The following is a 72,089-nucleotide window of genomic DNA, read 5'->3' on the forward strand; positions in this document are numbered from 1 at the left end:
CAGAATAACTCAATGCTCATTGTGATTTACTTTGGAATTTATAGCTCATGCCTGCACATAAACAACACAAACAATCAAAACTGGAAAACAGTTCACATAAACAGCCCTTGTTAAAAAGTAATATATTCATTCTTATGGAATGCCATGATGATATTGCAATGAATTTCCATGCTGGTTCAGGCTGGTTTGTTACTGGTCTAGCTGGCAGAGCAGCATAGCCATGCTGTCCTCGAAGAATCAAATAAGATCCTACTGAACACGCAGAAATTAACAGAAAAACAAGAATTTCAAGTAGAATTATTCAATGATTCATGTTTGATCCAATTAGAATTGGTTGTAACATATTGTAGAAGTTTCATTCCTAAAAGGAATGTTCCGGGTTCAATACAATTTCAATTTATAAAAAAACCCTTTTGAATCATCTCTCTTTATAAAAATAAAATAAATAAATAAATAAAATCACAGGTATGATTAGGCACTTAAAATTGAAGAGCATGGGGCCAGTCCATAAGCGTTAATATTGTGACATATCAGGCAGAGAAAGAGGATCTAAATGCAACCGTTTATTTACTAAACAAAGAATAAAAGAAAAGCACTGAAAACCTGGCACAGAGCAAACCAAAAACATGCAAGAACTAACAAGGAAACAAAGAAACTAAAAGGGCTTATATACAAAAAAGAACAAACAAGGGAATAAGGAACACCTGGGGAATTAATCAGGGAAGGAGAACTAATCAGGGGAAAACCAATCATAAAAAGAAACTACAAAGGACTACAAAAACCAAACAGAAAACAGGAACTAAACTAAACTTCAAAATAACAGTACAAAAACAAAAGACAACAGAGAACATGACAAATATACACACTGTTTCAGAAGTATAGCCACAAGACGTAAACATTATACGTGTTAACATGATTTTAGTTTGATGAAATCGCTTACTAACATTACAGTTTTGTTGTAATGACTAACTCTGGTACACCGTAGAATCACGCAAAGCAACTTTATTAAACTAATCTGTAGAACAGAGATTTTAACCACACTCATATGTTAGCACATATACTGTAATGTTTACGGCTATACTTATGAAAGTGTATGTTAATGTTTATGGACAGGCTCCATTCACTTTTATTGTAAGGGTCTTACTGTAACAGCGATTTTTGCTTTTTTTATACATGATAATCAACATTAAGCTGATTGAATGCTGTCAGTGAACTTAAATTTTATTGAACTTGGAACATTCCTTTAAGGATTTTTGACAGTGGTGAATATGTGACTTCTGTCTTCTTCCTCAGTTTTATATCAACAATATAAATGTATTAAATCGTTTAAATTACTGCCAATGGTTTTTGCTTTCAGAACTAGAGACTCATAAGAAGGTACAAGGGTTTTATGAGGATGTCTGCACACCCAAGAATAATGAAGCCTGCGATGGAGAAATACTACAACACCCAGCTGAAGGACCCCTGAAACAACTTTTAAATATACAACAATTAACACTCAGCCATGAGTTTGATCCAGATGCAGAAAAAAACCCTATAGAGTCTAATTTGTCATCTGACACAAAAGAGGTTCTGCTATTTGACTCCAAGAGTGGCCGTTTTAAACCCAAAGAGCAAGAGAGCGTAAAGAAGACAAGTGTAGTCCATAGCAGTCTTAAACCAGAAATCAACCCTCTTAATGTGCAGAGCAATCAGAAATTGCAAAGTGTGCTCTCTTTGAACAACAACCTCTCTGACAAGAATGCTCAGGGGGCATGGAAATCATCGATTTCATACCCTAAAACTGATCAAATTTTTATAGACCACGAGTTTCCTGAACAAAAAACTCAGACAAGTTTAAATGAGACCATCACAGACAATCCGCATATTGAAAGCTTGATTCTGGAAGCAGTAAGTCCTGATTTAAGACAGACTCAGGATAGTCTGTCTTGTGATGGCAGTCTGTCTGAGATAGATGAAAAGTCAGAGGAAATATCGTTTCACAGTGAGGCGCTCGCTTGGTCTGAAGAAGAGCGAGACTATCTCAGTGAGGAGAAGAATGAAGCAAGCACTTGCTCTTTAGTCTTCGCAGAAAAGTTCACTGTGATTCCAGACAATTTTCAACATAAACTTTATTTGAACAATAAACCTGCTGAAGGATGCAATACCTCCCCATGTTATGAAAGGAAAACTACTGTAGAGTCCACCCTCTCAGAGATTCTCTCGCCTGTAGATGAGGTCTTGTCATACAGTAGTGCAGAACTTCCTCCCTCGGTTAAAGGAGGGGCCGGAACAGGCCTAGACAGCTACAGTTATCCTCCTCCCCCTCCTGCCTTTGAGATAATTACATGGACCAGTGAGGAGGAACAGCCAGCTCCACCTGATTGTGTGGAAGATCTCTCCATTAACAGCGAGAACATTCCACCTCTCCCTGTGGACTTATATCAGAGGAGAATAGAGTCTCAATGTCTAGCCTCTAATAGTCTCAGGCCAAAGAAAGAAAACAATGATGATACTAATGGAGATTGTTGTAAAACCCTCCCCCTAACTCAGAGCATATATGAGGACATAGAAAGCGATTGCTCACTTCCTGAAGATAGAAATGAAATCTCAGATCCTTTGTCCTCCTTTCAGTTTGGAGACAGAGTTCTTGTGTGTAAGTCCAGACCTGGTGTGCTGAAATATAAAGGGCTCGCTGCATTTGCAGATGGCTTTTGGGCAGGTGTGGCATTGGACACTCCTAATGGAAACCATAATGGAACCTTCAGAGGTGTGAAGTATTTTAGCTGTGATAAAAGCCATGGTGTGCTGGTCAGAGCAGAGGACATCTCTCGCATACACAGAGAACATGGTATAGAGACTGGGGTGGATGAAGATCCCTTCTCAGATGAGGATCCACCTAGTGCACAGAAAGACACATCATCAACATGTGGACAAGGCGGACATAAACATTTTCAGTGTCCACCAAGAGATGATTCCAAAATGCCAAAAAACTCACTTCAAAACGAACCGCATAGAGATATGTTTGATGGAGCAAGAGACCTTTCTCATCCTTTAGAAATGCCTTCACCAAAAGTAAGTCATGCTCACAAAGGGTATTAAGCATTAAAGCTGAGGTGTGTAACTTTTTTGGTGTTAAATACTTTCTTGTATCCCGGCTTATTATGCAGAGACAACTATATGTACAGTAAGCCATTCAATGGGTAATTTAGTAGAAAATTCTACTAAATTTTGTGATTCCGATCAGTGGTGCAGAAATTACACACTTCAGATTTATAGGAAAACTTCAATAGGCGAGTGATTGACTCCCATTATAAAATTGCATATTTAAAAGTATTTTTACAATAAATAAAATAATATACAAATATATATGCAGTTATTCTTGGTTTGTAATTCACTTTTCTTCCACAATTGCTTGATAGTAAAATAAATAAATAAATAATATAACTTTATTGTTTGCAATTTTCTGTTGAGATATGTTGAGCAACTGAGCAAAATGACTGTATCACACTTACTCTGTATTTCCCCACCGGTTGCATTTGTGACTGTAATTAATTAATTAATTAGAAAAGGCATACCATTTCTTTCATTTGGGCTATCCAAGGAATGAAATACATGTGGCCACTTGGCTGTCGGGAAAAAATGGGATTAAATGGGATAATTATTTTACCGTGGTTTTATGGTGTTTTTTTTCCTTTTTCGAGCTTGACAAATGGGAGTCATTAAGAAAGTCATTAGTGCTTGGAGTGACATTAGGGTGTGTAAATATTGACTTTTTTGGGTAAACTGTTCATTTAGGAGTGATATGTCTGTGCCATTAGTGGCACCAAAGGAAACGCAATCTGTTTGTTGGAGTAATCCAACTGAGCATAATAACATTGTCCCTACAAATGCTGTAAATTTGGGGTGGGACAAACTGTTTGTCCTTACACTAGGTGTCAGGGAAAATGATGGGATCAAAATCCCATCAAAAGTATTGCGGTCACTAATCCAAAAATAATAAGCGCAAAAATAAATAAAAAGAACAGATCAAAATAATTCGCGCAGATCAAATTAATTAGCGCAGATCAAAAAATAACAAGCATGAATCAAAATTATATAAAAAATGTTGGAGTCGCATTGAAGTGATGTCAACTCCCGTCTTCGAATGATTGGCATGAGGAGGAGTTGTCAATCAAGAACTAGTGGACCAATAAGGATGCAAACGGCCCCTGATTTACATGCAACTCTAATCACAAGTTTTGAAAACCAAGCGCAGGTCTTGGAAATAAAAGCAAAGAAAAATACAGGGTATGCGTACAAAAAAATAAAAATATGAGCAAAATTGTCACTGACAGTGACAGTAATATAACCAATGAAAACATTATTTTGTTTGCAATTCTGATTACTTTAATTCTTCTGTTGTTGTTTTTTTTTTTCTTTTTTTGCAGCTTATTTTAAATGTCTTTTTATATTTTTGATTCATGTTTGTTATTTTTTGATTTTCGCTTATTATTTTGATTCACTCGTATTATTTTTGGATTAGTGACCGCAATACTTTTGACGGGATTTTGATCCTATACAAAATGTTTGAACTTATTTTAGAAAAGATTTAAATATTTTTTTGCAATCGGTGCCATTAGTAGCACAGAAATTACACACTTATGTCGCAAAAATTACTCCTTTAACAATACCCTATCCTGTTTATCATATGATAGACTCCCAAATTCATCAACATCACTAAACAATGTCTGCTTTTTACAGATTGGCTATGAGCGTTCTGTTGGGGAAAACATGGATCATGTGAATGACTCCAATCATTCAGTTGCTAAGCTGACACAAGTGTTGGGGAAAGATGTAGTCCACTATACCCAGGATACCCGAAAGACACCAAGACACAGGATGAAATTAGTGCATGATTATAAATCTATCGATACTGTAAGTCACAAAAGTTGTCTTTGAATTGAATTTGATTGCATTTAGGAATTAAATGACTAAAGCTAAATATAAACTTGACAGAAATGTGATATTTGAATCACTGGAAATGTAATTTTCTTTCCTTATCTATGATCTTTAGGACATCAGAAAAAGTGAGGTATGTTATTTCATGCCATGTCTCTTGGAGCAATGGCATCCGGCCCAACCGGACCTGCCACCAAAGATAAAGGTACCACCCCATGAAGACGGTATCGTGTACAGATTAGTGGATGCTACAGTGGATATACTATGCGGCCAAGCAAATTATGATTCTCTTGATTCTTATGAAACACCAAGCTATCTATTAGATGATGACAGTCGCAAAAGTTATAGGCAGGTAAGTTGATCCCACGCAGTGTTAGGTGTAATCCAATTACAAAGTAATAAATTACTGTATTCTAATTACTTTTTCAATTAATTTAATTACTTTTATGTACATTATAGGGTTATGCTTATTTCTAATGTATTATTTATGTAGAATACATGAATTATGGCCCCGTAACGAGTCATTGTGAAGGAGAAATGCGAGGTGCTGAGTGTATGACTTGTGTGCAACAATGAACAAGAATTTGTAATAATAATAATAAATGTGGATACTTTTTCAATTAAGTTATTATTGAAGTAATCTGATTACAATATTTAGAGAAGCAATTGGTAATTTGTAGTGGATTATTATTTTTGGTAATTTACCCAACACTGATTAGGACATACAGTTTATTTATATATATATATGAATATATATTGTCTAAAACTCTAATCCAAACCTGTTTGTTGAACAATGTAGGTGATCTTTCAGTTAACATCTGATGTACTTCATGAGGTTTTGGGTGATCTTTTAAGGACAAAACAATCTGCCAAGAATATAGATGACGATTCTCTGATCTTAGCTCTGCAATCAAGGAAAATTTCAGTCACATTTTTGAAGGTAAAATAAATTATATTTCCAAAGAACTAAATAAACCATTATCAACATTTTTAATTATATTCATATCGTGTTTATCTATAGGATATGATTATTTTCATGGGATGATAGTACTTAAAGCTGTTATTAATCAATATTAAGTATATTTGTACATTTTCACTGTGTTAATCTTAAATTATTTGCAGGCAACTGTGAGAAAAAACATACAGAAAATTCTTTATTTAGACCGAAGTGAGCAACAGATGAAAGAGATGCTTCAAAAACTGTGCAAATACTGGAATGCCAAGAGAGACAGAGTGGACTATATACTGGTGTGTACTCTATAAAAATCACTGGCCTTTTATTATAATGCGCAAATGAAATAAGTTGTTTGATCTAACTTCAGCTCATATATTATCTAAGATTATAGTAAGACTGAAAGTAAAGTTTTGTCTGTTTATCTACTTCCAGATTCAGGAACTTCATAATGAGGAGAGAACATGGCTAGACTACAGGTCTGACCAGGACACTGTGAAAATGCATCTGACTGAAGAGATTTTCAGCCTTCTTTTGGATGACACTATATTAGCCCTAAACCATATGCACGTTTGAACCTAAAAGACAAGTTTCAGAATCTTGACAACATTTTCATACTTCACATTTTGGTACCTTTCATATCTCATTATTTTTGGGCAGGGTTGTAAAGTAACGAATTACAAATACTCACGTTACTGTAATTAACTACTTTTTCCCAAGAATTGTACTTTTTTAAGTAGTTTTAAAATTGTATACTTTTACTTGTGTACATTTTAAGTGCTGTAACTGTACTTTTAATGCACTATTTTCCCACCGTCTGTGTTCGCTAATTCCCTGTCCTGATTTTATTTTTTATCTATCAACATGATTGGCTAGAGAGAGTCTCGTGACTCCCGTCAAATCAAGTCACACGTAAAAAACTTGAACGGCAGCTGCAGATCTGGCGGCAACTTTTATGGATGTGGAGGATGCCTCAAACACAGTTTACAGCTGAAGGGCTTTTTGCAGTGAAAAAGGCCAATTGCTTGACTGTGTCATGTGAGCTTAACTTGCTCAAGCCAAATATCAGCATTAATCCTGCCTCTAATTTGAAGAAACATATCGAGGTAAATTTTATTTGTCTTCTTACTAGATTCTGTGTGTCTATAATGTAGCCTGTAATTTATCCATCTATCACTGAGATTATTGGGCTGCTGTGAGAGATTAATGCAATGTTATCAATAGGGCAATAAAATGATCTAGATGTTTATCTGAAAAAAGAGAGATGTCCTCGATCAAACTTTTGAGTAGTTTTCTATATTTAGCCTCTGTTTTACATCTACAACAGGGGTGTTCATTAAATCAATTGCCTAAATGATAAAATAGATTAAATCCTCTTGATGAGGATTATATCAACACTGACCCCTGATGTAGAGAGTGTGTTAATTTGTATATAAATTACCAGGAAAGTAGAGATCATAAAATAATTTATAATTATGCTTCGCCTTTATAAAGATAGAAAAGTATCAACATCTGCAGAGCAATACTTCAGCAGAACATCCCACCAGTCACAAACTTCAGAAAATTGTGCATCATGCATGAGAATGAGAACACAAATATTTCTGGGCTTAAAAGATACAAGAACTAAATCAATGTGGAACATTATATCTCAAAAGGAGGACAATGTGGCCCCATGTGCTACTTATAGAAATATTTCACTCAAAAATGAAAATTCTCTCATCATTTACTCCCTCATGAGATCTGTCTATGACTTTCTTTCTTCAGAACACAAATTAAGATTTTTAGAACAATATTTCAGCTCTGTAAGTCCATTCAATGTAAGTGAAGGGGTGACAACATTTTGATGCCAAAAAGCACATAAATGCAGCACAAAAGTACTCCAGTGGTTTAATACATGACTTCAGAATTGATATGACATGTGTGGGTGAGAAACAGATTAATATTTAAGCAGAAGAAAAAAGTCATACACATACAGGATGGCATGAGGGTGAGAGAATTTTCATTTTTGGGTGAATTATTCCTTTTAAGTGTGATATACCCCCTGTACCAAACCACTTTTCCCATGTTTGCTCTACCTCCTCTATTGTGAAGGATGTGGCATGCCAAGTGATCCTGCTTATTTAGCTTTTTTTTTTTTGCATTCATTGCATTGCTTGAACATGTTTTATGAACAACAACAACACTCTGTCACCATTAAGGGAAATTTAGACCCTACACATAAACTGATTTTAATGCAATGGTCAGTGATCAGTGTATATTGAAAATAACTTTTTAATATTTTCATTTCTGTTATCATGTCTCCCTTTTATTTTTGGGAATGAGATTCATGTAGTGTTTATCATAGATAAGTTATGGTTTTTAAAAGTGTTCATTATAATGGGGCATAGGTTTTGCAACTCAGTACTCTATACTCACTACTCATTTTACTCTTACTTGAGTAGTTTTAGGACAGCTATTTTTACTCTACTCACACTACATTTTTTGGGAAGTAACAGTACTTCTACTTGAGTATGATTTTTCAGTGCTCTTTCCGACCCTGTTTTTTGATTAATCTCAAACTGCTCATCATATTTCATGGGCTTTAGAGCTGCATGATTCTGGATAAATTGAGAATCAAATTTTTTTTTTAACTTAGATTAAAGATCACGATTCAGAAGAAAAATGCTTATTTCACTGATTTACAAAACCTGGACATAAAAGTATTAAACAAAGCAACATTTACTTTCTCTGCAAAAATGCAATAAAGTTGTAAATCTAATATATACATTTAAAATGTCCTAAATCCACAAGAGGGCGCAACGAATACATTATAAACCACACAGAATTGATTATTAAAATAAATAAATAAAAGCAATTAAATAGAGAACAGTGTAAACGGCTATTTAAGTTGTTTTTTTAGCAACAGTATCAATTAAACATTTTAAAAATTTAATTTAATTCAAAACGAAACTACTTAAATACTTGAAACTCTGTGTGATAGATCTACAGTAAAACTGATTTGATGCAGTAAGAATGTCTGAATGCCTATAACAGGCATCATGCAGCTTATATACATTTAGACATTATTTACTAACACTTTGAAGAATTTGTCCACATTACACCTAAAGAGGGGTATTTTGATTAAGAATAGCAGAGTATCGTGCAGGAGCGCTGCATTCATCGCAAGACACGTCACGCGCATGTGAGCGTTTGAGAGCAGCCGGATCTGTTCAAACAGAATAGAGGACCGAGTTGCAAAACCTATGCCCCATTATAATGCACAGTAAGTGAATTTAGTCAGATCTTGGCAATGCCGGTATTTTTGTAGCATCGGTGGCAATTAAAATATTGAACTGAACAGAGATAGTGGGCGAATTCTAATCGAAAATGATCATTATGCCCTAGGCCTACTCACTACAAAGGACAAAGTTATTAATGTGGGCTCTCTAAGGAGAGCATGGACATTACAGTTTGAACGTACTCTTCACTAAATGTCTTGTAAAAGGGCACGTAGTTAAAAAAAAAAAAAAAAAAACATTTACTTTTGATTGGAACGATCGACTCTTCGATCGGCACCCACTTCCCGAAGTGCCCTTAAAAGACGCAATATGTCACACTCCTATCTAATCGTGGCTGCACCCTGCAGTCTGTAAAAACATCTTTGGCTGTTGCGTTTTAGTTTATTCAGCGTCGCGTGCAGGAGCGCTGTGTTTTGTAGATGCCATATACAGTTTATCAACATTGAAAGACGCATCTTTAAGTGAATTTTTAATTTAAAGTTGACCGCCTTACAAATGCATGCCACTGGAACGGTTCTGGCTTGCTTGGTGTCCTAGGCAAGATCCAATGTGGCACTCCCATTAACTTCCCAAACCCACTTTCACATCTTAAAGTCACATGTGATGCCTGTTTAGTTTCGCTTTCAGATCTGAGATCTAGAGTGGAGATTTAGAGTAGTAAAAATGTATTATTGATCTGTTTCTCACCCACATCATATCACTTCTGGAGATATGGATTTAACCACTGGAATTACTTTTATGCTGCCTTTATGTGCTTTGGAGCTTCAAGTTTCTTGCCAACATTCACTTATATACTGTATACACTACCGGTCAAAACTTTTAAAACACTTGACTGAAATGTTTCTCTTTTGTAAAAAAAAAAAAATCTTTTTATCTGAAGGTGTAAATGTTTGAAATTAGTTTTGTAGACAAAATATAATTGTGCCACCACATTAATTTTATTTCATTATAAAACTAAAATTTAATAAAATAAAAAAAAGGTTTTGAAATTGGTGACTTGGACCAAATAATAAAGAAAAACAGCCAATAAGTGCCCAACATAGATGAGAACTCCTTCAATTCTGTTTAAAAAGCATCCCAGGGTGAGACCTCAAGAAGTTGATTGAGAAAATGTCAAGAGTATAAAATATAACACAGTTTTTATTTATTTTTTATTTTTTATTTTTTTGTCACAACATAATTCTCATAGTTCCATTTATGTTGTTCCCTAGTTTTTCAAAAATTTTGACCGGTAGTATATCTATATATATATATGATATATATATATATATTATATTAGCATGTACATTAGGCTATATATACAGAACCTAAATTGCACAGTTAAATTAGAGTCAATAAATAAAGAAAATGGCAGAATTTACAGATTGCTGCTTGTGCTATTACACATAATTCCTAATTTCTAATTTAATTCTCCCCTCCTAGTTTTCATTGATGCAAAATCATCAATGATTTTGTCAAATCTGCCCAGCAATAACATGGTTGATACTTATTTTCTCAAGACCACTGTGTCTATCCTGTGTCACGGTATACCTATACTGTTGATCAGTGGCGGTTCTAGTTTGTATGGCGCCCTGGGCGAATTATTACACTATTGCCAACAAAAAACACACAAATTAAACTAAATTGCACAAATCCTATATCACACAAAGACACAAATAGAATAACACACTTATACAGAAGAGAACCCGATTTTTCCTGGCTTAGACCTTTTCTTATCCATTTGTGTTGATTGGACTCTTGAGCATCAATAATAACCACTGTCAACCAATCAAGACTAAACCAATTCACCATGGGGATGTGCAGACTGTCTGGTTTTATATTATTCTTATTGATTTCACACAAACCAGAAAAAATGCAACAATATGTCTGTGAAACTATATATTCACAGCATTATGAATGAATTGTGTTTTATTTTGTAAAGTTTTGTAGTGTGACTTATTTTCTTTTGTACTGTACAAAGTTAGAGGTGCGCTATTTGATAGATTCCCCCACTCCCCCTACCTCAGACTTCCTGTGGTTAGACCTGAACTATACCCCCACCCCCCTCCCCATCTCGTAATTCTGAGTGGGAGAACAAGGTTAATTGACCCACAGTCCCATACGGTGACATGATATCATTGACGTGACGTGTAAATGAGCGATAGCCCCCCGGCATTGCCGGCAAGATGCCGCCCTGGGTGCTTGCCAATTTCACCAGTACCTAAATCCGCTAGTGCTGTTGATTATCTTATGTGTGTTCAGAATGTAAGAATGCATTATGAACATCTATAATCCTAACCATTTAGAGATTTTTAGCCTGAGGATCCGGGGCACCTTTCCCCCATCGCAATCTTACTAGCTCTGTGAGGGGTGGGGTGGTATGATTTGGGGCACCTCTCTCCTGATCTTGCGAGCTCAGGGTGGGGGCGATCGATCATATGGTGCTGCCCCTAACAACGTTGCCACCCTAGGCCCTGCCTATATCACCTTTTCCAGGATCCGCTACTGAACATTAATATACATTGCAGAATCGTTGTCATTTAGAAATGAGATTGCAATCTTTTAACGATTAATCGTGCAGCTCTAATGGACTTCATGCAAAATACAATTTCTTATTTTCTTTTGATTTTCAGGTGAAATGGGGACATTGAAAAGAGTGAGAGTCACACTCATTTTCTAACCATTATTTTTGGTTTAATTTTAATTATGTGTACTTAATTACATTAAGTGTTTAATTATTTACTTTAATTAAAGTGTTTGCAACATTTTCAGTCTTTCAATGTATTTTAAGAAAATAAAGTAGCAAACTTTATAAAGGATTTGTACATTTTTTGTATAATGCTGGAATTTTGTAATATGCGTCGAATAGACGCTGATATGCTGCGCAGGAAGGAACTCTGCGTACTGTAAACGCAGTAACGATGCTCCTGAATATACACGACCCACCCCCACTGTAGTCATACGGACTAGCGAGCAGAATCTGACTGAATGTTGAGATCTCATTTATTTGTGTGGCTCCAAATCGCATGGCGTTTCCTTCATCACCTCCAATGGCAGTTGTGTTTTACCTAAAAATCATTATTTTTATGGCGCTGCTATTTGGTGATGGTCAGTCCTCTCGGTTATACACAGAAGAGGATCCAGTGGTCATCTTGACCAGCGACACCCTGAAGCCGTCCTTGTTCAACTCGTCCAACGCCTGGATTGTTCAGTTCTACTCGTCCTGGTGTGGACACTGTATCCAATACTCACCTACATGGAAAGCACTGGCAGGCGACGTGAAGGGTAGGAGGATTTCCCTAGTCATAATCTTGCTGTTTATGTACTCTCCAGGAAAAGTACAATCGTATGTAATAAATACAGACATTTCTGGCTTCCATATATAACAGTTGTATGGAAAGGTGTTATTTTGAAATTATCGAACTTACAAAAGATTACTGTAGTGGTACTATGGTACAGTGATTGCAGTACCATGTTTTGGACATGTCCCATGGTATTCTTGAAGTATTATGTACATGCCATGGTAAATTCATATGGCAATCACTCAGTACCAAGGAATCAGTGTACCATAATATTGCCAAATGATACCATCTGGTAAAAAAAATGAAATAAAGCAAAGGAATTGCCATGATATCATATCCCAAAAACATTGCTATTACCATATTTGTTTTACTGTTTTGTTAGGGTAGTATGAAAATTATTGCCATCAAACATATTGGTTATGTAGATGTGGTGTCTGTTTCTTTTTGTAATTATCACATTAGTTCCTGTAGATCATCATGAGTCTTTCTTAAACAGGTTTAGTAAAACATTTTAAGTGTGTGTGGGTGTGTTTTTGAACTTAAGGACACAAGATCTTGCAAGGTAGGCCTAGTCAGTTACTGTTGATACACCTGTATATAAATCCATGAGAATTGTAGACTGTTGCATTTATCACACCTACCTGATTGTGCTCAAGGCCTCATGTATAACCACAACACCCACTCTGTTTGCTCAGTTTTGTGTATGTGAGAATTGATGGGTAGTTTACAGATAACATGGATATAAATCTAGACATCAAGATGTTATATTACAATTTATTTGCACAAGGGGCAGTCTATATGTGCAGTGCTGTAATTTGTCACCGTTTCATTTAATTTCATCCCATTTCAATTTTAGAGGCTTAGGTCATCCAGACCCGAACAGCTTCACTTCTAACTGTGATAACTGATGAGCTTGTCTGTAGACGAGAGCTTGGCTGCACAGTGAAAGCCCACCTCTGGTCAAGCTGTGGCTTCTAAAGCCACTCTAAACAAATAATGGGATTAACAGGCACTCTTTCCTCAGACCTTCTCAGAGCTACATGACTGGCCTAATTGGAAATAAAAATGCTTAAACTGCATTGCTACGGTATGTAGTATCTGCCATACGTAGAGCTAAAGCACTGTTAGTATTCTGGAGGAAGCCACTCGTGTTGGGTGCAGTGAATGGTGACGGCAGTGAAAGGTCACTGTAGACTGACATGTTTAATCTAAACGAGGGCAAATAGATTTAACACCATGTCTTGAAGATGCTGAACGTAGTAGAGCTGTGAGATTGGGTAGGGAAAGCTCTTCAACAATCAATGTGACAGCTTTAGTGTTTTCTCTTGTTGTTTTTCTTTTATGTTTTACGACCCCTTACAAAAAAGATGTTTGGAGATACCATTGAATGCCATGGTGCTTTGATATATAGCGGGGTTCAAACGTTTTAGACAACTTTTGAAAATGCTGCTCTATTGCATTTTTGTAATTTTGTTAATTCTTTTGATTACAAATTATAAGTATAACAATTTAAGTGAAAAGTTGAACTGAAAAATGAACAACTTCAGAATTTTTGGAACTGGTATATACTCCCTTTTTTATAATGACAGCATGCTCTCGAGCTGACATGAACTTCACAAGTTATCCCAGCGTAATTTGAGAATGTTCCAAAGAGCATCTAGTGTGCTGTTGAATGCATTCAGTGTGCCTTTGTTGGCACAATCTGTCGGCTGGGTGGCTTGTGAGTGGCCGCCTTCCAGCTGTTATCGTCACAATGAGGGTCAGATGGCCCTATTGTAAGGGCACGACCCCACTGTGCATTCCCCCACACATCCCAAAACCCGCAATGTCCTACCGTCAGGTGAAGAATAGCAGATCAGGGAGGGCTGAGGAGCCCCCAGCTGTCTCTTCTTTCTTATACAAAGTTTGATATCAGCTGCCTCTCCAGTTTTTTTTTGTTTAATTTCGTCTCTTCACACTCCATCTGCTTTCACTTTTTGAAACCGGTTTTACAGCTGTTCACTGAGTTTTAGTTTGTGTTAAAATAAACCACCTGGCTAAAGGAACCCATTGTACAAATTTACAGAGTTGTCTGTATGAAACCGTGATTTATTGAGGAAGTGATTTATTGTATTTACTTTCAGAAAATATTGTGAAAGCCTTAATATCGCCAATGTTTCCAATGTCAGAGCTCAAAATTCTCAGAGTGATAGCGAGACAAACAGACCCAAGAGCGGTGGAATAGTTCAAAGGATTTATTTACATGTAAATATAAATAGTCACTGAGTTGTGGATGTCGAGAATTCCGGCACTGGCTGCAGCAGTGGGAAGAGATCTCTGAGAAGCGCACACCATGGCAGCGCAAGGGGCAATCTGTGAAGAGTGTGTTCGTAGAATATGTGTGTGCGTTAAGGAAGTCAGGAATAGATTCGTGGAATCCTCTGTTGAAGCTTAGTGAGGTGCAGAACAATGCCCATCAGGGTAGTGCGATCTAACTCCCGACATGCAGGCAAAGACTAGGTATCCTCCGTGGTAACCCAGATGACACACAGCAAACTGGAAGGCAACCAACCGATACACAAGACAGGACCAACTAGGCAGAGACAGTGAGGTTAGTTACTTCACACCAAACAACAATCTAGCAAAGATATTGAGAATATGAAGGACTTAAGAAGGGCGTGAATTAGAGGGGACCAGGTGTTGCTTGACATGCTAATTATTGGCATGATCAGCGTTCCCTGGGAATGAATAATGAATGTTCCCATGGAAACACTGATCATGCATGCCAGCCGCGCCTGCGAGACATAAGGAAACTCTGCAACTCTGCTGGCAGTCGGTATAGATAAGGCATTAAGTCTTTGAAGCCAGCTTGTGTAGTTTAACACATGAAGAGGTGGTACTGGCCTGTGAATCCAACAAACCCCCCTTTTCTTCTTTACAGTTGGCCAATTCTCACAAAACCTGTCAAGAAAATGTCCTGCAGTCGGTTGCAAGAAACCCCATAAGTGAAGAAAACCTTTAGTGACAATACACTTACAATTACAAATATAGCTGCAAGTAGGAATACAGGGTCAAGCAAAAATATGGCCCCAGCTGCACCACAGTAAGCATGACACAAAGAACATATAAAAGTGAACATGACATTCAAAGTAAACCCACTCTAATTTCCCTTAGGTTGGGATCAAACCTATACCTTTTCATTTCACAGTCAGCACACAATCCACTGCACCACACTGTCATAAGTTTGACAGCCGCCAAATGTACATACCAAGCTGAGAGTCAGCACAGCCAAGCACAACGGTCGCCATAGTTACCTATGTATTTGGCGTAACTTTTTGACAAATATACAAATTTATATTCCGCTCAGTCATTTTTGTGCTCATCTGAGACATTTTTTAGGAGTAACGGAAAAACTATAAATGTCACAATTTATCATGGCTGCCAGTGTAATAGGTGAATTTCTAATATAAGGGGTCCGTTATAATCATCATGGGGAGAGGAAATAGACAAAACTTGTCAAAACAAGACAAAACAAGAATTGTGTTTCTAGGCCAAATGGCTCAAAAGTTATACACAAAAGAAACGTGCATTTTTTAACTGGTGGTGGTGCTATAGCATTTGTCATAAAGATTCCAAATGTTTTTATGGAGCTTTTCAGACCCATCCCTTTTAGTGTGCCAAATTTAATAATTTTCCTATGTACGATTCATTGTGCTGCCTTAATAGACTCCCATTGAGAAAGAAGAATAATAAGAAAAGATGCAAGTCGCAATGATTGGGGACAAAACCTTCAAACTTTCATTAAGCACAGTCCGACAAGCTCATGTACAACAGGGATCAAACTGTCAACTTTTGGAACTGTAGTCTAGAGCTTTAACTGCAAAGAGACATACCAAGCTGAGAGTGAGCCCTCAAAATAATTGCTGAGATACTGCTGTTGTTCATGTAATTTTTAAATGGGGAAAAGAGCATTTTTAAATTTCTCTTTGCTGTTGTCTGAAGACTTAGGATAAGGAAGCAATGAGACAAAAAATATATTTAAAGTTGATTCAATTGACTTAGCATTTTGACCACTATGTGACACTGTCTCCAAACTGCTCATGCCAAGTTTCTTATAAATATGACATATTTGTTCAGAAGATAAATTACTTTTTTATTAAAATTCAAAACTGTGGAAAGGCAATATGGCCAATATTGGAAATATTGTTATAATTGAAATCGTCAATATCCAATAATCCATAGATACCAAACTCATGATTTTAAGACAAATAGTTCAATAGTTACAGGCAAAAATAGCAATTTTTGAGATTTCCTGACCCAAATTCACTTAGCATGCAACATCAGATCATGATCCTAAAGAAGCATACCAAGTTTCATTTCGATAGAACAAAGTGTTGGTGAGATACATGCTCACTTCCTGTTTAATGTTGAATTTTTACAACAAAGATGAAATAATAAGAAAACTTGGGGTATACAGCACCTTAAGTGCTTGGGCCCTTAACTAAGGGTTTTCTGAACTTAAAGGGTTAGTTCACCCAAAATTTTAATTATCCCATCATTTACTTCTTTCAGCCAAATACAATCAGAGTTATATTAAAAAATATCCTGGCTCTTCCAAACTTTATAATGGGAGTGAATGGTACCTTAGATTTTAAAGCAAGTTATAACTAAGTTATAATTAAGCGCAGAGGATAGAGCAAAATATAATTCTGGTCACGAATTAGAAGACAACAACAAAGATTTTTAAAGAAAAATGTTGGAGGATTTCGATGTAAGAGTAGAGGAGAGTGAGTTTTTTCCCCAGCCCTATTTGTTTGAACCGGAGTACACCAACCAGGAACTCCTGGAGATGGAGGAGGCTACAGCAGCAGCACAAACAAAACAGTCTGGTAGACGGAGAGTACAGGAAATGTGGTGGTGCTCATGCAGTAAATGCGAGGTAATGCCAACAGAGGATGAGAGTGTTTGCTGCCATGAATGGACGATTGGAATGACTGGATAAATACAAATCTACAGTATAGCGAAAGCAACTCACTTCTTTTCACCATTTTCCATTGCTGTAAACAATGCGTGCTTCCGCGTTCGTCACGCCAGAACTCCTCTCTCTTGTGAACGTGCGGACGGCCTTTACCGGAAACCAATGATTATAGTTTCTAAAGTTATAAATATGGATATTTTTCTTACAAAAACACATCGCTTCGCTTCAGAATGCCTTTATTAACCACCTGGAGCCGTATGGATTACTTTTTTGATTGATGGATGCGTTTTTTTTTTTGCACAATCCTTTTTGCAATTTGTCAGATTTGTCAATTGGTCAAAGTTACACTTATTGTAAGGGCTTTTCTAAGGACGTGTCATTCTTACGGTTTTGTGATAATCACCAAGTTGGTGGTGGGTCAGGTTTGATTCTGTCTAATAATGTTCTTTGTTGAAGTTTCTGATGTGGTTATTTGGTTGAGTTTCTACTTTTAAAAATGTTATTTAAGAATGAAATATGTTTCACCTTTCTCTGAAATGTCTTTACTCTCTCCTGTCATAGATTGGGGACAGGCCATTCGTATTGGAGTGTTGGACTGCGCTCATGAGAAGAACTTTGACATTTGTAAGGAGTTTGGAATCCACTTCTACCCCACCTTCAGGGTATGCTAATACACATGATAATTCTAGAAGTTTCTTTTTCTTTTCTTTCACCATGTCCTAACCAGACGTGACATGAAAAGAGTGATAAAAGGTAAATCTTCCATATTAATTCTGAGTTTTTGTCAGCAGCCATATCATCCAGTAGCTCTAAACTGGTTGTCCATTGAAGCTAAGCAGGTTTGAGCCTGGTCAGTACCTGGATGGGATACCTCCTGGGGAAAAACTAAGGTTCCTGCTGGAAGAGGGATTAGTGAAACAAGCAGGGGGTGCTCACCCTAACACCCTAGTATAGTGATGGGGACACTGTACTGTAAATAGACACCGTTCTTCGAATGAGAAGTTAAACTGAGGTCCTGATTTTGTGTGGACATTAAAAAACCCAGGGCACTTCTTGTAAAGTATAGGGGTGTAAACTACCCATTGGCCATTATCAATCATGGCCTCCTAATAATCCCCATCATTAATTGGCTCTATCACTCTACTCTCAACAGCTGGTGTGTGGTAAGCATACTGGCGCACTATGGCTGCCGTTGCATCATCCAGGTGGATGTTGCACACTGGTGGTGGTTGAGGAGAGTTCCCTTTTCACTATGTAAAGAGCTTTAAGTGTAGTGTCAGAAAAGCACTATATAAATGTAACCAGCCACAACCGTGACCATCACGGGCAAGATGACATTCTGTTGATCGCTTGGTTTCTATTTATGCAGCGTTGTACTGGGTAGCCCTACCCACTGTGAACTCTCATTGCTTGAGACTTGTAGTGCTTTGTCTAGTTTGAAAGTGTAAAGAATGAAGATTTAGGAAGATTGATGATGTCTTGTGGATTTCATTTTGGAATAATATTGTTTCTTTCCTCAGTATTTCAAGGCACTTGATTCCACAAATGATTTTGGGAAGACATATCGAGGTGGGTTTCATGTTTGCTCTGAGTACATTTGAACTTTTTACAATTATTGTTATTATTGTTGCTGTTATTTATTAATGAAAAACATGTGTTTGATTTTTTTTTGTACTGTATTTGTGTGTTGACAGGGGTTGACAGAGAGCTGCAGACAGTGAGGCAGCTGATTGTGAACTTCCTCCAAAACCACACAAGACACAACTGGCCTGTTAGCTGGCCTTCCCTGGACCCTGCCAGGTGTGTATCCATTACCACCCAATTTAAATAATTCTTTAGCACACATAAGTGTTATATCTGCTGTTTTTGATGTTTCAAATAAGATACTTGTATAGATATTTCCTAATTATAAATCATACTTTGGGAATATTTTCTTGTTTCTTAACAGAAACTAAATTTGTCTCAGATTCCAATTTAGAGACTTTGTCAGACATTGAATTTGTCATCTATTGCAGGGCTGAGGACATACTGTCCTTAATGGGGACAAAAACAGAGCACTACACGGCCATAATAGTTGAAGATAGAGACTCCTATATAGGCAGAGAGGTATGAAAAATAATTGCTGTGTGTTTAATCATTCTATTGTTTAAAACAAAAAAATATACATTAAACAGTAATAATTAAAGAAATAGTTCTCCCAAAATGATAATTCTGTCATAATTTGCTCACGTTTACTTGATCCAGACCTGTATGGCTTATTTAGCTATGATTTATTTGGTGGAACACAATGAGATGAGGTTGAGTATATGTTGATATTTCCATTAAAGATAAAGATAGATTTTTATTAAATGTTTTCAGGTAATTTTGGACCTAATGCCATATGAGGGTATGACAGTGAAGAGAGCTCTGAGCTCAGACAAGCTTCTAATGGAGAAATTAGGGTTCAGTTCAGTTCCATCAGCGTATCTCATCCACCATAATGGCACACACACTGTCATGAATGTGTAAGTTAAGTGCCTCTGTTGAATTCATTTTGACACAACTATCAAAGGAAAGCAGTTTATGTGTTTTTAATACATTTGGATTTGTGTTAACAGTCAGAAGAGACTGCGCTTCTTCTTCTCCTCCTTTCTGAAACTCCTCCCCGGAGTGCACAGGAAACAGTCCACTGCGTCCCTGCAGCATCCTCAGCCTGGGATTAATGGACAAGGAAACCAAGTGAAGTGGAAAGACTTTAAAAAGTGAGTTTTATTGTGTTAATATTGATATTTCCTGTAAAAGCTAAAGAGGTTAAAGAAATGTGTTGACATTTTTCCTTTCGAAACAGGAAGATAGAGTGGTGAACATTGAAAGGCTTTTTAGATTAGTCAATGGTCAATATTTTGTCAACTTTTAGGAATATAATCATATATACTGTAGAGGACCACTGTAGAGGACCTCAAAGCCAAATGACATGAACTAAAAGTCTCAAACTTTGAATTTTATACTGGTGAGTCTTAGGTTAGAAAAAGTAACCAGTATGAATGTGAAAAATGTCTTTCTCCAGGTCTAAGGTGTACATGGCCGATCTGGAGTCTGGTTTACATTACCTGTTGAGGGTTGAACTGGCCACTCACAAGACCTTAGAAGGAGAAGAATTAAAAACTTTCAAGGATTTTGTAACAGTTGTCGCCAAGGTAGTGTTTCAACACAAACACAACTTTTTCTTCACACTTACATGTTCTTATGAGAGCTTTAAAGTTCACAGGTTTGACTTTCTTGGCCCCTTTGATCTCAGCTATTTCCTGGTCGCCAATCAGTGGTGAAACTTCTTGAGACTTTACTAGAGTGGCTAGTCAGTTTGCCTTTGGAGAAGATCCCCTTTGATGCTATCTTGGACCTGGTCAACAACAAGATGAGGGTGAGACAGTTACTCATTAAACAACTTATTCTGTTTTAATCCTTACAAAGTCTCTAGCCCCATTTTCACCTGGTTTTAAGATGGAATTTTTGTGATCCGATCACAAGTGGTGAGTGCTAAATACAGGTGGAAACAGGATCCAAACTGTTTTGTGATCGGCTCACTGAAACCACATATGGAGGTAGTCAAAATCGCATGTGACCACATCGCATTTGAAGTGTGAAATGCAATTAATCCTGAATGCATCCCAGACAGCGGCGAAGTACCACCCCATCCCTATCAGTCCACAGCTGCGCTAAAACAAGAGTTTAAACTCTGCCGGTTTTATGCAGCTTTAAAAGGAAAAAAACGTCAGATCGGAAAATGTGAAAAAGCGAAGCACGATAACTTCACGGATCTTCTTCACTGTATCTGATATAAACATGCACAGATGACAAGCACACACATCTGAAGCTCAGGTTAATACAAAAATAATGGAGAATTCTGCGCGAAATGTTGCATTTGTGCTTAGATACATTTTTAGCTGCATCTGGGAGAAACAGTGTGCCGTTTTTAAAAATTATGTTTATTATCATGCCATAACACACTAACATAGTTATTAATGTATGTTGTCATGAAATCACAGACCCTTCCTATGAAATCCAAACACAAGTGGTCACAGGAGTCACATATAAAGTGATAGTTCGCCCAAAAATGAAAATTCTCTCACCATTTATTCACCCTCATGGCATCCCAGATGTATATGACTTTCTTTGTTCTGCAAAACACAAATTAAGATTTTTAGAAGGAAATTTCAGCTCTGTCGGTCCATACAAATTGAATGGGTGCCAAAATGTAACGCTCCAAAAATCACAAAGGCAGCATAAAAGTAATCCATAATACTCCAGTGGTGAAATCCATGTTTTCAGAAGTGATATGATACTAGGTGTGGGTGAGAAACAGACCAATATTTAAGTCAATTTTTGCAAGAGATTCTTCTCCCTGCCCAGTAGAGGGCGTATGCTTGAAGAATGTGAGTCACCAAAAACACAAGAAGAAGAATGCCAAAGTGACCCTGCATTCAAAACGAGATAAATCCGCTCAGAAGGGCACTTTGAAGGGGAACGATTTTGGCTGCCATGTTGAAGGGTCATTCCAAACCGAAGGGCTCATAAATAGCTGCTTTAAAATGGGCGTTTAATTAACTTAAAAAAATTATTTTAATCCCCTGGCTTTTTGTTTGAAACTGGATAATGCTTGTGTTATTTATTGTAAATTAGCTGGATCAGTTATTCTAAAGGAGTTTAAATAAAATAATAATACAAAGTGGAATTGTTTTTAATAAATGCACAGTACATTTGTTTATTTTTTTTTTTTTATTAAAATAAATAAAATAAAACAAAATTTTTCATAATGTAAATTATAATTTTCATCATTATTTTCAGTTTCTATTCTGAAAGCACTTAGTGATGCAAAATCATTTGTAAATATTAGGTGCAGGTGATGTACATTAGCGTCAGCATTCGTGCGACTGCAACGGCTCCTTTGGCTTTGATAGATGACGTGAAGTGCATTCCGAATTACTGATATTTTTGAGCCCTACACCCTTCAACCCTCCGAAGCTCTCACTCTGAAGGGTAAACCCTCTGAAGGTAATAGGGCATAGAGATTAGCCCTTCAGAATGGAAAGCACCCTGAAAGTTAAAGTGGAGATTGACTGAGAAGGGAGGAGTATATATAGTAAAAATTTACTTAATATTGATCTGTTTCTCAACCACACCTATCGTATTGCTTCTGAAGACATTTATTTAACCACTGGAGTCTTGTGCATTACTTTTATGCTGGCCTATTTGATTTTTAGAGCTTCAAATTTTGGCATCCATTCACTTGCACAGGATTCCCACACGTCCTGGAAAACCTTGAATTTTGAAATGCAGTTTTCCAGTCATGGAAAATGAGAACATTTCCTAAATGCCCTGGGAAATAATTCTTTGTCCTGGAAAGTATTTTAGTATAATAAAACTGTTTGAATGTGTTGTAACAAGGTTTTTGTTACATCCACAAAAACATGATAATGATCGAGACTCGGGATAAGTGTCAAATACACAAATTCGTATCGCTATGTCACTGCTGGTGGCTGCGTGTTGTGAAGCAACGTAAAAGATTGATTGTAATGATCGAAGCCCTGGTACATTTGCTCTGATAAAATAGTTTAAGTAAGTATTGATGAAGTGCTAAATATGATTTTCTTTCTTTACAACATTGTTGTTGTGTTAACGGCAAAAACAAAAATGTGTAAACTTAAGACAATGATGATGGTCGAAACGCTGATTTAAAAATCCGCTCTACCAACTGAGCCACAGCCACCCACAATGGCCATCATGGCCTGTTGTGTGTTTTTGCTTAAATATTACACATGATGGGTATGTAGAATGCCCTGGAAAATTGTGTCTTGAAAAGAGTGGGAACCCTGTTGCATTGTATGGAAAACAATAGCTGCGATATTCTTCTAAAAATCTTAATTTGTGTTCTGCTGAAGAAAGAAAGTCATACACATCCAGAATGGCACTAGACTGCACAAATGATAAGAGAATTTGTATTTTTGGTTGAACTACTCTTTTAAGACACATTGTAATACCAGGTGGAATCAGGAATGTGTCTCGGCTGTTATATGATCGTATAACCAATAACGCACCTTAATATCAGGTGGAAATGGAGCGTTAGTACCTCATGACAAGAAATATGGCATATTATACCAGCTATGCTTGTAAGTCCATGATTTTGTTTTTGTGTAAGTGACAGGAACACTAATCAGTGTGGTAGTGGATTTAAGCTGCCCTGTTTGTTTTATGTGTCAGATCTCAGGGCTGTACCTGAGTGAGCAAGTGCAATGGGTTGGATGCCAGGGCAGTAGTGTGGCACTAAGAGGATATCCCTGCTCCCTCTGGACTCTGTTTCATGTTCTGACTGTCCAGGCTGCCAACCGACCGGATGCTCTAGCTAACACTGGTATGAGTATGGAAATGCCTTCCTCTTAGTGAGCCTGAGACCTGTTTTAGGTCCGTTAATACTAACAATATATGTTTCAATTTTCCACATTTTAAAACAATAACGTTATAAAAACTATTAAATTACAGTGCTGTGCACTCTGGGCATGGTCCCAACCAGTTTCATGAGGTATCTACCTTGGAGGGTTTTTTAACAGTTTTGAAAGAGTTCCCATGTATGATAAACATAAATTTAGTAAAGTGTTTTTCAGACCTTTGACTACTATTTGAAAACACCTTAAGATTCACACTCTTCTGTCACTCTTTGGACAAGTTACTCTATTAGCAAGCAGATTATTTTTCTCCCTCATTGTAGCCGTTGTCTGTTAGTTCCTGTTTCCTTTTCACTGTGACTAATTTCAAATAATGCCCTACACTCATCACCTCAGGGTTTGAAGAAGATCCCTTGGCAGTACTTCAAACTATGCGCCGTTACATCGGGACCTTTTTTGGTTGCCAGGAGTGCGGGAAACACTTTGAAGAGATGGCACAGGAGTCTCTGAACCAGGTCAAATCAGTGGATGAGGCAGTACTGTGGCTGTGGAGAAAGCACAATCAGGTTAACACGAGACTGACAGGTAAGACACAAATGTATTTAGAGTACAGTTTCAGTGTAAATGTGCAATAATGCATCATGTCATTCTCATGAGTGGAAGCATGCAGCTAATTAAAACATCTGTTGAGTAGAGGTGCTATAATTACTTTGTTACTTTCAACTCCTCAGTGGTGATAGAAGAAGTGTAGGTTTTGTTCTTGGAATTTACATTACTATTTGTATCAGTCATTGTATTATTGGAAGTTTTAAAATAACGAGAAGAAAGAAAGAAAGAAACAGAAGGAAGAAAACATGAAGGAAGACCGGAAAGAATGAGGAAAGAGACAGGAAGGATGGAAGACAGGAAAATTGGAAGAAAAATGTAAAGGAAATCGGGATGAAAAGAATGAAGGAAGGAAGAAAGATGGGGAGGAACAAAAAAGACAGGAAGGAAGAAAGGTAAAAGAAAGAAAGACATGTAAAATGGAAAAAAGATGAAGACATGAAGAAAAGAACAAAGGAAGAAATATGGAAGAAAGGAAAGGAGAAGAGAACAAGGAGGTCAGGCAGGAAATCAGGATATCATGAAAAGGCAAAAAGGGAAAAGGCAGTTAGGAAGGAAGACGAAAGAATGCAAGGAGAAAAGACAAGGAAGAACTGAGTGAAGGAAAAAGACTGAAAGAAAACAGAAGAGTAGGAAAATGGGAAAAACAGAATAAAGATGGAAATAAAGACAGAAATGAAGGAAAAAATATGGAAGAAATACAGGAAGGAAAGAAGGAAAATAGATGAGGAGAAAGGAAGTCACGAAGGAAGTATGAATGAATGAAGGAAGAGAGAAGGGGGGTGGGGGGTGAACAAGGGCATCAATTTAGAATAAAAGGGGAAATTTGGAAAACGTATAGTACTTCTATGTCTTTAAGCTGCATCACAAATATATTGTATACATGATGTCTGACATCACCCACATAGCTCATTGTTCACTCTTTATGCAGGGTCGATGAGTGAGGACCCCATGTTTCCTAAGACTCAATGGCCCACTCCTGATCTCTGTCCAACATGCCATGAGGAGCAAGAAGGCCTTCATGTCTGGAATGAACAGATGGTGCTTGCTTTTCTCAAACAGCACTATGGTGCTTCAAACATTTCCCCAAAATACACCAGCAGCAGCCAACCAGAGCCAGGCCCTCCAGCCCTTGAGAAACCCAAAGCTATTACTGACAACAAATTTCACCATAACCAAAATGTAAAGCAATCTCCTGAGAGTGTTCCTAAACATTTGAAGAGGATTGACACAGATGGTGAGAAAGGGACAGGTGTCCAGTTAGAAACCAGGCCAGGCATGACGTTTCTGGGTCTGGGGTTCTCCAGCGTGGACATGAGTCTTTGCGTGCTGCTGTACTCCCTCTCCTGCATTTTCCTCATGGTCATGTTCTTCTTCTTTCGTGTTCGATCAAAGAGATGGAAGGCCAAAAGCTTCAGGCCTTACGTATAGTATCCGTATTACAACACTGAGAGGGAAATCTCTTCAGGATAAGGTGAATGTAATATATGAAACCCCTGCCAAGTGTTGAATGAGACTAATTTATTTGATGAATTTAATTTGTTCTGTTGTGTTTTTGTTTTGTTTCCAATATTTTGTAATGAAGAGCTTGTCTAAGGACTGACAAATGTTTGGCTTGTGTATCAGGCATATTTATGTGAACGAGCACCTGTTAGTGAGTATTTCTCAACCTTAAACAAACAGAGAGGGGGATTTAACATGATAAACTATTTTATTATTCTAAAACTAAATTGAGCAAACTAGGTCAGAAGTATATTTTAAGGAATATTCTACATTATTTATAGAGATTTTTAATAAAATAAAAAGTTTCAGTATTTCTATGTGACAGTTAAAAAAACACTTGAGAATATGATTTATCCTACCATTCGAGGTCACTGGCGGAGAAGTTAGTGACACGTAACGCACTGCCTTGTCAATGACCAGACTTGGAAAAACCTGATTTGATACTTTCATTGTTGACTGAAATCTGCTCTGAACATGTTTTTTTTTTTGTCTACATGTGAAGTTACAAAAAGCTACAGTGTCATTATACATTATTTTAACATTCATGTGAGATCCTTGGTGGATCTGAATATAGGAATATTATTGTCCTAATAAGCAAATCAACTTTTATTTTATTTTTAAACCTGATTATTAAAAAGATAGTTTGCCCAAAAAGGAAAATTCTATCATTCAGTCATCATTTACTCACCCTCATATTGTTCCATTTTCCTATGACTTACTTGCCTCTATGGAACACAAAAGAAGATGTGACCATCTCAGTCACCAGTCGTTTTCATTGTATGGAAAAAAGATGCAATAATAGTGATTGGTGATTGAGACTAAAATTCTGTGTAACATCTTTTGTGTTCCACGAAAGTAAGAAAGTCAAAGGGTTTTGATAAAGCTTGAGGGTAAATGATGACAGAATCTTCATTTTTGGGTGAACAAGACCTTTAAGCATCATAAGTGTTTGTATACAATTCTGCAGCAATGCATTTAATGACACAATTAATCTCTGCATATAAAAACAAGTTTAGCCCATTTTATGAAACATTTCTTATTCATTTTATGACAATTTGGTACTCAATTATACTGAGCACACTTTGATGACTTTTTTACTCGTTTATTCATATTCTCAATTGAATATGTCATAATAGCTGTCTTTTTCTGTAAATTGCAGATACACTTTTGAACTGGATAATGCTTTTTTAAAATATTTTGGTCTAAGTCAACTATAATATATATATATATATATATATATATATATATATATATATATATATATATATATATATATATATATACACACACACACTGATCAGCCACAACATACAAACCACTAGCCTAGGTCCCCCTCGTGCCACCAATAGCTCTGTTAACACCAATAACAACAGCTCTGACCCGTCAAGGCATGGACTCTACAAGACTTCTGAGGATGTCCTGTGGTATCTGGCACTAAGACGTTAGCAGCAGATACTTTATGTCCTGTAAGTTGTGAGGTGGGGCCTCCATGAATCGGACTTGTTGGTCCAACACATCCCATAGATGCTCAATCGGATTGAGATCTGGGGAATTTGGAGGCCAATTCAACACCTTGAACTCTGTCATGTTCCTCAAACCATTTCTGAAATTTTTTTACAGTGTGGCAGGGCACATTATCCTGCTGAAAGAGGCCACTGCCATCAAGGAATACTGTTGCCATGTATGTGGTCTGCAACAATCTTTAGGTAGGCGTTACGTGTCAAAGGACCCAAGGTTTAACAGAAGAACATTGCCCAGAGCATCACACTGCCTAAGTCGGCCTGCCTTCTTCCCATGGTGCATCCTGCTGCCATCTCTTCCCCAGGTAAACGATGCACACGCACCCGACCGTTCACATGATATAAAAGTGAACGTGATTCATCAAGGAAGGCCACCATCTTCCATTGCTCCATGGTCCAGTTCTGACGCTCACGTGCCTATCGTAGGCACTTTCAGCGGTGGACAGAGGTCAGCATGGGCACTCTGACCAGTCTGTGGCTATGCAGCCCCATACGCAGCAAGCTGTGATGCACTATGTTTTCTTACACCTTTCTATCATGTCCAGCATTACGTTTTTAGCTCTTCTGTGGGATCGGACCAGACGGCTAGCCTTCGCTTCGCATCAATGAGCCTTGGGCGCCCATGACCCCGTTGTCGGTTCAAAGGTTGTCCTTCCTTGGGCCACTTTTGGTAGGTACTAACCACTGCATAATGGGAACACCCCACAAGACATGCCATTTTGGAGATGCTCTGACCCAGCTGTCTAGCCATCACAATTTAGCCCATGTCAGAGTTGCTCAGATCCTTACGCTTGCCCATTTTCCTGCTTCCAACACATGAAATTCAAGAACTGGCTGTTCACTTGCTACCTAATATATTCCACCCCTTGACAGGTGTCATAGTATTAAGATAATAAATGTTATTCACTTCACCTGTCAGTGGTTTTGATGTTGTGGCTGATCAGTATTTATACTGTATATATACACTGTATAGGCATTCTGTTGTAGAGCTCTTACAAGTCACGTCAAAAGTGTCTTCACAATTGTTTACTGTAAAAAGAATGAAGCGTTCAGGTTACATGTGAACTGCTACAACATTATTTTGATTTGTAATTTGGAGTCTAAAATATGTGCTGATATTTTGATGATTCACACATTTCTAATTGCATTATCTGCATTTGTTTTGTGAACTGATTTGTAGTAATGTGCTCAGCTCATGACATGTATTTCACTATCTAATTGAGGAATGTTAATGTTGTCCTGAGGCTAAATATTTATGAAGCATTCTTAATAAAGTACAGTTTAATGACATGTGTGCATAATGGTGGCCTTCTAAGCTGCTCCAAATGAATGGCTGCAAATGACATTGTTTTTTTTTTTTTAGTTTTCTCTCTCTCTCTCTCTCTCTCTCTCTCTCTCTCTCTCTGTGGTTTAAGAATTATATTTTTATTTAAAGACTATATTTTTGGTCAGTTGTTCTGTGTATATATATATATATGTAGTTTGTCCTTACAGGGGAGTTTTTGTATTTTGTATGAAGAACACTGTAATGTGTCTTTAAAATAAAAAAGGGTATAAATCCATCATTCACCTGTTCATAACTAGCAACAAATGCAGATGCATTTGACCTTTAGCACATTTGTATTTTGTAACCGTCAATATTTTATACACAGTACCACTATAATGTACCTAGACATGGGCTATAATAGAAATATGTTGCTTTGCGTTTCCCTTCAGCATCATTTTGAGATCAATCCGTTGTGAGTATATTTGGATATCCCACTCTGAGAACACTGTGTAACTGCAACTTCGAGTCTAAGCACATTCGGAGGTCATTTACGTTTTATTTTTACTGTTGTAGTGTCTGTGTCTGTCCTCTAGTGGGCAGTATGGAATCTCCCCTTCCCCACCACCTCAGACTGCAGTCTGCTCTCCCCAGGGAAGTCACACATGTGACCATGCTAACGCTGTCTATTACTAGAAGTCCAGCTGTCAACTTTACAAATGTCTACACATGCATTGTTGTTTCCAATGTAAAATAACTGCCTATGTGATCTCTTTGAACTGGATGAGGAAATGTTTCTCAATGAAGGTGTGCCTTTCACACTGGAAATAAAGTTTGAGGACAATTTCTTCCATAAATAGCATAAAACATTTAAGCGATAGCTCAATGTCTTATTATTTAAACCCCTTGCTTTTTCAGACTGACACAGTTTCACAGCCTTCAAATAGACCAGACAGACAGTCAGAGTCAAGTTTTGCAGTATTTGCAGGGCGTGTGTTTGCCACACATTATTGATTTATTATCTTTTGTGCTGTTTGATATGAGACACAAGGCTGGAACATGACACAAGTTTCTCTCTAATAGCGCTGACTCACGCTGTAGCCCAACAGCGTCTCGGCATTGAAAGCCAGTGAGTCAAAGAGAGAAACAAACCGCCTTTCCTTCTTCCTCACTTTGCTGAGAGATGCTGCTTTACCACCCCAGTGCACAACTCTTACTTGCACATACTGTAGTCTTTCAGCAATAGGTCTCCTCTATCAAAAACTAATATATGCACTCTCAAAATGCTTCTCAGTTGGATGTACTGATCTGACATTTCGGGCACCTTTGAGGCTGAGTGTTGCTTTTTTTCTTTCTCGTATCGCTTGAGTATCTGTCTGATGCCGTGTTGGCACATCTGATTGGGTATGCAGACTCTGTACTGAGCATGCCAGCCTGTGACAGGGACTGCAATGCAGAGCTGCTCTCCTGGCACACTCCATTTGTCTGCCCTTAATGTAAATAATCCTGAGCACGGAGCCGATCGTGGCAGAGACAGCTTCTGATGGATTATGTGTCTACAAGCGTTTTGGTTTGTGCATGGAGATTGATACGGCATGAACGCTCTCGTTCTTTTCTTCGTCTTCTGACAAAAAAGTGAGACATTACTCTCTCTCTCTTTCTGTCTTGTCTGTCTTTTGTCTCCATCGCACATGAACACGTTTACTCTCTGCAGGGCAGTTATCCGCATCAGGCTCTCTCTCTTTCTCTTTCTCTCTCTCTCTCTCTCTCTCTCTCTATGTCTCTCTTTCTATCTCTCACACTCTGTGTCCTTAAATGACTTTCCTTCAGTCTCACTCCCTCCCCCTTTCTCCCTAGTCTCCGTGTCTGTGCCTATAGCCTCTCTCCTCCTTTCTGTGACATACAGTAGATGGTGCATCGATTGCACTCAGACGCTTGCTTTCCCTCTTGCTGGCTCAGTCCAGTGCTGGGAGGAAGAGGACGGATTGAGACATATCTCTCTGCATCTCATGCTACCTTCCCTCATGCTGGGCTGATGTGAGGAGCCTGTCTGGGTTCTTTCTCTCTCCCATCTCGGAGGATTCTGCTATAGAGGTCAGGTAGTGGCAGGGTGGCGAGGGAGGGTGGGTGGGTGTGTTAGTGGGTCACTTTTCAGCTTCTTTTAAATACTCCGAGCAGTCTTATTGCTAAGTTTTTAAACATGCAGACTCTAGTAATGTTGGGGTGAAGGGAGCTGCTGTGCAGCATTTCTGTCGCATTTTTTTGCCATGTCTGCTTGTGTAACAACATTGTAATACTTTGTAAGCTAGTCATATTCTGTCTTAAGCCTCAACTTATCCCCGTCTCCCTTCATCTTGACTTTCTGCTGTGTTAGATGTCTGGTGAGAACATCCTGTCTTCTCCAGAGATCTGAAACTGGCATGATGTCACAGCTCTTGCATATGGAGATCCCAAACTTTGGCAGCACGGTTCTGGACAGCCTCAATGAACAGCGGTTGCTGGGCCAGCACTGCGATGTGGCCATCATGGTCAACGGACAGGCCTTTAAGGCCCACCGTGCCGTGCTGGCGGCCAGCAGCCTGTACTTCCGTGATCTGTTTAGCGGTAGCACACAGACTCTCTTTGAGCTACCCTCGTCGGTGGCCCCGTCCTGTTTTCGGCAGATCCTGTCATTCTGCTACACAGGCAGGATGACAGTGAGTGCCAGCGATCAGCTGATGGTCATGTACACTGCAGGCTACCTTCAAATCCAGAACATTGTGGAACGAGGAATGGACCTCATGTTCAAGGCCAGCGCTCCGTACTGTGACTCCCAGACATCTGCCACAGACGATCCCCCCAGCCCAAACAACAACAACTCCTCCTTGTTGCTAGGCGACAAGCGCAAATCTGTCTGCAAGATCAAGGAAGAGAAGCTGGAGACCCTGGTGTGTGCTCAGAGCGCAGAGCAAAAGCAGGCTGAGGAGGATAGGGGAACTAGTGGTAGATCTTTAAGGAACAGCACTCTTTTCTACACCTGTGGAGTAGGGAATGGGGTAATACCTGTGATGCATCCTTATGAGCACTCCACCAGGGATCACGCCAGCCCTGGAGCCTCAAGCCTCCCAACCACAGACAGTCCAACGTCACACCAAAATGAGGAGGAGGATTTTGAAGATGACTCATACGATAGCCTAACAAATGGAAAGATCTATGGGGGCTCGGCCAGTCTCTATTGCAGTAAATAACTTTTTATGAACTTCTTTTTTGTGCCAATACAGCTCAAAAAGCTAAGAATTTATTTTTGTTTTGTCTCTTTGCAGTACAAGAGAAGATGAAGGTGTCCTCCCTGCCTCTGTCCTTGGACAACCGATTCTGTGTGCTGCTGGGAGGAGACAGAGAGGCTCTTCCCGCTGGTCTCATCAGCCAGATCGGCTACCGTTGCCACCCTGCTCTCTACACAGAGGGCGACCCTGGAGAGAGGCTGGAGCTGATTGGAGGTGAGGCCTAAATAATGCCACCCTGTCTGAAACTCCATGTACAGCTGAATTATTTATCAGTTCAGTCATTTGAGTCACTGATTCAGAGCTAAGGTCTCCTTGTTTCTCTGTTGTTCTTGCTGTGGAAGGATCTGGTGTCTTCATGACACGTGGGCAGCTGATGAACTGTCACCTCTGTGCTGGGGTCAAACACAAAGTCCTACTGAGACGCCTCCTAGCTGCTTTTTTTGACAGGTCAAACATAACAAGCACGTGTCTGTAACTACAGAATTAGTACACACACATTCAAATATTTCAGTATATTGAAAGTGAAGACTGTGAGGATTGCATGGTATTTTAGAAACATATAGTGTTTGTGCCCCCCAGTGGTTGACTATGGTATTTTATCTGCAGGAACACACTGGCTGACAGCTGTGGGACTGGAATCCGGTCTTCTAACTGTGATCCAAATCGCAAACCACTGGACAGCCGCATACTCAACACGGTCAAACGTAAGTAGCCCTTTTACAAACCTCTGTAAAGGTGCAGTCATACTTTTTAAACAAGCCCCATGTCAAAGATACAGGATATGATGCCATGCTCAATGGTTTCTTTAAGTTATAAATCATAAATAACTTTAAATTATATATTCAAAATTAAAAAATAAACAATCTACTCCACTTTCCAGCAACAGTGCAAACCAAGCAGCTTTGAAGTTTGATTTCTCTACATTGAACCTTGGTAAATCTGTGACGTTTAGATCCTCTATTGATCAAAATGAATTGCTGTACAAATTCAGAGGTCACAGCAAACTTGAACATTGGTTTGCATCAAAAGATGAAAATCTACACAAATTCTTGCGTTTCCACTCACAAATTTGCATGTGTTTGAATTTAAGTTAATGGAAGAAAATGATTTGTTCCATAACCTAGTGAGCTGCCTAAAGGCCAAAGTATACTGTGTGTGTGTTGTGGATCCCTCCACGCACAGTATGTGTGACGCAAATTGTGTCATCAGCATAGCCGCATGGTTTGATTGCACACCACCTAGATTTTCTTGACTCACGCACGCAGTACTTGTCTTTGTGCGTCGTCTGAGCATACACCTGCCATTGACTGTACTAAAACCCTGTCTCCAAATATCCATATTCCCCTACTATATGGTATGCCAAAAACAGTATGCCAGAGTAGTATGTCCGAATCAATGCATGCTTACTGTGACAGTACGCGGTTTCGGACGCAGGGAAAGAGTGTCATAAAGCAGTTGTAGTGCGCATGTGTCGAATGTGTTCCTATTCGTTCGCGGTCAGAAAATTATACTCACAAAGGCAACACAGTCGACTGGGCAGGAGGCAATCCAGAACACGCAAAAACTAATCATACCTGGGCCTTAAGGAGGCACCATTTGAAGGGAGCATAGGCACCCTCCAGACGTAAAAGGTAAGCATCTTAATTATGCTGCCTCCTAAAATACCTTGTTTTGGCCATAATCTCAGACTGCATCATTAGGTTTTGAAACCGAGCTAAAGTGTAGGGAGTTACTATCAAAAATCTGTGATGCTACTAACTTGTTACTTGAAAAGCTGTACTTTTGAGAAAATGAGTTAACTTTTTAATGAGTAGCGCTGTAGCATCACAAAACACATTATTTATCTTTTTTGTATTGAGAACACATAGAGTGTAATCAATGGGACTGACCAAAACTGTTCTCTCTCAAACTGGAAACTCCAACTCATTTAAGTACTGTAAATTAGTTATTTTAGACTAGAGGTGCCCAAACTTTTCTTATGAATTGCCAAAAGTAAAACTTGATTGAGGGTTGCGGGCCAAACGTTGCATTGTATCAAACTCAGGGGCTTACACGGCTAATATTTTTAACCTTTTTTCTAACCTTACAAAATGACTTGGTTATCCTTCTATGTCGAATACTTTAATTTAAACTATTAATTCAATTTTAAAATTGCATGTTTCAATAACTTCAACATTGCATTATCTCTACATTGCATAATGTGCATTGTTCACAACTGAAACAACTTTTTTTCTCATTCACATATTTCCAAATATTTTGGCTATTAAATTAACAGCCTACAAAACTAATGCACCAACACAGAGGAGATGACAGCATTTCTGCAGATTTGGAATGAGGAGCTTATAAAAAAAAAGAAAAAGAAAAAACTTATCAACTCCTTAATGCCAGTTGAATAAAGCAATGCAAAAATATACATTTAACAATGAAAATTAGTCAGAGATATGATTCATACACTAAAAGTGGTTAATGTTCTGTAAAATTATTATTCTATTTAACATCAAGGCTATTTAACACATCCAGATATTATTTTTGTTAAGATTATAATTATCTACATTGTAGCATTTGGTAATTTTAGTGCGTGAGCAGGACACCAAACTGATGCAGAGCGCGACAAGCGGAGGGCCCGTCTGTGCGTGTTTATAGCACGAGCATCCGTAACAGACTCGACAACATCTGCACAACAGACGTCACGAAACAAATCATGTTCAGCAAGAATTCAGATAAACCGCAATATATGTAGTAAATATATCAGATTGCAGGGGATTTGTTTTGTTGTTGCCAAAAGCCCCCATTAAGAGATGGTGATCAGAGATGTAACTGGTGTTTAAGCATCTCTCTTCATCATGCAGCTGGTACACAAAGCATTTCTGACTTTCAAATCAAATCTGCTGCATTATGACTAATGATGGAGCACCAAGATATGAAAGGCATCAGAACTATAACGCTGTGCACTTGCAATGTTAACAGCTTTGTTGATGATCAACAGGAACGATATAAATATAATACACGGTATAATGCCATTTGCATGTCAAATTAACAGGTTTAGAAAGGTTTATACTTTTGGAGCATCTTAAGTTCAAGGGGCTAAGCGAAAAAATGCTTCACTGCGTACGCTCCCACTAAACTCAACAAGCGCTAAACGTGCTGCTGACAGCTGCACGTGAGAGAAAGGGAGAGCAGATATACTCATGCATCTTCTGAAATAACCATTTGATAGTAAAACAAGTTTATTGATTTGATTTGTTCATCTGTATCTATTGGTTTAATAATTCACAGCTGCACTGTAAAGTGAATAAAAGTGTGTGGGAATTTTCCGCATTATAAAGTGGAACTTTCTATATTTTGTCATATACTGCAAGTTGGCCAATTCAAAAGTAACCATGGGCCAACGTTGGCCTGCGGGCCCCGATTTTGGGCATCTCTGTTTTAAACCGTTAATGTAAATAAACTGTTTACAGTAATCAAGTCAATTAAATTTTGTGTTGGGAACATTTTATTGAGTCAGTTTGTTCGGATATTTCATGTAATACCGGCATCACACTAGCCAACACAAAACAACTTTATATGTCACACTTGCCGAACCAGAAATGTGAAGGGGTGACATAAATACAGACACTCTCTCTGATTCCCTGTCTGATGGAGCAAGCTGAAATAACAACAGGAGTACCACGTGAGCATTAACTGTGATTAAGGATGCGATTCATGGAATAACTTTATCCTGCAAATGTGTGTGATTGTGTATTTATATCCTCTGGTCTTGTTCTAGAAGCTTTCATTGAGTAAAGATATAAAGTGCCTCCCCTTTCTGACTTTATTAGTCATTCTAAAATAGGAGAATACCTGGAAAAACACTTGTTGAGAGAATCACTATGTATCTCAAATGGCATTTGTGATACGGCTGAAACCAGCATCATACTAGTCGATTTTTCCATTGATTATCAGGTGTGAGCTTCATTAACATAATCGCCTGCCAGGCGGAGGGAGAGGAAGCATGCATTAGCCTCTGCCAGCAGGAGGTTGTTAATCAGTTGACCATTGGGACTCCCTGCTGAGTTAATGGTTCCAGCAATGGGAAAAACCGATCCAACATCTCAGGAAAAAAATACCTCTCATCGGGGCGGGCTCTTATGTTTTCTTTAAGTGTCAAGTGAGCTTTGTCTTATACTGAAGAACAACAGTCTGTTTTTATTGAACATATTTGCTTTACTTGTATATGGACAATAGAGTTCTACTGCAAGCCTCGATGGGATAAATATGTAATCACACTCTTTTATAAGTTATGTCACTCCATGAATCACTTCCTAAATCACTCTTTTACAATTGTTGTGCTTACGTGGTACTCCTGTTTTTATTTCTGTGAGCTCCACGTGACGGGGAATAAGAGAGAAAGAGTTGCGGTGAGCTGGTATGTGGTTCACCCCTCCACCATTTTGTATCGGCAAGTGTGTCATACCTCCGACTGAAGAGAGTGAGATCTCAGCAAAACAGTCTGTATGTGTGACACCCTCAGCCAAAATCGAGTTGTTTTGAGTCTGCTAGTGTAGCGCCAGCTTGAGTGCAGCTCACATGTGCACTCACATGTGCACTTAACGTTCAGATCAGCATGATACCTTGTAAGTTCTTCAGTAAAAAAAGAAGCTCATTGGTCACTTGAAGAGAACACAAGAGCCCGCACCTGTTACAGAAAGATTTTTTCTGTCATGTTTGATGTGCTTTTCCAGTTGCTGGAACCATTAACTCAGCAGGGAGTCCTGTCAGTGAATAGATTAGACCTCCCACTGGCAGATGGTAATGTGTGGTCTGTTTCTCACCAACTGGCTGGTGATTATGTAAATTAAGCTTACACCTGAAAATCGCTAGTGTGACGGCTGGCTTAAATGAACTCGTTCACATACAGCGGCAAAAAAAATGGTATGTGAACCCTTTCGAATTAGCTGGTTTTCTGCATTAATTGGTCATAAAATGTGATCTTCAACAAAGCACAATGTCTTTAGCCTAGGGATTTTCTTACATTTCCTTAGCACTGTTAATGTTTAATGGGATGTGTTCAATAAAGACATGAAAGATTATAATTGTTTGTGTGTTGTTAATGTAAGCATATTGTGCTTTGTCTATACTTGTGACTTTAATGAAGATGAGATCACATTTTATAAACAATTTATGCAGATGACCAGCTAATTCCAAGGGGATCACATACTTTTTCTTGCAACTGTAAATTATTTACTAATTCAATAGAGCCCCTGCGAATAATTTTGCCTTCTTTTTTAAAGCAAAATATATAGTTAATTGCTGCTGTTTATTACTATATTTCAACTCTGGTTTTTTCTAGTTTTATTGGTTTAAATCTAGTATAAATTCATATTTTAATCTGATTTTTGACTAAATATTATTTAACACCCAAAATAAATAATATTAACTAATTGTTATATATTAAAAAATATATATTTTTTCTTTAAATAGCTTTAATGTTGTTAGCATCTTTGTTAGTAATATGTGGGGTAGCTAACTACTTTTTTTTAAATGTAGCTTGACTGTAGTGTCACTGCTTTTCTGTAGCTCTTAGCTTAGCCAGCTACAGTTTAAAGTAGCTTCCCCAACACTAATGTAAAGACATTGCAAGTAGTGTTTAAACTGCAGTTTTCTACATATCTGCAATAATATACATCTGTCCTTTCTCTCTGCCCTTTCAATAGTCTACTGTCAGAACTTTGCCCCTAACTTCAAAGAGAGCGAAATGAACGTGATTGCCGCAGACATGTGCACCAACGCCCGGAGAGTTCGTAAACGCTGGCTCCCCAAGATAAAGTCCATGCTCCCAGAAGCCATCGAGGTGTACAGGGGGACTGCAGTCCTAAGCCAGGTGGAGGGAGCCACCCAGCCAAGTGGTGGCTTTCCCTTTGAGTCAGAGTTCAAACACCTGGCAGCATCAAATCTGACTCTGGAGCAGCATCTCTATGAAGACTGCAGAGAGACACTGAGGAATGGCTCTCACTTCACAGGAGTCAGTATGGATGAGAGGTCCAAAAGTGAAGCAGCTAAGCCTGAGCCAGGGCGAGCCAGCGAGTCAGACAACCCACAGGATGTTGAGAGGCGTCCGGAGAGTCCAGAGAGAGCGGCCAGTGTGCTCGCCGTTAACCCAGCCAGCAAGAAAGGAGAAAAAGATTGGGCAGCTAGCAGCCCCAGAACACAGAGAGAGGAACAGAACAAACAGAGACCACTTAAAGAGGATCAGTGACTTCCTCTACTTCAAAATATTATAAACTGGTCTGCAGCTTCTCACAATCAAAAGGATCTTTATCCCTAATTGCAAATATCCCATGCTGCTGAACATACAGTGGGCCCAAGAAGTATTGAGACACTTAAGCCACACTTACAAATGTATTAATGTCTTAGCATTATGTAACAAAATATCAAACCAAATTATTTTAAACTAAAGAAATATAGCACATAAATACACTTTTCAAGCAAAACATTTTACAAAAAGAAGTTTAAGTTTTAAATGAGAAAATATATACAGTATATTATTAAAAATTAAAACAACAAGTATTGGGACACTTTCTGGTTGTCAAACTTAGTGGAACATGTTCATAATTAATATGATGAGCAACACATGTGGTTATTCTGCTAGGACACATGTGAGAACTTGAGGGGGACTGACTTCATACACCCACTAAAATCACTTTGAAATCAATTGGTTACAAGTGATTGCTAAAAATCACCAAGAAACGTAAAAAAGTTAATCCTCAGAAACAGTCTAGCATTCATTTTTTTTCAAATGCCGCTTGTTTGTGTATTTTTTATATATACATATCAAATGCAATGGCATTCTTACATTTTTAAATGTGACATAAATGTCCAAATACTACTTGTTTCAACTTTAACATAAAAGCTGCATGATCATGGAAACTCAACATATAACAAATATTTTCCAGGATAAATCGAAGAACTTCTGCAGCAAATATAAGACATTTTAAGGATTTTTGATGGACTCATTTAGCATACGTAAATACAGTCACATTAACAAGCCCAATACATTAAGGCAGTCAGTGGTGTGATTTTTCTTTTTTCTTTTTCTTTTTTCTTTTTCTTTTTTATGAATGCATGTGATGCATATCCTCTGGCATTTCTGACTAATACTCTTGCCAATTACACAAACAAATGGATCAAGGACTTCTGCATGGCTAAAACAAGTGCAGGACAAATGTTCTCTTTATTATATCAAATACATGCTTCAGAAATCAGAACTATCCTGCTTTTGGAGAGAGGGGTTGCTATGTATCTAGCTGACTATCAGACCGCTGAGTCCAACAGTAAGGCAAGCTGAACCAAGGGCAACAGTCTAGAGAGTACACTGGACTCTCAGTTTTCCCTCCCAAGCTTTTTAATCTAACTTTCATTCTCAAGCTGCTGTATAGTAAATGCTTGCCTGTTTTTGCATTACAGCTGGTCTGGACATTTGAAACGTGATTGTAAGATGTTTTTTGGAAGTGAAATAAAGGAAGGATTATTTTGAGGGATATCTAGGTGCTGCTTATTTAGTCATCGTTATTTATCATATTTGGGGGGGGGAGGACTTTTGCAAAACAATAGTAATGCTTATTGTATAGTGTGTATATACTGTAGATGAAACATAAAACATGAACTCAGTTTTACTTGAATGCTAAAGGTTAAGATTCATTGGATGATAAACTACCAGAAAATTTGAATACTTATGAAAGGTCTTGATAAGGTCTGGCTGAATAGGATTATAACTGTCATATTTTTTTATGTGCTCACTTGATTATCTGCATTATACCATACATCTCAAACAGAATGCAGACTTTCTTTTAGGTCACATAGAATTTATTTCTTATATACCGGTACATGGATGCAACTCTGCATCTGTTCCCCCAACAGGCAGTTTTTTCTCCTTTGTCCAGACTCTGTAAAATAATGAAATGTAGTTCATTTTAATATATCATTGATTTTGCATTGACATATTGAAATTTAAAGTCTTCTTTTAAAGCACACAATAACCTCTGACTCTGAACATCATATTTTGGCATGTGATTGAACTTGTGAAATGAAATCACAAACAGCATGACAGTTCTATCAGTTTTTCAGCTGTTCTTGAATGACATTCTATTTGGAAAGATATTCCAAATAAAACGTACAAATGTATTAATTTACAGCTAAATATACAATGTATTATTAAATATTTCCTATAAATAAGCATGTGGCCATTGCAAAATTAAGCTACAACAAAATGTAATTTGTGCTGATCATCCTGGATTATACAATTACAAACCCTGCTGCCTTGCTGCTAAGACCGTGTGACTGAAATCTAACCTGAGTACTTCCTGTGGTGCCAGTATGGCACTTGCTGTGGCAGCTGCAGCTGAATACTTCATTTGAGCTAGGAGTATATTTATAGCCCAGGAGACCCACAACAGCACATCCGTAGTACAACTGAAAAAGTAGATTTCTCAATATCAAATGTTATGGGTCTTTTTGTCAACTTTAAGACATTTAATGGCATTATAACCTAGATTCATTGCAGTGCAACATCAATGTTTCAGCCTGAAACTTCATGACTTCTTCCACAGATCTGAACATGGCAATGTTAAATGCCTTTACACTCACCACACAAGCTCAGTCGAAAACAGTCAATTGTGACGTGATGTTTAACATGCACCGTTTGACTCAGTCTAAGTTGGAACTTTTGGTAATGGCACGGAAGGGTTAAGAGAATTCATGGTAAAACTCTTCTTCTATACGTAGGTATGATAAAGTCAACCATTTATGGATATGTTCATACATCAATACATGTTAAAATATTATCAGATATATTACCAAATACTGTATATTTCTACATGCACTTATGTATTTCCATATAATCATATTAACCCTATAAAGCTGTGCGTATCTTATTTGATACATGATTTTCAAAAGCCTCTACAATACATCATCAATATGATGAATTCTTTGCCAAAAAAAAACTATGGTAGCCTATTCAATTTACTAGATGTCTGCTGCCTCCTGGTGAAAGTTTCCAAGCTCTTCTGGAGAAGACCATGGGTGAATTCCAATCGAAAGTGATCAACCCTATGCCCTCCCAAAGGAAAGAGCTCTTGATGTGGGCACACATGAAGGGAGCATGGCATTGTATGAATGCATGCTGAAACAAGGTTGTTTGTTTGGCTTTGATTGGGTGCAGTAGTCTCTGGCCTTCATTGTCGAGACTCTGTACTGCTTTTAGTACCCACAATTCTAGTTTTTAGACTGTTTTTAAAATTAACTTGCTATTAAAACACTATTTATTTGCAAATTTTGCGCCTCCTATAAAATAAACATTTTGTGCTGAATTGTAATGTCATACATTCCTAAAGACAAAGAAAAGGAAGTTGGCATGGCCAAACTTCCAAATATTTGGTATATCTGAAAAGCCCAGGGGGTATTCCAGAAGCAGGTTTAGCAACGTAGGCTACCTGGGTAAGTTTACTTACGAGTTAGCGGACGATCGCAATTTTCGGTTCCAAAAACGGAGGTAACTTTCAGTGTATTTTAGTAACCATGGCTCCGGGACAGGTTATATTCCAGGGTTAGTGTCAGAAAGATGTCAGCACATGCATGTGTAATAGGATAAGACAAGCCATTATTAAAGTTTTATATATAACATATATATTTTTGGAATTATTATAACTTTTATAATTGAATTCATGACATGCCAGTAGATGACGCATTGGCACTCTCGCGAGACTTGCATGAGACTGGCTTTCTGCCAGTTCGCATCCACAGTGGATACTGTAGTGATATCAGATGGGTGAGATCGCTACTGAGTGAGCCACGCCCCAAGCAGGGGGTTTGTACTCTGCGAGTGTTCAATAAAGTTCAGTTATATACCTGCTTGGCTGTGTGATCGCTGTCTTGGCTGATTAACGAACACAACATGGTGTCAGAAGCGGATAGAACAGTCTCCAACGAGCGATAAACTGTTGAATAAGCCCAGAAGCACCGCTGGAGGAGAAACGCTACAGTAGGACCGCAAGGAAAAAAAAAAAAAAAGCACACGCTTTTTTAAGTTAAGAGCGGGGGAGGGGTACGGTCGCCAGGCAACCGGGGTGCAGGCAGAGAGGCCTACATAAGCGTATGATTTATAAAAGTTGAATAAAGAGCTCAAGTTTGAAAGAGCTTTAAGAAGAAAATAGGAATTATCAACTAATAAAAATCTACAAAGCAAATGGAGGAATTACCAGCACCCACAACTTCATATCAAATCAGACCTCCTGATCCATTCGATTTTACAAAGCCAAACAACTTTGAAAGATGGATCAGACGATTTGAAAGGTTCAGAGTTGCAAGTAACCTAGCCCAAGCATCAGATTTGCACCAAGTTAACACACTGATTTATTGCTTGGGAGACAAAGCTGATTACATTTTGTGCGGATTAGTCATGACTACAGAAGAGCGTGGAAATTATGAAACTGTGCAGAATAAATTCAAGGAATACTTCACTGGCAAAATAAATGTGATCTATGAGAGAGCAAAGTTTAACTCCAGGAAACAAGAGCCAGATGAACCAGTTAATGATTTTATCACTGCGCTGTATTCATTGTCGGAACGCTGTGCTTTTGGAACTCTGAGAGATGAACTTATTAGAGACAGAATTGTCGTCGGATTAAAAGATATCAAACTGTCAGAGCACCTTCAATTACATGCAAACCTAACTCTGGACAAAGCCATAACAATGGCCAGGCAAAGCAAAACAGTGAGAAAACAGCAGGCTGAACTTAGGCAAGAAGAAGAAGACGAAGACCTAAAGGTAGATGCTGTACACAAAGAGATCTACAGGCAGGATTCAACCAAAAAGCCAAAGTCAGGAAAAGGTGGGAATTGGCTGAATTTTCAGAAAAAACATAAAGAGAAACCAAAGATATCAAGCTGCATGAGATGTGGAAAATCCCCATATCATAGGACAGGGCACTATAAGAGCCATTGCCATTCAAAAACTGCTTCATGAGGTTAAAGAGGACTGTGATTCAGATGAAGAGCAAGCATTCCTCGGAGCTGTAGATTCAAACACTCAAGGCTGGTACACAACCGTTCACATCTTGGAGCGACCGGTGAAAATGAAAATGGACACTGGGGCAGACGTCACAGCAATACCTGAATCCATCTTTGGTCTGCTGGCCTCAAATAAAAACACAGGCCTTAAGAAAACACGCAAAGTGCTGATGGGACCAGGAAAGAATGTCTTGGACGTGAAAGGAGTATTTTCTACCACCATCTCGAAAAATGAGAAAAATATAGAGGAAGACATCTATGTGGTCAAAAATCTCTTCACATCACTTCTGGGCAGACATGCCATTGAAAAGCTTAACCTTATTACAAGACTGGATAACATCACAGAATGCAAGTGGCAAGAGAAATATCCAGAACTTTTCACAGGCTTAGGTGAGCTGAAAGAGGAATGCTGTATTAAGTTACTGCCCAATGCAACACCTTTTTCTGTAAATGTAGCCAGACGGATCCCAGTGCCCTTAATGGAGAAGGTCAAAGAGGAGTTATCCAGGATGGTGAAGCAGGACATCATCAAAAAAGTCGAAGGACCTAGTGACTGGTGTTCTGGTATGTTCGGTTCTTAAGCCTGATGACACAGTAAGAATTTGTGTTGACCTGACTAAATTAAACAGTGCGGTTAGACGAGAGAAGTTTATTTTGCCCTCAGTAGACCACACACTAGGACAGTTAGGGGGAGCAAAAATCTTCACCAAATTAGATGCCAATTCAGGATTTTGGCAGATCCGTTTGGCTGACGAGTCTCAACAATTGACTACCTTCATTACGCCATTTGGGCGCTACTCTTTTAAGAGACTTCCATTTGGGATTTCCAGTGCTCCAGAGCTGTTTAAAATGAGAATGTTTCAGATTTTGGAGGGACTGGATGGAGTAACATGCCACATGGATGACATCCTCATATATGGAAGATCTCCAGAGGAACATGACATCAGACTCGACGCAGTATTAAAGAGGGTGCAGAAAGCTGGCCTGACGCTTAACAGAAAGAAGTGTGAATTTGCAAAGACTGAAGTCAAGTTCCTAGGCCATAAGCTATCCTCAGCTGGATTACAGCCCGACCCAGACAAACTGGCTGCGGTTCAAAATATGCGCGAGCCTAACAACGTGTCTGAGGTACGCAGCTTTCTTGGAATGATGAACCAATTGGGGAAGTTCATTCCAGACCTGGCCGAGAAAACAAAGCCTTTGCAAGACCTCCTTTCACAAAGAAGTCTGTGGTCCTGGGACGCACCACAGCAGGAGTCATTCGCATTGCTGAAAAAAGAGCTAACCACAATGCCAACTTTAGCACTCTTTGATCCAAGCAAGGAAACTAAAGTCGCAGCAGACGCATCGTCCTTTGGTCTGGGAGGAGTGATTTTTCAGAAGTCCAGTGATGCATGGAAACCCATTGCATACGCGTCTAGAGCATTAACTCCAACTGAGCAGAGATATGCTCAGATAGAGAAGGAGGCTCTAGCTCTTGTTTGGGCATGCAAGCGTTTCAGCTGCTATCTCATTGGGAAGCATTTCTTTCTTGAGACAGACCATAAGCCACTTCTGAGTTTACTGAGCACAAAACATCTGGATGACTTACCACCAAGGTTGCAAAGGTTCAGAATGAGACTTATGAGATATTCCTACGAGATTAGCCATGTTCCAGGAAAACAGTTCACAACTCCAGACACACTGTCAAGAATGCCCAGTATGAGCGATATAACGGTTGATGACTCAACTCTCATGGAAGACACAAATATTTACCTTGCCCAAATAGGCAAAAGCTTCCCTGCCTCAAAGAGCCGCCTAGACAACATTCGACAGGAGTTAAAGAAAGACCCTGTATGCAGCCAAGTAATGAGGTTCCATGAGCATGGATGGCCGAGAACTATGCAGGCTAGTGAAAAACTCAGACCTTACTGGCTGGAAAGAGACATGATTTCCATCCTCGACGGACTGCTTCTACATGGGACAAGGTTGATAATCCCTGCCTCACTCCAAAGTTCAGTTCTCCTTCAGATTCATCAGGCACACCAGGGAATAGAAAAATGTCGTCAAAGGGCAAGACAGTCTGTGTGGTGGCCCGGTCTGAGTTCACAATTGCGAACTATGGTGCAACAATGTGATGAGTGTAGAAAGGCTTCCATGACAGTTGTAGATCCGCTACAACCTACAGACTTTCCACCATATCCATGGCAGAGAGCGGCTACAGACCTGTTTGAACTAAAGGGACAAAAGTACCTTTTGACTGTTGATTACTACTCAAGAGATGTTGATGTAATCAAATTGGCATCAACTTCTTCGGCAACCATAATAGAACATCTTAAAGCAGTGTTTGCATGGAATGGGGTGCCTGAGATGCTAATATCTGACAATGGGCCACAGTATAGCAGCGCTGACTTCCGGGAGTTTTCGAGGGAATATGACTTTAAGCACATAACAAGCAGCCAACGGTATCCACAAGGGAATGGTGGTGCAAACTGTCAAAAAACTCCTGGGGAAAACGTCAGATCCGTTCAAAGCCTTGCTTGCATACCGCTCTACACCACTAGCAAATGGCTATAGTCCAGCGGAATTGTCAATGGGCAGAAGACTGAGAACAGGCTTACCAACTCTGCCGTCTCTTCTCACACCTAAACTTCCAGATGTCGACAAACTGAAACAGTTTGAATCCAGCTTACGTGATCGAACAAGAAATTCGTACAATAAGAGACATAGAGCAAGATCTTTGTCACCACTGAAACCCGGACAGACAGTTTGGATTAAGGACCAAGCTGTCACTGCGAAAGTGATCCGACAGCAGGCCCTAAGGTCGTTTGTTTGAAAACCTCACATGGAAATATTCGACGTAACAGACGGGTGTTGGTGCGACTCCACCACCCTGAAAAAGGAAAAGAACACTTAGTTGATTTGCCAGACTTTTGTGAGGATGATCATGTACCTGACTGTCAAGCAGCAACAGTTCCTCAACCAGCTCCAAGTCCGCAGCCTGCCATACCTACCTGACTGGGGACTTACACAAGGTCGGGACGTTTGTCTGTCCCACCAAGACGAATGAACCTTTAGTTGATGGCCGGTGATCACAGAGGCAGAATAATCCTCTCACTGTGCCAGGAGTGCTCAGGTAGTCCACCCTGACCTCTGCTAAAAAAATAAAATAAAAAAAGAGGTGAACACAATGCTATTGTAATAAAATTGAGGAAAAGTATTGTAAAGAAAAAAAATAAAATAAAGCAAGACAAAATGTTTTATAATAATTAAATAATCTTCTTTCATGTGATAATAGAAGTATGGCATAATATTGGTTTAAATGGTTAGAGTATGTTTATTATGCCAGAACAGTAATATTCTTGGGTTCGCCAAGTTCATTGTTCGGAGGAGGGGAGATGTAGTGATATCAGATGGGTGAGATCGCTACTGAGTGAGCCACGCCCCAAGCAGGGGGTTTGTACTCTGCGAGTGTTCAATAAAGTTCAGTTATGTACCTGCTTGGCTGTGTGATCGCTGTCTTGGCTGATTAACGAACACAACAGATACAACTGGGAAAAGACGAATTTTTTTCTGTTTCCCACAGGTATGATAATCTAATTAACGTATTCCTTTATTGGTTCTAACAGAAATGTTTGGGAGTGTTTGAAAGATTTTATTGGAGTTGTGAAGTATGGTATATACGTATATATATATATATATATATGTTATATACACACACTCACACACACATATATGTGTGTGTGTGTGCGCGCGCGCGTGCGCGTGCATGTGTTTTTAAAATGCAGAGGGTCATAAAAGCAATTGAGCAATGTTTTTAATTAATGCATTTCAAGCCAATTATAACAGATGACACAGGTTAAACATATACAAAGTTTAATATTACAGTGAAAAATAAAAAACATATAAATAAATAAGCAACAAAGCAAAACAACACAAAACATTATATTCACACGTGCACACCAAAGCGTTAGCGAATGTCACATCCCTTCAAGAGCACTTCACATGCGGTAACTCAACCACTGAAGCCAAATTCCTGCTCACCTCATCCTCTCTAACAAAACACAGCTCCATGGGACACAGGCCTCCCTCTGCTACTTTCAATCTCTCCGGTAATCTTGTCTGGTCCCAATAATCCACTTATTCCATCATCAGCACACTCTGATTTAAACATTCTGGACACTTTAGTCCATACCGAGTGTACATTCGAAATAACCGGGTGTGACTAAACTTCTCAGATTAGTTTGATAGAAAGCCTTTGCAATGGCGAAATAGGGGCAAGAACTTCCTGTTCAATATGAAACCAGGGAGGGGCTCTCCCAGGTGGAAGAGACTGAATTGATTGTAATAAAACAAAATCTTGGGTAGGCCTAGCCCACCTTTGTCAATCGGCCTATGTAACTTATTGAAATGCAATCTTGGATGCTTACCTTTCCAAATGAAGGACTTTGCTATGCTATCAAATTGCTTGAAAAAAGAGAGGGGGACATCTACAGGGAGAGACTGTAGCAGGTAGTTACATTTTGGAATACAATTCATTTTAATAACATTAACCTTCCCAATCATCAATAAATGTAATGAAGCCCACCTGCCCACATCACTCGAAAACATATTTATTAACTAAATCAGACAAATTTGCTGTGAATAAAATACTTAATGCCCTGTTTGGGCCACTGGAAGGTGCACACCTGGAAAGCCATTACTGGAATGTATGCTGTCAGAGACAAAGCTTCGGATTTAGACCAACTGGCTTTGTACCCTGAGAAATTGGAAAAATAATTAATAATTCTGTGGAGGCAAGGCTAGTAGGGTCAGAGACAAATATAATAAAATATAATCTGCGTAAAGCAGAATCTTTTCTGCCACACCTGGAAAATCATCCTCCTTTCTTAACACGGCTGCTAATGGTTCCAGGAACCACCGTCACCCCTGGAAAATCATCCTCGTTTCTTAACACGGCTGCTAATGGTTCCAGCATCAGTTTTGCTCTAGTTGGCTTAAACACTTTTAATTTCACCATATTTCTGCCTTTATGCTCAGGAATTCCAACAATCCGTATGTTATTCCTTCGGCTCATATTTTCGAGATATTCCTGTTTTTCCAAAATGTGTTCCAAGTCTGTTTTGGATGCGGGCGGATTAGCAGATAATTCCCTTACCGATTACTCCATTACTCCGACTGATCCAAGATGGCGGCTCGGTAAGCACGCAGCGGCCACTCCGGATCCAAAACGGATCCAATTTTTGTTACTCAGCCCGACTTTTATGGCACATGGACATCGGGGCAACCGGTGTTCATGTTTACCATCACCAGACCCTGCTCAAATATAAGACTCATGCAACAACCAAGCTGCATGATGATTTGCAGGAGAAGCTGCGTGACCTCAGCTTGCTGCAGAGACCAGGCCTCCAGTGCTCGATGTCGCCTGATGCCTGTGGCCGGGGGAGAGGACATCGTAAGCGGTGTGCGAGGAAGCGGAAGTGCGGCAAAAGGGCGGGTGTTCATGCTAGGCTAAAAACATAAATAAATAATGAACTGGACTACATCCGACTCCAGCAGACTACGCAGCGTGAGTTTAGAGACTGCTGCGTCTTTGTTTTCACAGAGACGTGGCTCAGCGACAGAGTTCCAGACGCCGCCATTCAGCTAGACTGGCTCGCCTCGTTTTGTGCTGACAGATATGCAGCTCTGTGCAGTAAGACTCGTGGTGGTGGTGGCTTGTGTGTTTACATCAACACGGAATGGTACAAGAACTCTATGTTAGTCTCTAGCTACTGCTCATTGCTGGTGGAGCTTGTGACTGTTAGATGCAGACCTTTTTATTTACCATGGGAATTCACCACTGACATTATAACTGGAGTTTACATTCCCCCCAGTGCTAATGCTAAGGAAGCGTTCTGTGAACTGTATGGGGCTATTAGCAAACTGTAGAATGCTCACCCTGATGGACTGTTTATTGTCACTGGAGATTTCAACCATGCGAATCTCAAGACAGTGCTCCCTAAATTCCATCAGTATGTGGACTTTGCAACGAGAGGGGCGAACACGCTTGATCTTGTTTACACAAACATCCCAGGCGTGTACCGGTCGGAGCCCTGCCGCCACCTCAGCTACCCAGACCACATCTCTATTATGCTAATCCCAGCATACAGACCGCTCGTCAGGCGCAAAAAAACGCTTCAGTAGCAGGTGAAAACCTGGCCAGCAAGAGCCATCTCTGCTCTTCAGGACTGTTTTGAATGTACTGATTGGCACATGTTCAGGGAGGCTGCAACATATGGCTACTGTGATCGACAGTGATCAGCTACATCAGCAAGTGCATTGATGATGTCACTTTCTCCAAGACAATCAACACACGCTCCAACCAGAAGCCGTGGATGACTGCGGAGGTGCGTGCGCTGCTGAGGACCCGCGACTCCACCTTCAGGCGGGCCTTTGAACAGGGAGGGCCAAACTGTCCCGGTCCATCAGAGAGGCAAAGCTCGCACACGCCCAGAGAATCCACAGTCACTACTACAACTACAGGACAACATCAGTTGCCTGTGACAAAGATGCCTCCCTTCCAGATGCGCTGAACGACTTCTATGCTCAGTATGAGGCGCAGAACAACGTGGTGGCGAGGAAGATCACCCCTCCTCCCAGTGACCAGGTGCTCTGTCTTACCACGGCTGATGTGAGGAAAACTCTACGTAGAGTCAACCCACAGAAGGCTGCTGGACCAGACAACATTCCTGGCAGAGTGCTCAGAGGATGTGCAGTCCAGCTGGCAGATATTCTTACCGACATCTTCAACATCTCTCTGAGCAGCGCCATCGTTTCAACGTGCTTCAAGGCCACCACCATCACCCCATGCCAACAAAGTCTTCAGGGTCCTGCATCAATGATTACCGTCCCGTCACACTCACATCCATCATCATGAAGTGCTTCAAGAGGCTCGTCATGAGACCCAGCTGCCGCCCTCACTAGACCCACTGCAGTTTGCATATCGTCCCAACCTACAGACGACGCCATCGCCACCACCCTCCATCTGGCCCTCACCCACCTGGATAAAAAGGACTCACGTGTTCGAATGCTATTCATAGACTTCAGCTCAGCATTCAACACAATCATTCTTCAGCACCTCATTGGAAAGCTGAATCTACTGGGCCTGGACACCTCCCTCTACAACTGGATCCTGGACTTCCTGACTGGGGATATTCAGTTTCTCAGTCCCACACTCCCACACTCTCAACCACCGTTATAACGTCAGATCTTTTGTCTTCAGATTATTCTGTGTGTGTTGTGCTTCTTGACTGTCAGAACTTTCTACATTCCTCTGTTAGGAGTTAGAATTGTTAGGCAGTGCACAGAAACATTTTTTTCTTTAAAAAAAAAGAGAAGAAAAAGAATGACTGTGTCTGAGACCTCTTGCGTTCTTGTGAGCACAACTACACAACCGTAAAGGGTCCGGACACCCACAGAGTGGCGGCGTGGGTATTCTCGTTCCCAAAGCGCTAAATCAGAGCAGCATCAAATTGTAGCTTTTGATAGGGAATGTCTCGGGTTACTTAAATGTAACCCCTGTTCCCTGATAAAAGCGGAACGAGATGCTGCGCTTCATTGCCGCACTGAGGATGCCCCAGGACTCCTCTTCAGACAAAATACCTGACGATGCAACTGTGGCGCATATATTTATAGCCCTGCTACAGGTGCATCCAATGATGTCACCAGCAGAGGCTATAAATTCTAGTCAATTTTGACGTGTTGCACACATATTCACAGCTGGTCACTCCTAAAGACGTTCCCAAAGCGCTAATTCAGCGCAGCATCTCGTTCCACTTTTATCAGGGACCAGGGGTTACATTTAAGAAACCCGAGACGTTTTTCTTTAAACTCAAGCAGAGTTTAACACTCCTTTTAACAGACGGGCGGTCCTGTTTCCCACAACACTGTGCTCAAGGTATCTTAGGGTGGCAAAGCTAAAAACACACATTAACGGTTGAAAATAGACAAGACAACATGAAATGGTTTACATTATTGTATTCATTCAAGCATTGTATTCCTTTTATTGGGAAGTTTCAGACTTAGATGCCCCACATGGCACATGGGCATATTCTGCACTTTTATACATAGTACACAACCAAGAGCAGTTACAGTGCTATTTTGTAAATCAATGAGGAAATCTCAGTTCATATATTGTCTGTTTTTTTAAACTATCCATCCAGAAAGGCCTAAAAATATAATAATGCCATATAGGCCTATAAAACTTTACATCCAGCCTCAACTGAAGACATGCAAGCTTCTAGCAAAACTAAAATGAATAAAAGCAAATTCAGAGCTGTATCCTTGGCTGTTTACTTGCGAAAAAAAACTTCTGAATAATTAGTCTATATAAACATGATGTACTTTGTTCATCAATGTCACATATAGCATATAAATTAACCATAATTTACAGTTCAAACACAGTTACATTTGGAGTTTTTGCCAATAATAAGTGCTTTAACGATACCAAATACGGCACAAACCAGCACCGAGCGAGCACAACAATGGAGAGACTGACATTAAGTGTCGCTTGCATGACCACACGGCTCCCAAAAGCGATCTTGTTAAATACAAAGAAAGGAAATCATTATGATGTTTCTTTCAACAGCACAAACCAAACCAGCAGTTTGGAGCGATTTGGACGACATGGGGTGGAAAGTGACATCACAGCCAAAAAAATACATATCTAATATTTCAAACACTAAACCAGCACAAACTTTAATTTTTGCGGCACAAACACGGCACAAACGAATGGTAGCCTATAGTTTTGGTAATGATTTATTGGGGTGCCAACTTCACGGATGTCAGAAACTCTGACATAGCTCTGTGATAGGCCAAAATGCTACATTTGACTTTTCTGATCCCTCTACTTTTCCCTGTGGAACCCAGAAGCTTGACCTCTGGACTACTTTCAAATTCAAAATGATAAAATACGCCATGGAAAATTTTATTTTGTTAAATTCCATGTATAAAATTCAAAAGTACAAAATTCAAATTAAAATCTTTTTTGTCATTTTTCTTCATAGGCTGGCTGCTGATGATTGTATCCGCACACAACATGCTGTTTTCACTTGTGTTAATGCAGAGCCGACCCAAACAGACATGGAGAATAATGATAGAGAATTCATGAGTTGTTTATAACAGGTGTAGTCTATGACTAGCAGGTTGAATATCTCAATGAAGTTGCTGGATTCAGTCGTGATATGCTTTCCTTTTAAAAGTTGGCAGAATGTTCTTGTCCCATAGTTAAGATCTGAATTAGAGCTCTTGCCAACAAAGTATAAAGTCAAATCAAATATTTACAGGCTATTTAATTTGTAGGAAGACTTTGACTTCAGCAGATCTTGCCCACGTTTCAATGGCCATTGTTGATGCCGGAAGTATTTTACCATGCGATGGCCACCCCTGGAAGTGAGAAACGCAGAAGTGTGAAAAAGGCCTATATGACTGAGGGTGCTTCTTAATCAGCTCCGTAGTTCAGTAGTCAGAGCTCTGATAAGGGAGTTGGCCAATTTTAGGATTTTGCACTGAAACGTTTGTTCCTTAAAATATCCCTCAGTGCAATATAAAAACCAGGAACATCATTTCTAACTATGTTCCCTTACTGGAAACATCATCATGTCTTCTGAAGTCTCTCAAGTTGTTAAAAGACGAGCACATATATGATGTTAAAGCCTTAATTTCTCTGTACAGTGCATCCGGAAAGTTTTCACAGCACTTCACTTTTTCTACATTTTGTTATGTTACAGCCTTATTCCAAAATTGATTAAATTAATTATTTTCCTTAAAATTCTACAAACAATACCCCATAATGACAATGTGAAAGAAGTTTGTTTGAAATCTTTGCAAATTTTATAAAAATAAAAAACGAAAAAAAATCACATCACAAAGGCTGTATTCACAGCCTTTGCTCAATACTTTGTTGAAGCACCTTTTGCACCAATTACAGCCTAAAGTCTTTTTGTGTATGATGCTACAAGCTTGGCATGCATATTTTTGGGCAGTTTCTCCTATTCTTCTTTGCAGGAACTCTCAAGCTCCATCAAGTTGGATGGGGAGCGTTGGTGCACAGCCACTTTGAGATCTCTCCACAGAGATGTTCAATCGGGTTCAAATCTGGGCTCTGGCTGGGCCACTCAAGGACATTCACAGAGTTGTCCCGTAGCCACTCCTTTGTTATCTTGGCTGTGTGCTTAGGGTCATTGTCCTGTTGGAAGATGAACCTTCACCCCAGTCTGAGGTCCAGAGCACTCTGGAGCAGGTTTTCATCAAGGATGTCTCTGTACAGTGCTGCATTCATCTTTCTCTTGATCCTGACTAGTCTTCCAGTTCCTGCCACTGAAAAACATCCTCCCAGCATGATGCTGCCACCACCACGCTTCACTGTAGGGATGATATTGGACAGGTGATGAGTGGTGCCTGGTTTCCTCCAGACATGGCGCTTGCCATTCAGGCCAAAGAGATCAATCTTTGTTTCATCAGACCAGAGCATTTTGTTTCTCATGGTCTGAGAGTCCTTCAGGTGCCTTTTGGTGGGCTGTCATGTGCCTTTTACAGAGGAGTGGATCCGTCTGGCCACTCTACCATACAAGCCTGATTGGTGGAGTGCTGCAGAGATGGTTGTTCTTCTGGAAGGTTCTCCTCTCTCCACAGCGAAACGCTGGAGCTCTGTCAGAGTGACCGTCGGGTTCTTGGTCACTTCCCTGACTAAGGCCCTTCTCCCCCGATCGCTCAGTTTGGCCGGGCAGCCAGCTCTAGGAAGAGTCCTGGTGGTTCCAAACTTCTTCCATTTACGGATGATGGAGGCCACTGTGCTCATTGGGACCTTCAATGCTGCAGACATTTTTCTGTAACCTTCCACAGATCTGTGCCTCGATAAAATCCTGTCTAGGAGGTCTACAGAAAATTCCTTGGACTTCATGGCTTGGTTTGTGCTCTGACATGCACTGTTAACTGTGGGACCTTGTATAGACAGGTGTGTGCCTTTCCAAATCATGTCCAATCAACTGAATTTATCACAGGTGGACTCCAATTAAGTAAACATCTCAAGGATGATCAGTGGAAACAGGATGCACCTGAGCTCAATTTTGAGTGTCATGGCAAAGGCTGTGAATACTTATGTACATGTGATTTTTTCATTCATTTATTTTGTATTAACTTGCAAATATTTCAAAAAAACGTCTTTCACGTTGTCATTATGGGGTATTGTTTGTAGAATTTTGAGGAAAATACTGAATTTAATCCATTTTGGAATAAGGCTGTAATATAACAAAATGTGGACTGTAAAAGAGTTGTTGTTTGTGATGTTTTATCCATAATTACAATGAAAGGGGAAAAAATTAAGGTTTAAAATACACTCTTTATATTTTTGTTCATTTAATGTAATTTATCTTTTATAATAACACTGTACATTTTAATATCTTCAAAAATGAACGATAGTCAAGTCATTTTTATTTGTATAGTGCTTTTCACAACACATATTTCAAAGCAGCATTACAGAAAATTATGCTTCAACAGAAAAACCTGTAATATAGTAATGTCTTCGAGTCATAATAGTGTGGTTTTTAAAAAAAGACATTATTGTAATTTGTGCCTTAAAATAAATAATAGAAAATTATAATATGTATATCTAGACCCCCAGTGAGAAAGCTTTAGGCGACTGTGGCAAGCAACACAAAACCCCGTAAGATGTTGTTTAAAGGAGAAAAATAACCTTGGGGGAACCAGACTCACTGTGTAGGCCAGTTCCTCTCTGGCTAAAAACATTAATATAATGCCAATATTAGTTTTTTATGTTTTGTACATAAGTCAATATTTAAAATGAGTAAACTAAGTGTTAGGGGCCAATGTTTAAACAAAAAGATATTGTATTAACTGTAAGATTAATGATAATAGTCTTAAAATTTACATTCTTAACCACAGAAGTGAAAACAATGCATGTTATTTGGCTGATGAAGGCTGCAATTCATTTATTATCTATGTATTCCATTTTAAGAGTATAGTCCATCCTTTGACCAAGGTGATGCAGGCAGTGGTCAGTAAGTTGCACTGCAGTTCGACTGTAAATTTGTGGCAGATTCATTTCTAGTGGAGTCCATTTTAAATCCAAGTTTCAGGCAGTGTATCATCGTATCATTTAGACAGGGATGGTGCTGATTATTAACAGCTGTGCTTGAATGCGAGAGCTTGTTATCGTGTCGCAGGTAATTGAATCATAAGTATCCCAATGTTCAGTGAATCAGGACCCTTGTCAGTGCCCGAATTTGTGTTCACGATATAATGAATCACATTGGGAGCTGATTGAAACACCCTGAGATAATTTCATATGTCCAGGTATATGTGTGCCTCATAACATCAGAAAGTGTGGGCATCTCAGGCATAGAGCAATAGAGGGAGGGGCTGTCATGCTGCAGGAGCACAAATGAATACTAAACTCATGTATAATTCAATATCTTATCTCTACATTTAAACACACTTTTCATATACTTGTATGCAGCTTTGGGAGAAATGTGTTACAAAATAATGTGTTACTGTATTCTAATACAATTTTGTGATAACGCAGTAATGTGTTACATTGTAAATATATTTATGATTAAAGAATGCATTTTAAAATAAATTACGATCCTACATAGTACTTCTATTTTCGTTGTTGTGTCAGCTAATGATCATTCCACCGTGATCATTACCACCGTAGAGGACGCATCAAGGTGAAGGGAAAAAAAGTCGTGGGGTTGTGTCTTCAAATGGAAACCCTGCTGAAAAGACCAGCATTGCAAAGCAAAACACATTTTCACAACGCAGATGTCTAAATGGAATAATAGGCACTGAAATATTGCAGCACTTATATATAAAGATCTATACGTAAATACTGAGATCAATAGAGCCTGTAGTTTCAGAAATCACACTGAAACTGACCATTATATGGCTCAGAAAAGCCTGCGTTATCAATCTGTATATGTATCATTATGCTTACTAGTTACCAAAAAAACCATCCTACCTCATGTGCTGGAACCCCCCCACACCCAGCTGCCATTCAATCCAGGGATGTTATCAGATGTTCTGATTCCTCTGCCACACTTTCTGTCTGATGTGTATGTGTTATAGTGGTCTTGTTTATTACAATGTTAATTGTTTACCACATTTTATTTAGTATGGCCTAATTGTTTATAAGGAATCAGAGAGTGCGAAAGGGCGTGATGAGTGTTCGTTTTTTTTTTATGTTTTCTTACATTTTAAATGCTTAAATGTCCATGTTAATTTTATTAAAAAAATATATGAATTTTAACAACACACAAAAACACAGAACATCCTCAGACTGGTCCCACAACTAAAAAGACAAGGAGAAAACGTAACACAGAGCACTTGCAAGTTATTAAAAAATTTATATATTTACACTTAAAGCACATTGATCAATTTCACTTCCAGTTCCCAGTTATTGTCCATATCACATTTAATCCCAAGAAGCTCAAGAGATTTTCCCCAATTTCGCACAAACAGATGAGTCCTTCCCTCAAAATAGTGCCTCAATTTCTCCAAGGAAACAAGCTCTAAAATCAAAGATTTCCACAGCGGTACTGAGGGAGGATCCTCCCCAACCCACTTCACCATGACGGCCTTTCTGGCCAGCATAAAAAGCAATTGAATAGTGTCCTCATGTACTTTGAGAGGGTCAGAGATTCTCCCAAGCAAACACAAGAGGGGATGTTCCAACATTTGATGATCCATTGCAAAACTAATGTTCTTACATTTTGCTCTCCAGAATTCCTGTATTTTAGTACATTCCTAAAGGCAATGCATCCTGGTTCCTATTTTTTTATTTTTTTACATTTAAGACAGTCTGGAGGAGCTCACATTTTATATTTACTATAAATATAAGGTATAATGTAAATTATGTAGAATATTATATTGTAACTCTGTATCGATTGCAGTTTGAAAATTTGGAGGGCAGCAACAAGATTTCATCTCACTTATCATTTTCAATCTCACATTTAAGCAGTGTACCCCATGATCTTCTCAACAATGCATGTTTATCCAGGTTCAAGCTGTTTAATTTAGAATACAATTTCGATATGAGATGTCTACGCTCCCTGTGGTCCAAGAAGAACCCCTCTAGTGATTGATGGTCATTTGAAAAATTAATAGAATTGTCTTACACAATGTCTGATTTGTAGATATTTATACAAATCCTGAGATGGTACTGTATATTATACTGAGTCCTTATAGACTCAAACATTTTCTGTTCGTCCATTCTCAAAAAGGTCGTACATTCTTTCAGTACCTTCTTTTTGCCAAGCTTTGAAGCATGGTCCTATACACTTTAGTGATAGTTCAGGATTTTCCTGCCAATGTTGTAAGAGCCTTTAGCCAATAGGTGCTATTGAAAAATGTCCTTAGCTTTCGCCATGCCCATATTATATTTGTCATTAGGAGGTTGTTCTTATTTAAATTTGGTAGTTCACCAAGGCTTTTATCTAACAAATTTATGGGGGAGAATGATTTACTCATCACTGATTCTATCTCGAGCCAAGAAGAAACGGTTACAAAAGGTTTAATCAACTGTCCATGAGGAGATAATTCTGACTTGTATTGCAAGAAAATAATTTTCTAAATTTGGTAAACCCCATCCAACTTGTTCTTTTTGTCACTGTAATGTCTCTAACTTAACCTTAGGTTTCCTAACTGCCCTCATAAAGTCTGTTAATGCTTTATTAATATCCTTAATGTCCTTTGGTTTTGGTTTTAAAATGACAAACAACACTGAAAATGGGTATATTATTTTCATAAGAAAAGTCATTTTGATAAGGTTTACCAAGGAATGATATGGGGAGGCTTCGCCATCCTATTGAATTTCTGTTAATGTTTTTAACAATGGGTCAATGTTTTCATCATACAATAGGCTATTTTGAGGATTCACTTTTATCCCTAGATAACTGAACCCTGATGGAGCCCAACCAAATGGTATAACAAAACCTGGTTCAACATTTCAAAATTTACTTAGTTCCCTGATATCTGTCCAAATTCTTTAATGCAGTCGACTAGAGCTGGTATTGATTTATTGGAATCTGTTAATGTCATAAGGACATCATCAACAAGTCTAATGGGTATGACTAATGGCTCTATAGCCAATACAAACAAGAGTGGAGTTAGCAGACTTCCTTGTTCTGTGCCTCTCATTATTTTAAAGGGAGTGGATGAAAGACCATTTGTCAGAACCAAGGCTGTAGGTGTTTTTTATATAACAATTTGTCCCAATTTGTCAAAATTTCAAACATACATTGGCGGCCAAAAGTTTGGAATAATGTACAGATTTTGCTGTTTCGGAAGGAGTTTGGTACTTTAATTCACCCAAGATGCATTCAACTGATCACAAAGTATAGTCAGCACATTACTGATGTAAAAAACAGCACCATCACTATTAGACCAATGTCATTTTTTATCAAATCTAGACAAGCCTAATTTCCAGCAGCCATCACTCCAACACCTTGTTCTTGAGTAATCATGCTAAATTGCTAATTTGGTACTATAAAATAACTTGCCATTATATAAAACACAGTTGAAAGCTGTTTGGTTCATTAAATTAAGCTTAACATTGTCTTTGTTTTTGAGTTGCCACAGTATGCAATAGACTGGCATCTTTTAAGGTCAATATTAGGTCAACAATGGCAAAAAAAGAAACAGTCAATCATTGTTTTGAGGAATGAAGGCTATACAATGCTTGAAATTTCATGCAAAAGGTGTAACTACAGTCTTCAAAGACAAAGGACAACTGACTCTAACAAGGACAAAGAGATGTGGAAGGCCCAGATGGACAACTAAAAAAAGAGGATAAATACTTCAGAGTCTTTAGTTTGAGAAATAGACACCTCACCTGTCCTCAGCTGACAGCTTCATTGAATTCTACCTGCTCAACAGCAGTTTCATGTACAACAGTAAAGAGAAGACTCAGGGGTGCAGGTCTTATGGGAAGAATTGCAAAGAAAAAGCTGCTTTTGAAACAGAAAAACAAAAAGAAAAGGTTAGAGAGGGCAAAGAAACACAGACATAGGACAACAGATAATTGGAAATGAGTGTTATGGATCTTAATCCCATTGAGTTTTTGTGGGATCAGGAAGACTATAAGGTACGTGAGAAGTGCCCGACAAGACAACCACATCTATGGCAAGTGCTAGAGGCAGCGTGGGATGAAATGTCACCTGAGTATCTGGACAATCTTACAGCTAGAATGTCAAGGATCTGCAAATCTGTCATTGCTGCACGTGGAGAACTCTTTTAAGTAGCTGAAGATGTTCTGAGCATTTTTGTTTTCTTCAAATTGTATTAGTAATTTTTCACGTTATTAATGACCTGACTTTACATTGTGATCAGTTGAATGCCACTTTAATGAATAAAAGTACCAATTTCTTTCCATAAGAGCACAATCATTCCAAACTTTTGGCTGCTAGTGTATATTCCCATTTGATTCTGTCAAAGGCCTTTTCAGCATCCATAGTCAAAATGGCACCTGGAATTTGACAGAAATTCAAGTAATGGACTATATTAAATAGGCGTCTTGTATTGTGGTATGAATTTCTGCCCTTTGTAAATCTTGTCTGATCAGCATTTACAATAGAGGTCATCACCTGTTCTAGTCTATATGATATTATCTTAGATATAATTTTATTATCCACTCCAAGCTGATTGGTCTATAGGAAGAGCACAGCTCTACAATCAAATTTTTTGCTATTAAGACTATGTTGGCCATATACATTGTAATAAATCATATGAAGAATCTAGCCTCCCGAAATCAAACTTTTAGTAGTCATTTATTAATTTTACCTTGCAATGCTTTATCAATCGGGAACCCATCTGGTCCAAGTGATTTCCTTGACTGAAGGGCAGATATTGCTTTGTCTATCTCTGAAAGAGAGATGGGAACATTTAGTACTTTTGCCTGATCATTTGATATCTGTGGGATGATTAAGTTATTGAGAAACTAACCTTTCTTAAACCTCTCTAGATAAATTTGAAGAATATGAATCTGAACTATATAAGTTTTTATAAAACCTTCAAAAGCTATTGTTAATCTGCAAGTTATTAAATTGCCTTTGTTTAATCTCATCTTGCATGGTTGCTCTAAAAGATTTTGCTGGGGTGTTCCTTGCTAAGCATGCTAAGAGATGATTTGGTTTATTACACAGTTCAAAGAGTTTTCATTTAGCAAATAGTACATCTTTTCTGCTTTTCATGTTATATGATTGTGCAATGTTGTTCTGGTCAGTTTAAGTTCAGTTAACCTTTCATCTGATTTTATTATGTAATAGTTTTAATTTCTTTTCAATCTGTAATTGCTTTGCCACTCTCTTTTTCTTCCTTTGACTTATATATGAAATAATCATTCTCCTCATATATGCTTTGTATGCATCCCACACAATTCTTGGATTGGCCTCATCTGTGTCATTAAATTAAAAAATTAAAATCTGTCTGATCTTCCAGAAATTGTATACATTTCTCTTACATAAACAAAGTATTCATCCTCAATGTTAATGAACATACAATGGGCCTGAGAGTCTGAATGGAAATAATAACAGGAGCATGGTCTGTCAATATAACCTATTTCTACATTGTCAATTAGTTCAGTTGACATCTCGAGTTAAATATGTATCAATATGCGATACTGACAAATGAGGCTGAGAGTGAAATGTGAAGCTCCTTGACAGAGGGTTGAAATGTCTCCATGCGTCCAAAAGATCTAGCTCCCTATTAATATTCCAAACGGCCTGGGCATTTTTGGATTGAGTTTTCCATGGAGGATGTCTGTCTAGCATAGGACATAGACTACAATTAAAGTCACCTCCTATTTTAATTTTGGCACGTTGACATAATAATGTTATAAAAAATGGTTCATCCTGAAAAGTTGGGGCATAGATATTTCCTATCACAATATTTCACCATATAACACCCCTTTAACAAGCGCAAGTCTTCCATCAGCATTTTGGTACAAGGTTGTAACAACAAATGGAAGACTTTTATGTAGAGTAAGAAGACCACCCATTCCCTCAAATACCTTTTGTGTTCTTTGTCAGTTAAATTAGTTTCTTGTAAAAAAGTCTTTTGGAATCTTGTCTTTTTAAGATAATTAAGAACAGGCATTCTTTTAACTACATTATGAGATCCCTTGATGTTTCAAGTACATATTTTAATACTCATTCACCATCAGAATTGTATACAATCTGTGCTCCATTCAGTTGTAACTAATTAACTTAAGATGGACCAGTCAGCAACTCCCAAACTTAAAGAAAATACCTCGCGATTAAGCAGAAACATATTTTTGCAAAAATAGAACTAAGAGCTTAAATACCAAACTAAATAAATAAATAGGGCAAACAGGAAAGGGGAAAAAACACCTCTCCAATTAACCTCGGTGTGCTCTAACTTACAAAAAGCTTTGTTTCCCCTTACTGAATTGTAATGATAATCAGTCCCAGTGTCTTTATTTTCTTGAATCATTGGACATAATTATCACACGAAACTTGGATACCTATCAATCACTGGGTCAGATACATAATTGGCTCGCTATGATGATTGAATTTTCTAGATGTACTTGTTAATTTCTTCGATTCTTGAAAGGGAAGAGCTGGTGCCATCAGGATGAAGAATTTTAATAACAGCAGGGGTACAGTGAGGCATACTTTATCCTCGCATCTCTCAGCAGCTTACAGGCCATCGCGGACACCTTTCTTTTCCTCACAACTTCAGCGGAGATATCCCGAAACAAGGATACACTCCAGTTGTCGAGAGTTATTCTACCTTTTTTCTTCACTGTGGACAGGATTCTCTGCTTATCATTGTAGTTATGCAGCTTCACAAGAACAGCTCTTGATTCTTCCTTACCATTTGGTCTCAGTGGGGGTCTAGTCCGGTGGGCTCTCTCATCATAATTTGTTCTTGTTGAAAGTCCAAAACTTCTGGAATCCACTTCTCGAAGAATTTGACCTTGCCTTTCCCGCTGCGCCCTCTTTTAGCCCGACAATTCTCACATTCTGTCTGCGTCTTTGGTTTTCAAAACTGTCCTGGTGCTCTGATACTGTTTTAAGATGGGCCTCTAGGGAACTAACCCGGGGTAGTATAATGGCTGAAGCATCCTCTAAGTTTGACAGCTAACCTTGATTAGGTTGTTGAATTTCTCTGACAGCTCATTAACAGGTATAAGTATGTCAGCTAGTTTATTATCTAACATCTTTGCTATGTTGTTGGTCACTCGCTCCACCAACAAATCATCTCTTTATGCCAATGGCTCCTCAATATCCATGAATCCATCTTCCCTGATAGTCCTCTCCTCTGAGTTAGCAATTTTGTTACCTTGGCTTAAACAGTGTAGCATTAGCATAGCTTTTACCAGCCTTTTTATGCCCATCTCTCTTCTTTTTTGATCCAGGATGAGCTAAAAAAGTCATCCAACAACATTATGGACTCTAGTGCACTGTTTCATTGGTAAAAGTGGTACTGAAATAGTTTACATCAATCCAGCGGGGAGATGAAAAAGTTTCCGTCTGCTCAGTTCAGTGCATCACGTGATTCCCCATCCATGTTTTAAAAAAAAAAACAATTTACAAGTTAAGTCTTTCAGGAGGATTTACTGGATCTTCTCAATGCAGGTGAGTGCATTTCCTCAGCTGATAATTTACTGTACTGCACTGGTGATGTTTCAGATGATGCATCATGGTCTGTGTTATCTGCAGGTGTTTCTACTGGTATTGTCTCTTGTCTTTGAAGGAGACTCCTCTGACAGTGTAAAATCTTGGGTTTACCTCCTCCAAGACCGTGTCCTTAATACTCCAGGTATTGTAATCCTCAAGTCTCACTTTTTCATGACTAGAAAGAGGCGTCAGGCTTCTGGATGTTTTGTCATAGTTTGCTTTTTGTCTCCTATTCAGATGCTTTTGTTTTTGTTTCAAGTTTCTTTTTTCGGTTTTGTTGAATATGGCAGGGTGGTGCGTAATTTGCGTCCCATTAAGATCTCAGCAGGAGTAGAGAAGCTGGTAGTTCAACAAAGCTAAATAGGGATCTGATCTACAATCGGCTGCTTTCTTGAGCAGTTGTTTAACTATGTGTACTCCCTTCTCCTCTTTTCCATTTGACTGGGGATACAGCGGCTGGAAGTCACATATTGAAATTCGTACTCCTCAGCAAAGTTCTGGAATTCTTTGCAACTATAGCATTGACAATTTTCAGTGCAGACAGCCTGTGGGATTCCATGTCTTGCAAAAATTTATTTGATCTGTTTGATCACACAAGCAGCAGATGGGTTGGGAAGCAGTGCCATCTCTGGATAGTTGGATAGATAATCTATGACAAGCAGATAATTCTTTCCATCCAGGAAGAGCAGATCAGTCCAAACTTTCTGCCATGGTTTATCTGGTGGTTTCGTGATGATCATGGGCTCCTTTGGCTGCTTAGCCTGATACTTTACATGTCTCACAGGTTGACACCATCCTGTCAATTTCTGCATTTATTTCTGACCAATAAATAGCAGTTCTGGCCCTTATTTTACATTTTCTACTCTTGCAGTCTTTTCAGCATATCCCATTGCACTGATTGAGGAATAATAATTTTGTTCTGCCACAGTAGAATTCCATTAACAACACTTAAATCTGTTCTTATGTTGTAGTACTGTGGACCTCTAGGCCAGCCCTCATTCAAATGTATGATAACTATTTGTGTAGACTTTTGTCTTTTGCGGTTTCCACTGCAATCTGCTTGGACTTTGTGTCTGTGATTGGAAGAGCTGCAGCAACCATATTCACATAGAGATTCACATCAGCTTCATTGAAACTATCATTTTGTCCTTCATTCTGCATTGTAGCCCTGGACAGGGCATCAGCCAGCACAATAAACTTTCCTGGTGTAAAAATAATTTCAAAATCATATCACTGAAGCTTCAACCATTTCATTTTTGGAGACATTTCACTCAAGTTCTTTTTAATGATGGCTATCAATGGCTTGTAACGACACTCAGATGGAGTCATCGTTCTTGGCGCGTAAGCAAATGGCCTCCAGTTCTCTCCCTCTGCCTGTAATAGCACTGCACCCAATCCATCTTTGGATCTTTTTGAAATCTTTGTTATCTTAGTTGGATCCAAATATGTCTGTACAGGCTCTTAAGTCATCCCCATTCATGTACATGGTTGTCAGTCCACTTGAAGTTATTGAGTAGCTGGTCAAAAATCCCCTTACAGAACAAAACAATGCACAAAATAAGATGACAACAGTGTAAAGAAAGCAAACAAAGTTGGCAAATATAATAACTTCGCTTTTGATTATGTCCACCTTATGGTCCTTGTGCTCCCTTAAGTGTTTTTCAATTTGTTTATGATTTGGTCAGTTGTCTGATTGAAGGTGGCATGCATCATTTCGTGCTGTATCTTTATTCTCATAGAGTATTTATTTTTCCTTTGCGATCTCTCTAGTTTATCTCAGATCTTTGTAAATACCATATAGCAAGTAGAGCACTCGTTTTGTTGTGAAACCTGAACACTTTTGATGTCTGATAATTTTGTTAAGGTTTTTAACGTTGTTATAGATCGAAGAAGTACTCCTTGCTGCAGACGGTAGCTACTGTTGTGGATTGTGAAAATTTTGCAATGGTGACGAAACATTATCCCACCCTCCACCCCCTGACATAATCAGTTCTTGTGTAGAGACCAGCAAGCTTTAGATGCCGGTGTCAAACCACTTTTTTGGCCCCGGAACAGCCTTTTCTGCGGTGGAAATGCGCAGAACTTTTCGAGAATTCGCACCGGGCCAGTAACCTTCAATTAGTGCTTAATTTAGTTGCACCACCTGTTCTTAAGGCAAGACGTAACTAGTCGTAAGCTCTCCGTAAAGTAATGCATAGTCGCATAATATGATGTTTGCCTGTATTGATCCAATAAGTGGCCTTCAAATTTGACACAGATGTTTTAAAAAGCCATGAATTTTATGGTTTTATCTTGTTACAGTTGATGTTCAAACTTTGTTTTTTCACATAACTGTCAGCTGTAATAAATGATATCCCAATTATATGTAATAAAAGTAGATTTAATAAATAGTATATTTGCCCTGTGTAAATAAAAATATATAGGAACTGTATCTAAAAGAAATATGGGGTGATAAATAAATACTAATACAACAGGCTGGAGAAATAGACATTTATTCATTTTAATATCCTATATATATTTTGAATGTGTTGAAACTTGACACCGGGTGACACACCCTGAAAACTGCACCGTTTGACCGGTTTCATGCTAAAGAGCCACTTAAAATTAAGGATTTATTTTCTCTCTCATAAATGTAAATGAGTGTAAATGTCAACATAGTAATTTATCTGGAAAGGATTACAAAAACATACAAAACATGAGCTCATTGATGTCATAAATATCAGTGTACTTTTTTATTCCATTCATTAATCCTGGTCAGAGACTTCCGTAAATATTTAAATTATATGTAGGGTTACATCCTAACTAAGCTTAATGGTGCAACACTTATATATTAGTAGTGTGTAAATTGTGACTTAGTGCCCATTTACGCCACAACTAGGCTAAGTTGTAACTTACGTATAGCTGGTGCAACCAATCCCAGAAACTGAAGAAATTCCAAAAGGCAACCTTAAGGAGGAGTATCGGCCTTAATGTGTGTCAAACGTACTGTACTGTGTGTTATCCTCATGTAGTTTCAGCTGCCAAAAGCCCTGGGATGCATTCAATCTTGTAAAAATAAAACCTTTCACCTGCCATCTCGCTTATAATTTCTTCTCTCGTTGGAATCAGATAATGTTCCATCTTGATATTTGAGTTTAAGTCCTTTGGGTCCATACACAAGTAGATCACCATTTGTTTTTTCCCACGCACTCCATAGAATTCAACCTCTCTGTAAGCTTTTCAAATTTCTCTATGACCCAAGTGATATTCTTTCTAGCTCTTGCTTAAGTTTGTCATGAAGTGGAGCTGGAACCCGCCTGGGAGCTTGGACTACTGGCTATGCGTCTTCTTTCAACTGTATATTGTAGGTGAATGATGGAACACCAAAGATGTCAGGGAACTGCTTCACTATATTATCTGCACTACTCTTTGCCTCTGTGTTATTAATGATACCCTTTTATTATGACTTAAGCCTTCACATGCCTTGCCACCCAACACTGAGTCATGGTCACCTGGTAATAGAAACAGAATGTGTTTCTAGTTTTATGTTAAGTTGACATGCCTCTTGTGTCTCAATGTGTTGTCCATTGTGTAGGCTTCATGCTGTACTATTCTCAGTTTAATGTGTGGCTTTATTTTCAACCTGCTCCATCATGCCTATAAAGAATGCGTCACTGAGATCTGTTTCTTCCACTGTATGGAGCACACATACATACATTCACATCAGATTTTTCTGCCCTTGGAAAAGCATTGTTTGGCAAAATTATTCTGTTCTCTGCACTTAGGACAGACTTTGCCTTAGGCCAGGCACTGTTTTGGCAGAAGCCTTTCACCTCATCTCTTGCAATTGAACATTTCTTATGGTCTCGCTGAACATCTTGTCATGCTGAAGAGCCAAATCACTGGCGTTGCCTATTCCTACCGCTTCAGTTAAGGTAAGCTCTGTCTCTTGCAGTAACCTCTCCCTCACTTTTTTGTCATATATTCCAAAACGGATCATTCTACGGAGCCCCCGAAGTGACCTGTGCAAAAAAAAAAATCTAAGAGAATTTCGCGTGCGCACGAGAAACTATCGCGTGCGCACGAGAAACTTTCGCGTGCGCACGAGAAACTATCGCGTGCGCACGAGATACTTCGCGTGCGCACGAGAAACTATCGCGTCGCGACGAGAAACTTCGCGTCGCACGAGAAACTATCGCGCGCGACGAAACTATGGCGTGCGCACGAGATACTTTCGCGTGCGCACGAGATACTTTCGCGTGCGACGAGAAACTATGGCGTCGCGCACGAGATACTTTCGCGACGCACGAGAACTATCGCGCGCACGAGAACTTTCGCGCACGACGAAACTATCGCGTGCGCACGAGATACTTCAGCGCGCACGAGAACTATCGCGTCGACGAGATACTTCAGCGCATGACGCAGCGTTACAGTTTCCGGTGTGTATAGCTCTTTTCCGATTGCGTCATTGCCATCATTCATTTACTCAAAGATACTGAGAGCATGGATGCGCATGAATTTATAGAGATATATTTTAAACTTGGCCTTCAATACAAAGACATTACTGTCTATGACATTTGTAATACTGTCATGGCTGAGACACGCTTTGATCTGCCAAAGGACACTAATCAAGCAATAGACTTGTACTTGTACTTGCATTTAACACGAGAACTACCGGAATTATATAACTAGCCTACTAGAATGGCCATAGTGGTCATTCTGACCGTTAGACTGTACCAAATGTCATGTCATATTTACATTCGAAACTTCTATTGAGGTTTTAGAATGAAGCTTCTAATGTCTGTCGTCATATTTTATATCGTCATCACCCTAAAAATGTATTGAATAAAATAGAATAATATGGATCAAATGGAGCGCCAAGCTGAACGCAGATAGTCCTACATAATACGATCTTTTTTTGTAATATATAATAGTGCTAGACTATACACAAACATAGGCCTATATATATTATATATTAGCTGCTAGACTGCCCCGGAGGAAGGTGCGTGCCTCGCTTTGTGTACAGCAAGTTTTTTCACTGGAATCAAAATCCATGAATAAATGAATCTGTTATATTAATAATAAACACCAGGACACGAAATTTTAATTCTAATGAATGTGAAAATGTATTAGTTCATCGACAACCACAGAACTTGCTATTGTAGCTGATTGATACAAATTTGATTATTTATATTCTATTATTTTCTTTGTAAAATAAAAACAAATCAATGCAATAGCTTATAAAAACATCACCAATGTGTATTTCAATGCATAGTAAAAACCTTAGACATGTATGAATCACATATAGGCCAAACCCAAAATGGCCAAAACAGTTAATAAAGAATATGAACATTCGCTAAACTGTGGGAAAACTGATTTAGAAAGCAATATTTGTTTTACTGTGAGCAAAAATATCATGCTGTAAAACTATAATGAAAATAGGCTATTATGCTGTAAAATCATTATGAACGAATTCTCCTAAAAGTGGGCTCACTTGAACAAAAAAAGGGGGCCCCCATTTTAGGAGAATAATTTAATATAAATAATCAAATTTGTATCTGTAATCAGCTACAATAGCAAGTTCTGTGGTTGTCGATGAACTAATACATTTTCACATTCATTAGAATTAAAATTTCGTGTCCTGGTGTTTATTATTAATATAACAGATTCATTTATTCATGGATTTTGATTCCAGTGGCGGCTGCATAGTATTGTTTCCAATTTCCAATAACTCCAGAGCGTTGTAAAGTCCAAAAGTCAACATGTTTTGAAAAAGGATAGATGTAATAATTTCCAAAATTCACAACATGTTTTTATCTAACGAAATATTCCGCCTCAATCCATGTTTGTTGGCGTTTAGACTTTCAAAACCCTTTTCACTGTGGTGGAAAAAAACTTGCTGTACACAAAGCGAGGCACGCACCTTCCGGGCAGTCTAGCAGCTAATATATAATATATATAGGCCTATGTATGTGTATAGTCTAGCACTATTATATATTACAAAAAAAGATCGTATTATGTAGGACTATCTCATGTCAGCTTGGCGCTCCATTTGATCCATATTATTCTATTTTATTCAATACATTTTTAGGGTGATGACGATATAAAATATGACGACAGACATTAGAAGCTTCATTCTAAAACCTCAATAGAAGTTTCGAATGTAAATATGACATGACATTTGGTACAGTCTAACGGTCAGAATGACCACTATGGCCATTCTAGTAGTTATATAATTCCGGTAGTTCTCGTGTTAAATGCAAGTACAAGTACAAGTCTATTGCTTGATTAGTGTCCTTTGGCAGATCAAAGCGTGTCTCAGCCATGACAGTATTACAAATGTCATAGACAGTAATGTCTTTGTATTGAAGGCCAAGTTTAAAATATATCTCTATAAATTCATGCGCATCCATGCTCTCAGTATCTTTGAGTAAATGAATGATGGCAATGACGCAATCGGAAAAGAGCTATACACACACCGAAACTGTAACGCGTGCGCACGCTGAAGTATCTCGTGCGCACGCGATAGTTCTCGTGCGCGACGCTGAGACTCGTCGCGACGCCGAAAGTTTCTCGTGCGACGCTGAAGTTCTCGTGCGCACGCGATAGTTTCTCGTGCGCACGCGAAGTATCTCGTGCGCACGCGAAAGTATCTCGTGCGCGACGCCATAGTTCTCGTGCGCGACGCGATAGTTTCTCGTGCGCACGCTGAAGTTTCGTGCGCGACGCGAAAGTTTCTCGTGCGCACGCGAAGTATCTCGTGCGCACGCGATAGTTCTCGTGCGCACGCGAAAGTTTCTCGTGCGCACGCGATAGTTTCTCGTGCGCACGCGAAATTCTCTTAGATTTTTTTTTTGCACAGGTCACTTCGGGGGCTCCGTATCATTCAAGTAAAGTTGCATGTTCTAGCTTTCAACTATAAGTCCATTGGGAAACGATCAAAAGTCTCTTCCTGCTGCTGCAGACCAGAATGAAAAACTTCTAACTTATAGGTGAGTATCCTACGACTGACACCTAGTGGTCAGACTAGAAATACAATCTATCATGACAGTTTGGTGACAACAGTCCTTCCTAATGTGGCGCTTGGGACAATAGGGGCTTAAGCTTCCGAATTCAATTATTAATGTTGAATATTCATTAGAACACTTGAATCATATAGAATAATTATTTATCAAAACAGTAAAAGATTTTTTGACAGTAGGCTATCTGCAAATAACCCAGTGGCAGAACAGGATGGAGCTCTATTCTGTGCCTACTGTCTAACTTCATTGTGAATAATATGAAGCCCTTTCCTAAGCCGTTATGAGTCCATATTCGTTCATGTAACCCTTGAGCGACCTTATGGACTTTTTTATATAGGCCTATATATCATTTTGGCTGTGTGCCAAAGGCATAAATTTGCCAAAGGCGTGTATTTTTGGGGGAATTTTGACATTTCAACCTCAGTTCCTATAATACACTGTTTACACAAAATAGTTACACTCAGGACCTCAAGGAAAAACAAATCCCCATTGAAACCCATTGCTGTTCACACATTCGCAAAAAAAGGCGCATATTAAATGAAAAATGTTAGGCTACATATTGCACCTTTAAACAATAATTAAGTTTATTGTGAGTAATTTACCTGAATAGGTCATAGGGATGTGTTGAAAAAAAGAAATGGCCATAGAATGAAATTCGATTAAATAATATCAGATTAAAGATTAGATAAAAAAAAAATCGAATTCTTATGAAACTATGTTACCAAAAAATACATATATATATATATATATATATATATATATATATATATATATATATATATATATATATATATATATATTACAGTATTACACACTTTAAGTCCTCCTGTTGTGCCCAGGTGTATTCTACTTCCCTGAAGATTACATTTTTAATTTAGCTGACAAACTCTCCTTTGGCTAATGTTTTGTGCTTTGTGTAGTAGTTTTAAATAGTTTTTAAAACTATTTATTTTAAATAGTATGTAAAATTAGATGGCGTGTTTCTCCCCTCAGCATCATTTTGTGTTCTGGTAATTGCATTTTCTTACTTTTTTGTGTGTGCTACTGACAAGTGCCAGATCACACACAAATTTTGCAATACAAATTAGCTTTTTCTGTCACTGGACGGAGTGGACAGATTTAGATCTTTTTTTTTTTTTTTTCTCCCCAATAAATACTATTTGACATTGTCAAAATTACAATATGCTTTATGTAGCAGGCACGAGTCTGGTTAAACAGGTGTTCTTTTTGCAAAGTTTAGGAATATTACTTTTATAAAAGTGGACGAACAAAATAAAATGGGTAAAATGGTTCCATAGTATGGAAAATAGTGCGTTTTTACATAAGTTTTTGTTAAAAACGGCTTCTTCCCATTCAAGGTCATTTCACTTGGTTGGGAGCACTCCTTATGGTGCTGTATTAGCAAGACAAATAATTGCACATTCGTATTGTCAAATCAATCGCAGCTTAGCTGCAAACAAAGACAATAGTGCAAAAACAAACAGCGCAAAACAGTGTACATTAATTAAGAGACATGTCAAATTGCATGTCTAGCTCTCTCATGCACGTGTGCAAAGAGAGAAAGAGAGGCCACGTAAATGGGTAAAATTAAACTGATTCACTTGGTAAAAATGGCTTTTAATGGCATATACTCAAACAGGTAATGTATGATGACTAGAGCACGTCAATATAAAAACGAAGGCAAATCCAAAACATTTAGGCAGTTTAGAAATCCCTAAAAGAGGACGTTTGGTCACCCTATATTACTGTCTCTGGCTATGTTAGTGTTTTGTATTGAATGTTATACCCCACAAGCCAAACTACAGAAATGTCATGCCATCTAAATGTCATTCCTATAACAGGAATATGATTATCATGATATGTGAGCTAGTTGGCATGATACAAAATGCATTTTGTTTTTTATTTGCAACCTATATGTGTATTCCAGTTGTTTTGATTGGTTGGGCCAGTGCCACCTGGGCCGTTATGTGGCCTTGCCCCAGACATACCCAAATTCAAATTAATGAGTTTGCCAGTTTGTGACTTCACAACACCAACTTAATATTTTTACATTTTCTGTTTCTTAAATGAATTTATCTTCAGTAATATTACTCAGTAACTTCACTAAAAGAGAAGGCCAGAGACTCACTGCAAGTCATTTGAGATTTAAAAAAATTGTTAAGAGTAAAAAATGGGGCAACCTGGAGTATTTTAGAATCAGGTCACTTGTTCCCTGTTGAGAGGAAGCTCTCAAACAAAGAAGTTTGTGTAATTCAAATACAATTATCTGGCTATAGACACACTGGGGGATTATATGGAAAATCAAGCATCTTTCAAGTTTAAATGTTGGTAGACTAGGAAAAATTTTAATAACTTCTATTATATGCCAGGAACCTTATATACTGTTATGAAGTTATTTTACCT

At 38.6% G+C, this 72,089-nt stretch overlaps 3 protein-coding genes across 3 annotated transcripts in view; all 3 read left to right on the top strand.

Annotated features, from left to right (window-relative positions):
- LOC127630592 (centrosome-associated protein 350) overlaps positions 1-7,093 on the top strand; it is an 8,919-nt gene extending 1,826 nt beyond the window's left edge. Inside the window, exons 3-8 of the mRNA XM_052108211.1 lie at positions 1,358-3,054; positions 4,723-4,896; positions 5,036-5,272; positions 5,720-5,860; positions 6,043-6,168; positions 6,308-7,093. Coding sequence (XP_051964171.1) covers positions 1,358-3,054; positions 4,723-4,896; positions 5,036-5,272; positions 5,720-5,860; positions 6,043-6,168; positions 6,308-6,448 — 2,516 coding nt within the window. The 3' untranslated portion in view covers positions 6,449-7,093. The remainder of the gene's footprint in view (positions 1-1,357; positions 3,055-4,722; positions 4,897-5,035; positions 5,273-5,719; positions 5,861-6,042; positions 6,169-6,307) is intronic.
- Positions 7,094-12,102: 5,009 nt separating this feature from the next.
- On the top strand, positions 12,103-28,980 carry LOC127630647 (sulfhydryl oxidase 2-like). Its single transcript, XM_052108287.1, has 12 exons — positions 12,103-12,414; positions 17,950-18,050; positions 18,909-18,957; positions 19,083-19,188; positions 19,404-19,494; positions 19,747-19,892; positions 19,986-20,129; positions 20,435-20,564; positions 20,666-20,788; positions 23,626-23,776; positions 24,204-24,392; positions 25,345-28,980. The coding sequence occupies exons 1-12, from the start codon at positions 12,156-12,158 to the stop codon at positions 25,842-25,844; spliced, it is 1,989 nt and encodes a 662-aa protein (XP_051964247.1). The 5' UTR covers positions 12,103-12,155; the 3' UTR covers positions 25,845-28,980.
- Positions 28,981-30,625: 1,645 nt separating this feature from the next.
- Positions 30,626-39,475, top strand: LOC127630657 (nucleus accumbens-associated protein 2). Its single transcript, XM_052108298.1, has 6 exons — positions 30,626-30,794; positions 31,075-31,919; positions 32,003-32,179; positions 32,308-32,413; positions 32,573-32,670; positions 37,660-39,475. The coding sequence occupies exons 2-6, from the start codon at positions 31,121-31,123 to the stop codon at positions 38,199-38,201; spliced, it is 1,722 nt and encodes a 573-aa protein (XP_051964258.1). The 5' UTR covers positions 30,626-30,794; positions 31,075-31,120; the 3' UTR covers positions 38,202-39,475.
- Positions 39,476-72,089: the final 32,614 nt, after the last annotated feature.

The sequence above is a fragment of the Xyrauchen texanus genome, chromosome 3, assembly GCF_025860055.1.
Source record: "Xyrauchen texanus isolate HMW12.3.18 chromosome 3, RBS_HiC_50CHRs, whole genome shotgun sequence".
NCBI classification, from domain to species: Eukaryota; Metazoa; Chordata; class Actinopteri; order Cypriniformes; family Catostomidae; genus Xyrauchen; species Xyrauchen texanus.

Bases quoted from the DNA above. Each gene is read 5' to 3' on its own strand.
- LOC127630647 (XM_052108287.1), top strand. From the start codon at position 12,156: ATGGCGTTTCCTTCATCACCTCCAATGGCAGTTGTGTTTTACCTAAAA. The intron at 19,893-19,985 runs GTAAGTTAAGTG...TTGTGTTAACAG, and splicing joins ACACACACTGTCATGAATGT to TCAGAAGAGACTGCGCTTCT. The intron at 20,130-20,434 runs GTGAGTTTTATT...GTCTTTCTCCAG, and splicing joins AAGTGGAAAGACTTTAAAAA to GTCTAAGGTGTACATGGCCG.
- LOC127630657 (XM_052108298.1), top strand. From the start codon at position 31,121: ATGATGTCACAGCTCTTGCATATGGAGATCCCAAACTTTGGCAGCACG. The intron at 31,920-32,002 runs GTAAATAACTTT...GTCTCTTTGCAG, and splicing joins CTCGGCCAGTCTCTATTGCA to TACAAGAGAAGATGAAGGTG. The intron at 32,671-37,659 runs GTAAGTAGCCCT...CCCTTTCAATAG, and splicing joins CATACTCAACACGGTCAAAC to TCTACTGTCAGAACTTTGCC.